The 60,948-nt window shown below is 39.6% G+C and overlaps 1 protein-coding gene across 2 annotated transcripts; it reads left to right on the top strand.

Annotated features, from left to right (window-relative positions):
- The first annotated feature begins 6,891 nt into the window (after window positions 1-6,891).
- On the top strand, window positions 6,892-24,154 carry DIO2 (iodothyronine deiodinase 2). 2 transcript variants are annotated; one of them, XM_061463729.1, is made up of 2 exons: window positions 6,892-7,606; window positions 18,906-19,545. In XM_061463729.1, the coding sequence occupies exons 1-2, from the start codon at window positions 7,385-7,387 to the stop codon at window positions 19,476-19,478; spliced, it is 795 nt and encodes a 264-aa protein (XP_061319713.1). In that variant the 5' UTR covers window positions 6,892-7,384; the 3' UTR covers window positions 19,479-19,545. The 2 variants fall into 2 exon arrangements, with proteins under 2 accessions (XP_061319713.1, XP_061319712.1); XM_061463728.1 differs by having other exon boundaries at window positions 6,895-7,606; window positions 18,906-24,154.
- The last annotated feature ends 36,794 nt before the right edge of the window (window positions 24,155-60,948 follow it).

Here is a 60,948-nt window from a genome sequence, read left to right as displayed (position 1 = left end):
TGGGGTGGTCATTCCACCACATTCTTGCCTGGAAAGATGGAGAAAGGTTGAACTGAACAGCGAAGTGAGTAAGGGGCACTAGGACGTCAGTTTGTAAGATATTAGATGTATAACAGGATTAAAGAATCTGATTCAAAGATAGAGAAACCTAGGAGATGGGTTGTTGATATTGACTTTAGATTGGCAATGGTATTAAGGAGTATATGAAAATTTATTGCTTACACTTATAGTTTAGACCAGGTCAATCTGAGAATAAGATAGCTTGTTCATATGCTTTTAAAATACCATTTTTTGTTAACTGTTACATTACACTGAATATAAAAGAGGAGGAGTGCAATACCTCTTTAGTATCAAATGTGAGCAGGATAATGATAAAATAATAGATTTCTAATGACTTTCACAACCACTACTTCCTAGACTTTCATTAATACTTAGAGCATACAGTTTCTAGTCTCATGCATCCAAAAGGCTCCTCTTAAGGAGCACTCCACTCAGAAAGGTAAACTGCTGCATAACTTACTGTCACTGTAAGAGATGCAATTTTTATTTTTTATTTTATTTTATGTTTCAGTGCTTCAGATTGGAAGGGAATTGAATACTTGAGACAAATAACACTAATTTTTATGTTAGACTTTCTATAAGGAAGTATTGTGAGTGCCTTTTTTATCTTCTGATAAAGACCGATAAGCTCAGTACTCAATCCACATAAGATCTGAATTATCTCATTGTCTTAGTTTGGGAAGAAAAGGTCAGATAATAGGATTCAAGTTGAAAGAAACAGGTTTCTTGGCAACTTCTGTTTCTGATTTAACTGGAAATATAATGATATAAACCTTTTTTATGGTATTTCAGCATTTCTGCCTCCACTCTTTCACAGAAAATTATACACAGAAGGTAGAACTTTAAAATGTGTCAGGATGTGAAGAAGGGAGATTGAAAGCTTGGGTTGTGTATAGCTAGCTATCCTCAGAAACTGAAATTCATGTACAAACGTGTGACAAGAATGACAAGGACACAAACCTCACTTAATTACATTGAAGCATGCAGGATTAGGAGCTGTAGGAGCTCTAGAGATGGATACAATGAAGAAAAAGGTTAGTGTTTTGCCAGGAAAAAAAGAAGTGGCCACTTTTCAGCTGGGAAAGTTGGGCCTGGAAGGCTTTTCCAGAACTTTGAGCCAACTTACTTAGGAACCCCTACAGAGATTTTACTAAAATTTTACACACACACATCTCTGGTGTTTTACATGGGTAGGGATGTATTAACATCATAATTTACTGATGTCTATATAAGAAAGACTCCCTTCACCTGGATAGTCATATGAGTGGAAGACTTTTAAGTTCTAGTCCCAGGTTCTGTTAGTATTTTGGGGGGTAATTTACAGAATTTACAAGCAGATGAAGTTGTTCTTATGTTCAATACGTTTAAATCCTTTTTCTTGTTCTAGTACAATATTCAGACTATGTGGGCTGACTCATTTTATTTCTTATGAAGTTTTCTGATTGTCCTTATTCATACATCACCTTTCCTGTGTTTCTTAAGAGAAATTGTCTTACCTTTTAGGGTGGACAGGGTGTTTTGTTCCAAAATTAAGTCTGACTCAGACAGGTGTGTTTTAGCATCAGGTTTGTTCACTGTACTTTATTGAAATGAGGAGATAGTTTTTGTTTTGCATAGAAATTTGTGGCTCATTAGCCAAGGGATGTGGGGAATTTTTCTAGACTCAAATTTGTCACCATTACACACCCACGCCCATGAGTCAATTATTTCATTTTGCTGTCATACAATGAATGCAGACTTTTGGAAGGTGCCAGACTGTCAGCTTTGAAGTCTACAGAACGGGTTTTGCAGAGACATCAGCAGTACCAGTTCTCCTTGTGCACTTCGATCTTTCTGAATCACTGTGTCTTGACTATAAAACAGCCTCCATTATATCCAGAATCAAGGTATAACTTGCCATCTGTTAGGATATTCTGCTTTTTTCCTATACAAAGTTGTCCCAATTATATGGCTTTTTATTTTCTTAGTTCATTTGGATACACTCTCAGGCATCTACTGGATTGAAAGACCTCTAATTGTAGTGCTGTCTTGTGGACTGAGTGAGCAGTAAGTCTGGCTTCCTTTTCTTGCTCCAGGGACTCCCCTCAAAATTTCCATGGAGAGCTGTTTCTGCGGGCAGTTTGCATTCTCACTTATCTTACCTTATCACTGCAGATAAACTTGGAGGATCAGGTCTTCCAGGCTATTAAATCAACATCTCTCTAAGCTGCTAGTTTCACAGAATAACCAACTCTCGATTATGCAGCATAATGGCAGTAGTAGAATAACACAGATAAAACAAAACCAAGGTTGATACAAAAGGCACATAAATTAGACAGTAAGGATACACTTAGTGTGCTCATCTTTAAAAGGCTAGCAAGTGGATTCCTGTTGAGAACAGGCTGCTTTAAGCATGCAGGATGTGTCTGGGTGTCTGCAGGATGAATGTTGCTCCGTTCAGACCTAGTGCCGTGGCCAGGAATGACGGAGAAGGGCAGGGCCTGGTGAATCCACACTGTGGGTTCCATTCAGGAATCACCAAAGAATCCATCCAGGTATCATCAAAACTTGCCTGAAAAATTTAAGTTTCATTGAAGATATTATTTCTTCAAGCAAACGTGTTGCTGATCCTAATCAAAATAGGGAGATAGTCAGTCAATGCTCTGTGGTATTTTAAGTGAGGGGACTGTTGCTGAGAGAAGGGGTGATTTTTCTCTTTTGGCAAATAGAAAAAAGTGCTGGTTTATGAGAGGTACAAATTCTTTGGCTGCAATAAACAAATCTTGCCCAGGGCCAGGGAGGCAAAGCTAAGCTAAACTTTCTCCTCCTGATCTCTAGCCATATCGTTCTGCAGCTGTGCAATTCTCCAGGGATTAGCTTGTGGACACACTAGCTAGCTCTCAAACAAAAAGCTTCAGTCTTTGTTTTTGGCAGTGAAAGCAGTGAGAAGCAGCAAGGCAGACACATAGGTTGTGCTGAATCTTTTGGGATGATCTCTCCCATGAACCTCCTGGGGGTAGGACCAGAGCAGCAGCATTGCTTGCCTGTCACTGTGAGGTACCCCTTCCCAGCAGTGTTGAAAAGAGTAACTGCATTTAAAATGGTCTTGCTTAGTCTGAGAAAATTAGGCTGGGTAACCTAAATATTAAGCAGTCTGCTTGTTTTGGGCTCCAGGGTCTTGCATTTAGGTACCTACACACAGTGTGATTGAGTGCCATGGCAGTTCACACAGGTAGTTCAGCCACAAACAAGTAAAGACTTGCACAACCAAGTGAAGGCTGTAAAATGCACTGTCGGACTTGCAGAGAGCTAGTATGGATCTACTATATAATAAGATCAGAGAAAGCGGCCTGAGTAGTAGTAAGTCACCTCGAATTTCCTGTGTCTAAGCACAGTTATCAAGAAAGTTGCAGTAAACAAACTTACTAGCTGCCCCTGTCCTAATCTTCATGATACTGTGGTTGAAACTGAGAAGAAACATGAAGCTATGCATGGATACAGTTTTGATGGCACTGATTTCTATAAACATTATAGAATATGAACATCTATACTGATACTGTTGACTTTAGCCACATACAAGTTCCAGTAACAGTGAATGCTTTAATATTGTTGGCTTTGCTCGTTCCACCTTGACAAATTATGGATGATATGTTTAATTTCCCATTACTGAACCTGACTGCTCCTTAGAATATGGGAGGACTTTTATTTTCTTTTGCTGATGGAGAACTGAGGTACATTGTAGGGCTGTGCCCAAATTACATAGGAAGGTATGGCAGAGCAGGTAACTGAATGTGCTTTAGCTGAACCCTATCTCAGTTCTTTCACGCATATCTTCAACCCTGCATAATTTTTCCTCACATATCAAATTCATCCAGTTTTCCTTCACGAGAGTAAAGACTCTCTTAATGCCTCAAGGTCTGAAAGATCTCTTCTTTATTCCTTGCTTCATGAAGGTTTGCAGGGAAATAGCATGAGACTGTTGGCTTCAATACTGAGATTATGCTGTTGATATATTTCACAAAAGATGCAAATAGTTGTTTCCCTTGTATTTCTGATATCTGAGAGAAATAAACACAGGGATGAATTGTTTCAATGAAGAAGGAGAGAGGTAGTGTCAACAAAAAGAAGCAGGGATTACGCTTTCTTTCTGTTTGAGGGCTGCTGTACTCTCAAGTGTCAAGGTGAGAAGCAGTGCTCATGTCCTGCAGGGACAGACTGCTTCTGAAGACAGCAATGGCAAAACTTTTTCTATTTAGTCAAAAAGATATTTGTCTTTATGGTTGTATTAGATAGTTATCAGCATCTCTTGACTGAAGCTCTCAAACACATAGTCTGAGGTAGTTGTTTAACTCGATGCACACAGTCTGCCTTATAAGGCAAGGAAGATGACATAGTGAATATGAAATACCATCTCATACTAGTGTTCCATGGACTTCCTGTTCAGCTTCCAACATACTTCAAAGCTTTGTAGCTGTCTGGTCTCCAGCTGTCCTACAAACAACCTCTTCACCCATGAAGCATGCTGTGGGTAGGGGCAGTTGTTTCACAGGAACCCAGAATACATTGTGTTCCCAGTGTAGGTTCTTGCCTGACTTTACCTCCGGTGGAACAGGAAGAGCTTGAGCTGGACTGTCCTCAGAGCTGTTTGCAAACTATTCTCAGAAACAATGGCTGATGATTCATCTGGCATCGTCATCAACAATCTCCAGGCCTGCCTTTTAACAAACCTTCCCATAGTAAAGAAAGGGGACCTTCCTAGACAGGACCATGTATGTTTCAGTCGTGGATCTACAGAAGAGTAATCTAGTTTTAAGACCTCTTGTAATCAAGTGATTACATATGCTTGCCTGAGATCAGACAGTAAGCTAATTTAGCAGCTCTGGGGACCCTTGTTCCAGTATTGTGCTCACATGAAGTGGGCATGCTGACTCATCCATGTGTGGGAATATATAAAAGCCTGCTTATAGCATGTTTTTACGAGTTTTAGTAATAAAGTAAAATCTGTGAGGTTGCAATACTTTCTATGACAAGAAAACACTTTTGACACCAATATTTTAACTTAAAAATTGTTATAGTTTGAGAATGAAACTGAGTACCTTTTTTCATTCATCCTAGTGACACAGAAGGTCACTGATTTAATGTTCATAAACCTTGAAAGTTATTTCTTTGAGTAAACATTTGCTGGAAGGTAGCCTGTCAGGGTGATATCTCTTGCAAATGCCTGATTTAATGCTACCACAAGAAACTTTTTTTTGGTGAGCCCAAGACAAGACATGGGGTGGCCTACCTAGAGGTATGCATGATAGTATAATGACAGCCTAAGTGATATTACAATATATGAAAATGAAAGGCCCCAGAGTAGGGAAAATTGATGGTGTTTACCTTCTGCAGTTGCTAGCAGTGAAAGGATAGCGATGACTGATGAAGACTAAGATACATTAATGAAGGATGTTTGTACTACTCATCAAGAACGTGAGAGGTTAGATATCATGCTGGCATCTCTGGGAATGAAACATATCTGGTGAGGAAAGCCTACGTAAGCACATATGGAAGACATCCACTCAAAAACAAAATTATGGATGTCTGCAACATGAAATACATGAAATATTTATCTAAGGAAGTTAGAACCATGCTAAAAAAATTGTCTACTGAACTAAAAAAAAATGGGGAAAGAGTAAGTATTGGTCTAGAAGGGTGAAACAAAGGGAAGTACAAATGAACAAAGCAAATCTTCAGCATGGGGCTGCAGGGAATTCTTGTGGTTGTTAAAGCAGACATGGCTCTGCCAGAAATAAAAACTTCTTTCAGTTTTTTTTTTCTTTTGGGGTTTGGTTGTTTGGTTGTTTTGGGGGGTTTGTTTGTTTGTTTGTTTGGGGTTTTGGGTTTTATTTTTTTGTGTTTTTTTTTTTTGTGTGTGTGGTTCCCCCCCCCCCCCCCAATAAGCTTTTAACCGAACTTTAGTTAACCCTATTAGACTGGTGGATATAAATAGTTATCATAGGAGAATATTAAAGTCCTTCAAGCTCAGTTGATTAACAGCATTTAAGGCTGTAGCATTATTCTAAAGCAGGGAACTTTAGCTTAAAACCCCTAAATCCTTCAAGTCCTTTTTTTTTTTCCTCTCTTTTTTATCTTCTTCTCTTACACATCAGTAGATGAAGTCAGTTCTGAGCATTTAATTATGTTTCCTTAAATATCAAGAACACGACAAAAGGTATTTAAACACTATACATGTTATACTTCACAGAGCACAACACAGAGATGGCAGAAAAATGTACAGAAAAGTGCCCTTTCTTGGGATGCATCAGCTCACACACCTTCCTGGAAAAGACAAAATGGCAAAGATAAAAAACCAGCCATGAGAAAAAAAAACATCAACAGCAGAAACCTGCATTGCTGTATTACCTCCCATGTAATCTGAAAATACTTTTTCCAAAATTTGAAAGCATTTCGTAAGAGCAGTCAGAAACATATTGGTTTTTTTCTTTTTCCTTTTCAAAGCAAAGCAAAGTTCCACCCTTGCTGTCTGTCTCTCTTTTTTTCTTCTCTCTTAAGAAAAAAAAAAAAAAAGTTTTGAGAATTTCATTTTTCTATTCACTGCAGTCCTGGCCAAAGTAAAGCCCTCTTTTACATTGACGTCAAGATCTTTACTGAGATTAGGGTTTCATTTCTCTATTGCAGCAATTAGCTAGGGAATGTATAAAAGGCTTCAGGGAAGCAAGTTAGGACTCCAGAGGGGAAAGCACTTTACACCATAGGCAGATAGCAAGAGAGAGGAGGACGAGAGGAGGAAGGCAGGAATACAGAGAGGCGGGGGGGGGGGGGGGGGAGGGAGAGAGAGAAGGAGGGAGGAAGGGAGGGAGGAACAGAAAGTTTATGTACATAAACCTTTTCTTTTTTTTTTTTTTTAATGTATTGTTGCACCTGGTAGCTAGCTTTACTGACACAGAATTGAGAGCTCTGTTCGGTGCTTAAATAGCTGAGAAACAATGGGATAGTGCAGGGAAGTTAACAATTAACAGTCTCAGCTTAAATTTTGTGACTGCAGGGAACTGGAAACACAGCTGCCTCTCTTTTCAACAAAATCAGGTCTCCTGGTTAAGGGAAGAATTTTTATTAACATCTTAGTTTCTGAAAAATAAGCAGCTCCGAGTTGAATGACTATCGTGCAGTTATGGTTTTAACCAGCCTGCTCATATTTAACTATCTCTGTTCATTTTAAAGAGGGAAGCTGAGAGAGGGGTAATAAGGCTTTAGAAATGTTTTTTACTTTACTTTTTTAAATGAGAGTACAGAGCAAAAAAGGGAGCTGAAGCTATCCAGCTGAAAAGAAGCAGCAAGGAAGATGGGTCTGCTAAGTGTGGATTTGTTGATCACGCTTCAGATCTTGCCTGTCTTTTTCTCCAATTGCCTCTTCCTTGCTCTCTATGACTCTGTGATTCTCCTGAAGCACATGGTGCTATTTCTGAGCCGGTCCAAATCTGGGCGCGGTGAGTGGCGGAGGATGCTGACCTCGGAGGGGCTGCGCTGCGTCTGGAACAGTTTCCTCCTGGATGCCTACAAGCAGGTGAGTACATGGCGATGGGGACTGGCAGGCTGGGGTGGGTGAGCTGCCATAAACATCCCCATTGTCAACAGAGGAGGGAAGGAATGTCTCTGTGCATTGAAGGCTACCTCCTATTTGATGTGAGACACACAAGCTGAAAGGAGCAGTACTTTTAAGTCAGGGACTAAGGGTTCACCAGATCCAGGAGCTGCTGCCTCTCTGTTCTGCCACTAACTCTCTGTGCAGCCATAGCCATCCCGCTTATTTTAGCCATGACTCAGTTTCCCCACCAGTAAGAATAATGATTTTCATGTCTATAAAGTACTTCAGGATCTTCATATAAGAACAACTGTAAAGTAGATGTTTTCACAGTTATTTTGTTGTTTAGAATTGTTTGCCATGTGATATCCTCAGAGATTATAGAAAGACTGTATCTTCAGTTAGAGCTCTATATAGGTGGATGTCATCTATGTAACAGACAGAATTGTTTCAATTAGAGTAAAAGACAGAAATGAACCTTTGTCATTACACTGGCATTTACTGTTGCTCATATGTTAATTTTTACATTGGAGGAAGCATCCAAGTAATAGTAAAATTGGGCATGAACTGAAACAGCCCTTTTTTCTTCATGAATCAGTGACAGAGGGGCATGTCAGGGATTAAAAATGAGCTTCACTAGCCGAGAGACAGCTACCTGGTGATTTAAGCTAATAAAGCCAATAGCAGTTATACAACTGGTACTTTTTTTTTTTCCTTTTTCCTTTTAAGTTTTGTACAGACATTACCCCATGGTACTGCCCAGGTCTCATAAGGTAGGTATAGTTCCCATTTATAGATTGAGAAGGTGGACCCTAAAAGATGAAATTTCTTGCACAGCCTACTCAGTTAGTAAGTAGAAGTACTAATTTCAGAGCTTTGCAGCTTCCAAAACAGTGTTTAGTCTGTTAATGTGTTGTCTTATTTAGACTATCTAATTTAACATGCCCTATGATGTATGAGGTCACAGAGGATCTATCCAGATGATAGCTCTGTGTCTTGAAATATTTCATTTTATATTACCTTCCCCCAGTCCCCTTTCACTCCCCTTCAATGGCTTTTGTATTTGCTCTTTACCTAGAGATGTTAAGAGCTGGTGGTGTTGGTGATAGCTGGCTTTGTGATAGGTAATACAAGCTGCTTAGCCTGAAATCCAGCCCATGGGGACATTAATTTTCTGTGTAAGTAACATACTTTTGCCAAATGGGTCAACCTCTTACTGCCACCCTAGGAATCAGCCAGCTGGCTACTCAAGTAAAGTAATGCTGAATGAAGCTTACTATTCTCCTGGCCCTCCCAGTTTCTTTTTTTAGTCTCTTCACAGACATTAAGTAAGTAAATTTTACAGTGGCCTTGTTAAATGGCATGGTGAAAACACTTGTTCCCCTTTCACAGATGAGGCATGGTAGGATAGTTGACACATGACTTTGTCAAAGCTCCAGTGGAAGTTGGTAGTATGGCTCTGAAACAGCCAAGCTTCCAGTTTCCACATTTGCAACCTGTATATGGGTCAGGTTCTGGAGAAGGTGTGGAGCTGTAAGGAACCTTTTATCTGTGAGATATTTTCAATCTCATTTTGCTTGAATAACACAAAATGATTTAAAATAAAGCTGCCACATGCCTTTCTACACTGTCCAAAGTCATACTTTGCCTTTTCCTCATTACTCTTGATTTCAGCCATGGAAGCTATAGGAGGGTGGCTCTATGCTATTTTTGGTTTTGGCATTGAAACTCATACCTTGAACTTTGGTAGTTAAAAGCTCTGCCTTATCACCATTAAATAACCTAGGTTGTTTAGGGCAATCAGGGTTTAAGGTCTCTAGAATGAGTTCTGGGTCTCAATGAACTCAGAAGAAAAATGCATATAAACATAAACAATATAACCACATCACCTTTTTCCAAAAAGGGAAAAAATTCCATTCATTCTTAAGATGAAACTTATTGACCAACACTTCATTCTTAATAGAATAGAATTTCTTAATAGAATTATGGGCTGTAGAGACAGTATCATTGGAAAACTTTGATTGTCACAGACAAGTGGATAAATGCAAAAATCAAATTGTAAAGGAGACACAATAAATTGAGGAGCAATATTAGGAGAAGAAAAGTCATCACCTCCACAACAGAAAAAATTTTTCTGCTGCTTCTGTAAGGAAGAGAAAAGAAGAAAAGTTTTACCTGCAAAGCTATACTGGTAGAGTTGAAAAAAATTGAAATATACCTTGTTTTGGCATGTTTAAAAGGCATGAGAAATAGTGCAATATGTTAAAGACTGTCCCACAAAGCATCTTTTCCCTAAAATCATCTTTTTCTAAATCCTGAGTAGGACGCCTGATTGTGGTATCTTAATCTTAGGCAACTAATGAGGGTAGGAAATGAAAATATTAGGAAATCAGGGTGCTAATGTGCATGGCAAAATGCAGTCTGTGATGGTTTCTTGCTTCAATTTGCTAGGTGAAGCCAGGTATTAGCAAAGTACTTAAGCAGGTGCTTAAGCTCATTCCGTTGAAAAGTATTTGTAAGATAATCATCATTTTTCAGCTAGAACAGCAGAATTGCAGATGTCTGAGATAAACCAAAGCTAGACTGCCAGTTAATAGAAGACTGGATTAAAGCGTTAATTATGCTTGCTTCTACCATGTTTTGTGTTGCTTACACAGAACTCTTTCCCAGTACATTCCAGAACATCTTTCACAAAAGTACTTGATGTAAAATTTTCATTCACATTAAAAATTACTGGAAGCCATTCCAGAAAAACCCAGTGGTTAGATACTAGATTATGGAATAAAGTAAATTTATTACAAGAAAGGAGTTCTGCCTGGAAAGCACATAGCCTGTCTTAGAATTTATTTTGTTTCAAGACTAGTGTGTAAAAGAGATGATCTTGGAATAGAGTGTATTTGAAAATAGCTATTCTGATGCATTTTCTCTCCTAGAAAACCTTTTGAATATCTTACCCAAATTTCAACTTGCTTTTGTTCTTCATGTTTTTGTTATCTTAATAACAACCAAATTACTTCACATGACTTTTTGACTTTTTTTTTTTTTTAATTGTATTATTGCAGATGACTTTTTTTGCAGATTTTTAATAGGCAAGATTACCTAGCAACAACAGAAGATTTAAAAAACCTCAGTGGGGAAGCAATGCAGAGTTTGCTGTACTGTATATATCCAGTATTCTTTTTTATTGGAACATTCTATATGATTTATTTTCTCCACATTTTACAGTCCCAATAGAGTCAACATGATTTATCTTTTGTTTATTTTTTATTTTCTTATGTAAATTTTATCAAAGATTAATATATATCTTTTTACTTCCTTAGCTCTTAGTTCAGTATCTGTCACACTCAGTGTTGACATTGTCTGCACTGTACCAGATTTCTGATTAATAGAACATCCTCCTCCTAATCTTTTCCAAGAGGCAAGTGTGTCTTACATTACAATGAAGGAGTCTTTAAGACCAGATTAATTGTCTTAATAGTGATAATTAGAGCTAGTAGCCAATTTTCTTTAACTTCACATAATTGAGAGAGTGCAACTGTTATATTTTAAATTTTCTAATTTATGTTTGTGTTCTGTTTATCTACAGAAGTGAGTGGATTGCTTCCTGAAGAGCAAGTCATGTATGTATGTGTGTGTAGGTATTTACACGTTCATATGTGTTTGTATGTATACAGATATATATGTGTGTGTATCTGTCTCTCTCTATATGTACATACATATATGCATATGTGTATAAATGCAAAAATACACACATACAAGCATACATAATCTGCTTTTTCAGGAGTCAGTCTTCTCTTTTTTCTGTATATGTATACACATATATATATGTATACAAATAGATAGATATGACTTTAACCACACCTATTGATAACAGAAAAAAAAACCCAGAGATTTTTGGGAGGGTGTTAGTGTGTCTTCTGCATGATTTATATAGGTCATCTGTACAAATGCCAGTGAAGTGTTTGTTTCAGCCCACAGCATGTGTACTCAATGTTTAATATTGCTTACAGAAATACAGAGGAAAAGCTAGAGAAGTCTTTAAAAATCCACTGTATTTACTTTAAAATTATTTTTTTTTTTTTACCTGCTAAGTTCCATGCTCTATTTAGTACTGGAATTAACCTGCTAAGATTCCAAAGGTGAGAAATTGTCATCTTAAAATGCTTTTTAAACAGGTACAAAAAAGGTTGCATCCTTTAGCAGTGCCCAGTGGTGAGGCTTCATGCTCAGAGCTTTACCGCAGCCAGATAAGAGCTGTGTTTCAGTAATGTGGAGCTACTGTTCCTGGCCTCCACTGGAGACCTGTAAGGTTATTCTTGAGCAAAACTTCCATCTTCTCCACTTCAGTGTAAGGTCCTTAGGAGGAAGACCTTAATGGCATCTCCTTGGAGCAACCAAGTGCTGAGGAATGTTGTGGTGCAGCTATGGGGGTAACAAGCATGTATACACGTATACACACGTGTGTAAACGTATGTTACAGCCCTCAGAAGGATGCCAGTATCTCAAGTGATGGATGGTGATGGATGTGTGTATGTACTTGGAAAGCATTTTACTGTCTTTAGAACAGGCCAGCAGCAAGTTCTTGCATGACAGACCCAACATAGAGAGAATGGTTGTCCCAGGATCCCAACTTCTCTGCTTAGGTCCAACTCTGGATGTAACAGCAAGTAAACTGATTCAGTAAACACCCAGTGGGATTTTCCTCAGATTTCAGGGAGTCACAATTAACTTACCTCTGGTTACTTATGCCTGCCTGATAGGGACATAATTTATTCATAAAATAAATCAGTATGTGAAGTAGGACAGTCCAAAAACTGTCATGGTAAGAGCATGCTACACAGCACTATCGCAAAGCTAGACATGCAAGTAATATAATGGCATGATTCTTACCCCCTGTTTGGCTGTCTTTTTGCTTTTTGTGAAAATCCTTTAAGGGTTGAAACAAAGACATAACCTCTATAATTATTTGTATTGAATTTGTCTGTTGAGGTAAGGAAGTGTCTCTCTGCATCTGACAGTGATAAAGAGAATTTATGAAAGAGCATGTGGTATCGTTTCAGGGTTTAGAACTAGATATTGTGTGTTATTAAAAATCTTTTATCGGTTTTAAAAAGTTGAGCTTTAGCAGAATTGTTTTCATTGACATTTGCAAATGAAAACAATCTTGAAAGAAGTGAGAAAAACAAAACAAAACCATAATTAAAACGTTTCCTGCTGTGTTTGGAACATAAATTCAACAGGATTTGAGCTTGTCATTGTCATTATTTTAAAATATTGTCATTATTATTAATATATAATCATGTTTGTTATAGTAGTGTCTAAGGAACAACCTAGAGCAGGGACCCATTGTACTAGGCAGTATTGTAAACAAGGAGCAGACAGTTAGTTCCATGGAGTTTACAGTTGAAAGACTCAAGACAGACAAAGGGCTGGAAAAGGAACGTTATGACTCCTATCCCCAATAGGGTCTCATTCTACTGGCTTCATTTTGTGGATCTAACTCCACTTCGACACTGACTCTTTGCAGTCTTCCAGTTTCACCCCTATATGTGAAAAACTGACTGAAAGGACTTTCCTTTTCGTTAAACCCTTGTGAAAGCCCTATTCAGCTGTGGTAAACACAGAAAATTCTCTAACAGGTACCACCCATGAAAAGGATTGTACCTGATCCTTGTGCTCAGCTAGATCTGTCTCTGCAACAAAATGCCCACTGTGCATTCATACAGTGCTAAAGCTGAGTTAAAAAAAAAAAAAATAAAAAATTCAAATTAACTTCAAATGTCCACCAGGTGCTGATTAACAGAGACTGGTGAAAACCTCTGTCACCTGTAGGTAGAGTCCACAGGGGCGCCCAGTGGCCACAATGTTGTAGGCTATGCTCCCATCCTCAGGGAAACATAAGCCCTTAAGTAGCTTGCTGTGTGCTTCCTGATCAGAGGAACTAAAATTATCCATTTTCTTTTAACAGAGTGCAAAGCAAAAGGCTCTTTTACATTTTCGCTCTGCCATGCATGCTTATTTTGGGACTGGCAGTTTTTAAGTAAAGACAGTAGCATTTGACTAGTTATTTTCATGTGGACTGTGCCCTTTTATTTTGTATCCCACTTCCTTCCTTCAGCTTCACACACCTGATCCTGAATAAAAGACTGGGAGAACTCCAGTCAATTCCAGTATCTGCTCTCCAATTCAAGTAATCAAGTCTCTTAAAGCAAGTTGCCACCTCCCCATGAAGAGCTCCCTCTCCCATATGCTACTCCAGACAAGGGCTTCTTGTCATTTTCATCCACTACAAATCTCTGTCATGTAAATAAAGAAAACAAAAACAATAATTTGTATCATTCTCCAGCCAGAGTCTGATTATGATTTGGATGAAACACTGAGAAATATCAGGCTCAGAGGCTATATTTATCTGGATGGGATCAAATCATATCAAAAGCAGATAATCTGAAAAGGAGCAAAAAGCTCCAGGAATTCAGTTTATTACAAATCTCTGGACTCCAGTCCCAAGCACAGCATGTCCATATTTAAATGGCTAATATCACAGACTGCTAATTGTCTGGCAACACGTATTTTCTTTAGGGATTTGACACAGCCTAGTGAATCTGCCAAACTCTTTGAAAGTCCCTCATTCAGGGAATGAAAGCCGTATTTCTGTGCACAGGATCAATGAAGGATTATGCTAAAGCTAATAAAAGCAAAATGAGAAAAAAGAAAAGGTGAATGATAAAGTGATGTTGTGTCCATGGGACTTTTCCAGTCCTCATGGAGAATGTACAGCAAAGTTAGCAGTATGTGTTGTTTCTAGCCTATAGTTTATAAATAGGGCCTTCTTTCCTGCTCCTAAGTCTCCTTCATTTTGCAGTCTTTGTGCTAAAGCTCAGCAACCTTATTCCCTGTTTACTCTGTGTGTAGGCTTGGAGAAGGAAATGCAGTACCAAGGCTGTTGAGCAAACACTAAATTCACACAAATGATGCAAATCACTACTTTAGTGGCAGGCTGGTTCTTGCTTTTGTCAATGGCCAGGCTGGCTGTCAGAGTTGGTTGGCCTACCTTATGTGTTCCATGCAGGGTGCCTGGGAGTGGGTGCCTTCTTCCTGCCTGGTTTCCACTTCTTCCAGAAATCTGGCACTGAATGCCCAAATATTCAAGCACATAAGTATGTGATCATAGAAATGCTGGTTCGCAAGTGAGGGAAATTCTGCTTGTTTGTTTCTCAGAATTTTTATATTTTGCCTGCCTTTGTGTAAGATTTCAAAAGCGGTTTGGCTGAATACATAGAGGTTTTTGTTTGTTTTCTCATTGCATTGATTTTCTTTTCCAAGAGCTATTTTTCTTTCAATAAATGACAACGAAGAAGAGAGCCAAGGCCTAGAATGTAGATGATCAGCAAGGATGATACTGTCATCCTGTGTCAATCAGGTTCTGAGCCTGGTGAAATAAAGAGTCCCATTGGGAACGTCAGTGTTTCATCAAGACCAATTAGTGGAGATGCTTCTGCTTATGTCTAAGCATTAATGACTGGGCAGGACTGCTTTTTGGAGTGCCTGACAATGGCATGGAACAAGGCACCGACCTAATTACTCCTCTACAAGAGCAGAAAATGCCTTGTGAATGCCTGCTTGGCAAGGAAGTCTCATTAAGGCAAAAAAATCCAACATGAGCATTCCTAGGCACAAAAATTAAATTGATAGGTAACCTGCGGCCATGAGACTTGCTCCACGGCTCTGGGAAATGAAGAGACCTGCTATAGGGTGACATGGGGTATATCTGCACTTTATTTCCTAAATCCGTATTTTTAGTCAGCAAGAAGAGAAAGAATGCATGTATTGTTGGAGAACAGTGAAATTTGTTGCCATCCTTGATTTCATTGTTGAATAGTGCTTGACAGGCTTTCCCATGCTGGCATTGGATAGTTTTGCTAATCTGTTTCTTCAGGGTTTGCAAACTCACCTAAGAATGAAAAGTTTGGTAGACCTAAGTGAAGAGCTGATAATGAGGATCTTACAGTCTGTAGCCTCTCTCTCTGCTTAATATGATCAAGAAGCAGACTGTGTTTTTTCAGTTCAAGAGTGTTAGTGTATTTTCAGTCATAACAGTTTTGTTAAAAGAAAACCAGAAGAGTAAGGGAAAACAGCTGCTCAGATATTTCTTGTTCCCTGAGCAGCTCTGTTCACTGCTCAGTTTTAGTCGCTCCTATCCTTTCTACCTTTATATATCTTCTGCTCTGAAGAGTGCCAGAAAATATTAGAAATACAAAGTATGTTGCTTAATTGTGATTTATGAGATAAATGACATGTTGTTACTTCTTTTCTTTGACTGGATGAGTGCACACTTCTAAATACTGAGGTTCATTATTCATCCAGGTGAGGGATGGGGTGGTGTGGGTTGTGCAGTATAGATATTTACATGTCAGGCTTTCACAAAAGGCACATTTTGGGCAAGCTAGCTCTGAAAAAACACTTGCTTGGTACTGCAAGAACAGGTAGGTACTCTCTAGTTATAGAAGTGTCTGGTACTTTTGCAGATGTGAAGATGTGTTTCTTGAGATGTGCCTTTTTTGGTGGTTACCAACTTATCACAAAATGCTGAGTTGTGTAGCTGTCTTATGAATTGAGTGCATCCTTCAGGATGATTATGTGGCTGAGACATGATCTTGACCTGTGTTATTTCTTTGCTCAAGTCTGCCCCTTTACCTTACTCTTGCCTTGCCTATCTTATTGCATAGAATGGCAGAGAGAAATGAGGTTTTCAACAGCTGCACAGAAGAGTACCTAATACATGCTAAGGTGTAGGTGGCCTGTAGCAGCACTTAAATGCTGCAAGATGCATAATGCCACTTCTTAAATGCTACAGCTTGAGTCTCTGAGCTTGCCTCTCTCCACATAGGTCCTTTCTTCTCAAAAAATTGGGATACAACTTTTTTCCTTCCTTGAGTTCAACGGACAACACGCTCACACAGCAGGTCCTAAACTCAGCTATTTCAAACCTCACTTGCTTTCAAAAGCGAATGAGCTTAAGGGGGTTTTTAACTGTTACTTGGGCTCTAGCAGATTTTACAGAGAGGGATACCACAAGCAGATGTGGTTTCTTGGAACATCACTTAATTCTCTTGCCTGCGATGCATCCACAGCTGCACTTGCCCTGCATGATTGCCATGTGCTTGGCCTAGAGAGGTTTGCAGGTCTTGAACAGTGTTTTTTTCTGTTGCTCTCTTCCTTTCTGATCTCTGAGTGAGAATGGAGGCACAGTTGTGTCCCAATTTACCCCACAGAAAAGAGTCAAAATGAAGTTTATATCGTGCGCTAGCATGCTGTGAGGCCATCTCATGTAGCTGTGAAATCTAGCAGCTTTAACAGCAGTGTCTTACAAACTTTGCTTTGGTAAGACTCTTGCTTTTGTCTCTGTTTTGGTGAAATAATGCTGAGTAATAGTGCATGAATAACTGTAGATTTGTTCAGGTAGTCAGGTTTCTTAGGGAGGATATCCAGGATCCAGCATCTACAACATATTTGCCTCTGGATCTATGCACAGCAGCAATCACATCATTAAAGCATTCAGACTTTAACTCAGCTTTTTACTGTATCTGACTCACCAGGATACGCTATAATGTAATGTAGAATAGAAGTACACAAAAAATCAGTTGTTTATTCAGTTTTCACACAGTTCTTATTCAATGTTGAATTCTATTGACTTCAATTGGAGTGTAGCTTCAGAAATAAATAAATAAAATATGAAAGATTTCAAAATTTGGCCTTAATATGTTTCCTTCAAAACAACACTTCTAAGCATAATAAAATACAGGAGACAGAGACAGAAAGAAGAGGGAAATGCAAAAGGATAATTGCATCACTGTACTAGAGCATGATGATAAAGACAGATATGTAGGAATTGCTGTAGCAGAGCTTATTAAAAACTATTTGTCTTACAGTATTTTGTGGTTCTATAGCAGTTATCAGCTAAAGATCTTGGAGCCCTCTGCAGGCTCCACCTCATTCTGGCAGTGTCTTCTGTGAGGTGCTTATTATATTGTCTTTTTTCTATAGGCAGGGAAATAGGTCAGGCAAAATGACTTTTCTGCAATTGCCTGTTTGGCCTGAGTTACATATGGGGCTAGAACTGGGAACAGTTAATTTTCACTTCATCTTACTTCAACCAGCATATAAATTTTCCCCTTTTTCTGCTGCTCTCCCTCCAGTCATCTTGTAGAGAAATATTTCAGTAGAAGGAAACATGTCATTCAACTCCTGATGAGATTACTGCAAAATGGTTAGAAAACCCTTTGGAGATCACAGTCGTGGATAGTCCACTGTCGAAACAGAATAATATACTGAGTGGGCATTTGCAGAGATCTCTTATATTTGGTACTCTTGATTATTTTTATTCTTTGACTGCAGGATGGAAGAGAATATATATGTGAAATCTGTAAACCTCTCAAAATTGGGAGGCACTGCACGTGTTGTGAAGATCAGGAATACAATGCAGACTGATTTTTAATGAATCAGAAGAATAGCTTGAAAGGTAGAATGCAGTTCAACAGAGCCATGTGCAAACCACCAAATTCAGCCTGGACAGATAAGGTACCCAAATCCATGCTGGGGAGCAAACAGAAAGGCAGAAAAGGGGCCTAGAAAAAGGGACCTAGGCACCATAAACAGTTCTCACTATCAAGCTCCTAATCATCAGTCTACAGTTTTTCCAAAAGAGTAATGATATTTTGTAAAAAGCAAACATCTGAGATGTATAAAACGTGTAGCCTGTGAGAAACATGAAGTAATTGTTTGATTATTCTGAGAATTACTAAAAACTCTTTTGAAGTTTTGAACACTGTTCTTCAAGGAAGACATGAACCAAGTGAAGAGAATTCAGAGGACAGCAGTGAAAAAAAGTCATGTCTAGACAATTTGTCCCACAGAGAAAAGTTAGAATAAATTGGAGGTAGTCTATCTGAAAGCAAACAAGAATCTACAAATGCATAAAGGTGGACAGTACTATGTGTGTAGTGAACAGGAAAGACAGATTCAGATCAAATTTTTTAACAATAAAGAAGTAGTATACCTGTCAGGAATGCCACATTTCCCTGTACTGTGAGTGGAGATGGAGTAAATGAGCTTTTTGTAGCTTCTGCTTTTGCTGATTTGAAATATCTCAGTGCTAGTGTCCATGCTTGAAGTTAGGTGTACTCTTTGAGCAGGTGACTATTTATTTAAAGAAAGTGGTCATAAGGATACTGGACAAGCAAGTTATACTAATTTGCTATGTTTTAATTTGTTTTGCCATCAGGTGAAGTTGGGAGGAGAAGCCCCAAACTCCAGTGTAATCCACATAGCCAAGGACAGTGATGGCAGCAGTAGCAGCTGGAAGAGTGTTGGTAGCAAGTGTGGAGCCAAATGCCACCTTCTGGATTTTGCCAACTCTGAGAGGCCACTTGTGGTCAACTTTGGTTCAGCTACCTGACCACCATTCACAAGCCAGCTGTCAGCCTTCAGCAAGCTGGTGGAGGAGTTCTCTGGTGTGGCTGACTTTCTGTTGGTCTACATCGATGAGGCTCATCCATCAGATGGCTGGGCTGCCCCTGGCATCTCTTCCTCTTCATTTGAAGTTAAGAAGCACAGGAACCAGGAAGACCGATGTGCAGCTGCTCATCAGCTCCTAGAGCACTTTTCCTTGCCGCCGCAGTGCCAAGTGGTGGCTGACTGCATGGACAATAATGCCAATGTGGCCTATGGGGTTTCATTCGAGAGAGTATGCATTGTGCAGAGACAAAAAATTGCCTACCTGGGAGGCAAAGGCCCCTTTTTCTACAATCTGCAGGAGGTTCGGCTTTGGCTGGAACAAAACTTCAGCAAAAGATGAAATCCACTCTCTGCAGAAGTTGTGTCAACAGATGTGTCCCTTTAAGATGATGTAAAAGGGAAGAAAACATATGCTGGTTTGAATAAGGCCTTTCAGAAGATTGCAGGAGAACACATTTGATAACAAGGTCAAATGCATGTTAACTAGCAAAATAAAATAAAACGATAACCTAACTACACAGAAACATTATTGTATGGAAAAAAAAAATCCCACTCCTGCGCCCGCTACAGGACAGAAGAGTTAAAGAGGCGTCTGCAAAAAGGTGCTGCTTGTGAGTGGAGATAAAAGACCTGTCTTGCAGTAACCTGTCTTACGAAGCATCGGCTCTAGGGTGAGCCAGAGGTGTTGCTGCTGGGAAGGCAATCCATTGAAAGGCAATGCTGTGCATTTCACCGGAAACTTTTCTTTACCCTCCTGCAAGTGACCTGGGAAGAGCCAGGGGGCTTGAAATTACTTTGCATAGAAATGCAGCGGAGTGTGTCTCTCTCGGTAGAGATTTTATTGTTCAGAGGCTACAAGAACCACCATACAGTGCATCCTGCAGGCAGATTGTCTGCTGAGATCAAGATGAAACATTGTATGCTGATATTTGTACTCTCTATGGACACATCTGCATATCATATTAATTATGTCATTCTATCTATGTGTTTGTACTCAGTATACAAGCCTGTGCCTGTTGAGAAAGATGTTAAAATCTACGGAGTTGGACCAAAAAGACAAAGGTCATCAAACAAGCCCATTACAATTTGAAAACTAAAAGCGCTGGACTATTTGTTACAGAACTGTGAGAACCACCTAAATCATGCATCACAAGACAAAGCTCAGCTAATGCCAACCAACCCTCAGTTCTCAGAGCTGACAACACACATTTATTAATATTCTCTGGTTCTCTTTGTTTCTTTACTCACCTCGACCTCCTGTCTACCAATAGGCTTAAATGTAATTTCATTTTTATCTTAAAAAAAAAATAACTTATTTCTCTCTTTTATTTTTATTTGAGGTAATGACTTTACAGATGTATTTTAGGGAAGGGGGAACTTATGCACAACTTTACCTCATTGAAATGGAAACCTATACTCTCTTTTATCCTGTTAATTGTAGTCACACTGATTTTTGCTATCTTAGTTACCTACAACTAGTTTATAGCTAAATTAGATTGTTTGGAAGTTCAGTTGTTTGCAGCTTTAGAATTGATTAGCTGCAGTTCTGCTATTAGATGGGTTTGTTTCACTCATGCTCTCAAAAGCCTTCCCAGAGATACAGGGAGGACAAATAGTGTGAATTCATGTGAATAAGTGTAAAAGATGGCAGAATTTTGTACAAATGGCTCTGAGGAATTATTAATTATGTTTAAAGAGATACTGTCAACTGAAAGTATGCATTAAGTTTAGGTATTTCTAAAAGTAAAATGATTTACTCAATCCTGGTGAAAAGGCAAGTTTGCAATGTGCTAACCCATTAGAGCTGATAAATGAAAACCTATAAGGAGATGGACTATCCAATTTTTCTCTCAATTTGGGTGGAAACATGAAACAGATAAACAGGATTAAGTAGCAAAAATCAAATTAGTTCTTCTAATTTCTTATCCTGCCAGTTGTCAGGAATGTGATATATTAATACTAGCATAGGGAAGAACAGAAAATACATACATAAATATTTTCATTCTCACAGTTTCCTTTTAATATTGTGTATTTCTTCTTTTTTGGCTGTTGGTCAACTCAGCCAATGTACATTCGGAAATGTGTTTTCAAGTGCAGAACTCAAATGACAGTGATTTCTCCCATATTCACATTCATGCTTCCCTTCCTGTTCATGTTTTCCTCAACACACAGTTAAACATACACACATACTTCCACAGTTGGTAATGTGTATCAGAGAAAGGTGTAAAGAACAGTCTTCAGACCTTCTGGTGAGCCCCACTTCCCAGAAGGCACGTGTCTGTATGCATGGGTATATGGATGTATGCATTTATGTATGCATAAATATATCTCATAAATTTTTATGTATGTGTATACATACGCATGCACCACAGTGGTGTCCAAGACCAATAATAACAATTATTCTGTCCTCCCATTCATTAATGTTGCTGTAACGTGTTCAATATGGAAGATTATTGTACAGCTGCATGAGTAACTGGACTGTACAGCTGAAATTTTTAAACCTAATATCAGAGAAACAGTAACATAGTTAAACACATGCTTTATTTAATCCAGTGTCCTACCTCTGACTGTATCAGATGCTTCAGAGGAAGGTGCAGTAATTCCTTCTGGATTTTTCGTTAGCTTCATCCCCTTTTCTTTTGTCCTGTCTAATGTCATTGTTGGTGTCTCACCATCCCTATGAGAGACTGATCCTAAGTTTTGAGATCTAAATTGAGGTGGAGAATGCCAAAATAAAAACCCACTATATTTAAGAACAAAGAAAACCAAATAAAACCAGATTTTTTTTCAGATTTAAATTGACTGCTCTCCAATGTCACTCTCAGCTCTTGCTCTTATATGCTAAACCAGTATAAATAGGAGTGATCTCAATTTTTCTCCTGTAGGCCAGCGATTATATGTTCAATATGGACAACTACATATTTTTTTTTGCTTCTTAAGCCAAACAATAATTCACATCCTTATGCAGGTCTGTATTCTTTGCCTGTCTCTGAATCCCTTCTGGTTTTACTACACTGTCTTTTTACTCAGGTGAGTAAAGATCTAGATGCTACTCCAGGTGAAAATATGCTTTCATACACCCAGCACAATATATTTTTCTTATTATATCCTATTCACCTCAAACCTTACTAATCTGTAGCAATCCATAGCAACTCCATAGTTTTTGTAAAACTTAAACTAGTAAGTCTTTTTCATCCTTTTTTTTCCCCATCACACAGTTGAAGTTTGAACTGTTTGTCTGGAAAATGCTAGCCAAATGTTTAGCACAGCTGTTGAAACATACCGTTAGCTCAGAGGAGTGAGCCGAGTTAGTAATTCAGTTAGCTAATATCCCTTTGCATATCTAAAGTATTTTTAAAGTCCATTTTCTCTTTTTTGAATTTCCATTTTTTTTGTGTTATTCATAGTTGTCTGTTCATCACATAGGATAAAGGAATTATAAAATTTGCTTCTGCAAATGGGAAGTCCACAGTGATTTTCCACAAGAAAAAATACACAAGAACTTCATTTCTTTCTTGGCAAAATGAATGCCTTATCCTGCCCAAAACGTAAAGATAATTCATTCCAACTGATTATCAAGCAGAAATATATTCTGCAAATCCTTAAATTTCTCCAGAAAATTTATGGTCAAAAGCAGGAAAAGTATTTCAAAGAGAAATGGGTTTTTATAAAATATCTTTAGTAAGTGGCTAATAGAAATAAAAGCCCTTCATTTTTGTTTTTTTTTGGTTGACAAATCAGAATATTTTATAGAAAAGGTTTTAAATTAAACTTCATGCACCGTCCTCAGTTAATGATAGAAATAGCCATATGTCACATACCCCAAGTAACAGTGGGTTGGTTTGAGTTCAGGCAGAAATTTTGCTATCTTGCTAGCATTGTACTTAACTCTTGTCCTAGTCTGTTGTGAGGCTGGATTTGCTTTTGTCTGTTATTCTCACTTTTCAGGGCACTAAAATCATATTACTCGAGGTGCTTCAGTATGACATGCATATTGAGCAATAGCTCACAAAATAGCTGCCTGAAAGCATTCTGGAAGGCCACTGTAATAGAAACTCCAATACTGTGTCTCAGCATTAGTATGGGAAACTTCCAGTACTTTTGCATTTTGAGCAAGGTAAAAAGCTATTGTGTGCTATTATCCTACACTGTTCCATGCTTAGCATCATTATTTAACACTGTATAAAATGAATGTAAAACATTTTGTACAGATGAAAATGATAACATTTTGCTCTTGCTTGTGTAGACAATGACATAAATTTAAGCCAGCAGGAAAACATGCGCTATTAAAAAGAAAGAAATATGTTATAAAATATATTGTTGAACAACTGTCTGAACACTTTGAAAAGAAAAAAAAAATAGCAATCATTTTTATGAAGGTGATCTTGGTGGGGAAGCCCATAAAGCTTCTCAAAAAGCTATCAGTGCTATGTGTTCAGGTGTGTGTGGGGAAAGTGGCTTTTCTGTGATGTGGAGTGTAGGTTTCTGTATGTGTGAAAGTGGCTTTTTTTGTGGTATGGAGTGTAGGTTTAAGAGTTTTAAAGACTTTCATTCAGTGCTATAACCAAAGCAATAAGTGGTATTGGGTAGGGAATATTGGCCAGTTTTGTTCAACTCTACACCAGTCTATGCTGGATCCATATTCAGTGACCTTTGTGCCCAGTTTGGAGGCTTTAGAGAAGAGAGACTGGGGTGAGACAATGAATGCTTGTGTGCTTATGAAGATCACTAACAAAAGAGTAATTAACTCAGTTGGTGTTCAGATGCCCTCACATTGGCATTCTTCTGTGCACCTTAGTGTTTCTGTATTTGAAAGAGGAGTCTCTTTGGGGCTGCTAGTAAGATCACTGGGATGTAGGTGCCTGTGTGTACTGACTATGTGTGTGTCGTTGTTTAAATGTCAAAAATACACTTTGCAGGAGAGCCAGCAAAACTTTGTTACAATATGGTGCTCCATAAAATGTGCTTTCTAGATTTGTTTTTATTGTATTACAATAAATTGTAAAGGAAAATATACCTCTTCTGTGTCTTCTTATTCTAATATTGATTATTAATATGCACTGGAATCTTGACATTAGATCAAGGAAACTTAGAGCTGTATTTAATACAATAGTCTATGCCACCCTGAGTAGATCTTAAACAATATGAGCAAATCCCATTATAAATGGTGGGACTGAAGAGTTAAAGAGTTTGATCACAGACAAATCAACTTCAGCTAATCTGAATATTATTTCCATGATTTGATAAATTACTTGACTCACTGTATATGCCTGTGTACTTCTAATGTTCATGTTAGTGAATCCACTGGCTTAAATGTATCTTACAGAGGTAATGTGAAGTGGAAACGCATTGAGTGAACATCCAGTTCAAATCCATCTTATTCTGCATGGCTGCCTCACAGGTAGTCTGTTTAATGTGAAAGTCTGTGCATGTGTTTCTAGGGACATGCCAACACGCACAGTGCATACAGGGTCTGCATCCTCTAAATAGCATGTTCTGGCTGTACCTGCAATTGTGCTTGTTGGAGCACATACATAAAACAGACACATGTGGGCTGCAGTATGGATATTGTATTTTCTGTCCAGAATGCCACATGTAAATATTTCTTGCAGAAATATGTGAATAACTTGCTTCACTTTCTTCTTCTAGAGCAGTGTCAAGATGCCATGTCCTAGCTGTTCCTCTGCTTCCCTTGGCCACACCAAACTAAGTATTAATAAGATATTCTAATCAAGGATCCAAAGACATCAGATTTCCTAGTCCACATAAAACATTGTTCCTTATTCAGTGGGTTGGATGGGAAGGAAGACGGGTCTCAAACACCGGGAGTTTCCAGGGCTGTTGAACAAAGGGACAGATGAGCTCCCAGGACCACCACACCCCCATTCCTGCACGCATACGTGACCTGAAAGTTAAAATGGTTAAACTGTAAAAGATAATTTTTCAGAAGAAACTCATCTGACATTCCCCTCTCATAATGATAAAGGTATATCCAAAGAAAGTCTTAAGTTTAAGCAATAAGACTTAAGCAACAATATTTTAATGATTAACCAATAGCACTCACAAGTCTGGTTAGTAAGCTGGCTTTAAACAGTTGAATTTCAGTGTGATGCAAACAACTGAATTATTTTTATTGTTAAGGTTTGCTGCAAAAAAGTTTGGCTGAACCTCTAAACAACTTTTATATTTAATTTAAGGGCTTCAATTCACCATGTGAAGACGCCTGGAACTTAGGCACTTGGTGAATCAGATTTAAGCTAAGCATCTGGCACCAGTTTGACTCTGGAGCTAGTGCTCTTACCTGTAAGACCAAGCCCTGTCTGTGTAGTTTTCAACCATGAGGAACCCCAGATTAAAGGCTGTCTGGCAGATGGTTTTCTCAGTGCTATAATACTAGAATAGTTTCTGCATATGTTAGGTAGACCAAATAATATTTTCCATATAGTGAAGCTGTGTGATTGACCTTTGTATTTCTCAAGTAAAAAGGGCTTGCCATGGTATAACATTATGATTATTGACTAAACTCAAAATTTTCTCAAGCAAGGAGCATTAACTTCTTGATGTCCTTATTCCTAAGGTTGTAAATAAAGCCAGGTAAGTGTCTGATAATCCAAACTCAAGGAAAATAAGAAGTATAACTGAAGACTGGTTCACTATTACATGCTTAACATAATCATGCAAACTGGTACACTTTCAGTTGGCTTTCCTTTCTCTGTTTATTTGGCGAGGGAGAGTGTTTTTGGATTTTTTTTTTTACCTGGGAAGATATTACAAAACTGTAAGCACAGGACTAATATTTAGAAAAAAGGTAACTAAAAATCAGAAAACAGATGTGCTCTACCTGCAGCACTTGTCAGAACTTCTCTTGCTTTGTTCTTGACTACAGACCCTTGGAACTTGTGTTGTTCTGCAGTATAAGAAAGGGGTGTGTGTCAGAGAAGATCAAAGAAGAGAGCTAGCCTTGGAATCAGAAGTGGAAGAGTAGAATATATACCAAATTAGCCCTTTCTTCAGCTCAAGTTGTTGGATGTCTTATTCCTGCAGACTTATTAATAAGTCCTTGGAGTGAATCCTTAAAAAGCAAAATGTAATTGCCTTCAAATTGACTTCTTGGGCAGCTCTTCAAGTTTTCTTCAAAAGATCAGACCTTTGACCATACAGACACACATGAAACAACAGCTGAACTTGCCCTAGGTAGGATAATAATTACAAGACATATTAGATCTCATATGTCTTTAGGTCCTATCTCACGTGGAAGAGCAGGTTTGGGAAAACAGCTAAAGAATGGTTTTGACTGTTTCTGCAATACATTAAAAGTATTTTGTTCATTTTTTTCTGATTCATTGGTTGGTATCAGTGAGAGGATAAGAACACTCAGCTGACCACTGGTTGGTTCTTCTTCATGTTGTCCTAACACTTCTGCAGTTACAGGTCCAACCCCTCTAGATGTCCTGTTGCAAACTGACACCGGATTGTCCCTCACAGTACATTTTCTAGGGCTTTCTCCATTCCCATTTTAAGTGGTAACACTTGACTGCTTTAAAATACTGTTTACAAGTTCTGTTACCTTCATATGAAAGTTTCTGGTTTTTTTTTTCTAACTGACAGGATAAAGCTTTATTTCCCTTTTCTGAATTTTCTGAGACACCCAATCTCCCTTGTTACTAACTGAAAATCATGCAAACAAACCACATACATTTATCCAGGCTGTCATCCAGCCCAATTCTCCTAAGTTTTCTGTTTCTCAGCCCTTTGCTTTAAACCTTAGACCACACTGCCTAGTCCAAAATCTATTTAAAATATCACTTATGTATAAATAAGGTTTAGAGCAGTCGTAGGACTTTTAAAATCTCAGGTATGAAAATCAATAGTCAATATTCTGTCTTTGTGTTTTGCAAATCCAGGAGCCATTTGCAAATATCATCCAGGTTTTGCTCATCCAAATTTTGTTTGGGATACAAACAAGCAGGCACTTTGTGCTAGCCTATCCTCTGTTTAAAGTAAGAAAATCCCAGATGTGTTAAAGTTGCCACTGTAAGTTTTTGGAGGAAAATGGTAATTCAGACAGAATACTGTATAGCAAATACTCACTGAATATCTTATGCTCTGGAAGTTACTTGTAGGGTGTTGGTTGATACTGTTGACATTTACAATAAATATTCAGTTTTTCTGCCTTATTCCCATGAAAGATGAGATTTTTTCCCTTTCACCACTACTTGAATATTACTCAGGGGAGCAAGTGAAGCATGCTCCTTTGGGTGACTTTGTTATTTAATCTGTTTCTTGCAACATTCGATACTTTCTCTTTCAGTACTAATTCTTCCAGGTCTGCCACTATTCCTGGACAATTCATTGTGCATTTATGCCCTTCAGGATCTCTGCCTTTCACGCAACAGGCACATGTCGTCCTTGTTGTTTAAGCAGCGTTCAGATCTGTGGGCATTTTTCTGGGACTTTGGTTTTTCTTTCCAACAAAACTGGGCAGCTGCAGGAAGTCATATGATCAATGGCCCAAAAGTTAGAGCAGTGCTCTTTGAATTGGTATTTCACTAGAGATCCTCTAACACAAGCCTGGAAGCAGCTGCTGCCTGGCAGGCCTCGATGACCCTGGGCACTGCTGAATTTCTGTTAAGCTTGCACAAGAGTAGTGGTATTTCCCCACTCTCTTTCAAAATATTAGTTTGCACAAGTCCCTTGCATTTGACCATCTCTTGCCAGGCTGGGAATTCAGTTCTACTTATTACAAGTTCAGTCCTGACTGGGCTTTCACATGACATTTGGGCACAGGCCAGCTCTCACTGCATTTCTGTAGCAGGTGGCTGGAGGACAACTGCTGCTAAGCTGTTTCTCAGTGTTGTTTTGATAACGCTGTGCTGAGTGCTGCCTGGGTGTCACGCTCACTGCTGAGCTGTACGTGGAGGAAGGGTCAGAGAAAGTGGAATTGGCATAATCCTGACCCAAACCTGGGTAAATAGTGCATCAGAAAGCATTGCCAACCTAGAGAAGACCTAGTGAGTATGTAGTCCATGGCATAAAACCAATCAGTACTATCAGGACCTGCGGTCACGTACAGTGACCGAAGTACTGCTGTTTGCCTTGTGGGTCCTCTATTTGTAAGGACTACATATTTTGTTATTTTTATCTGACTCCTGTGAAACTGCCTGACAATGCTTCTTTTTTCTTTAATTTTCTTTTTTTTTTTTTATTTTTATTTTTTTTTAATTCTGGGCATAACATTTTCAAATGTTACCTTCCCTTACTCCTCACCGTCACACATGCAACCCCATACATCAAAAGACATCTCATATGTTGAAGGGCTGATTTTCTCAAGAGTTCTGCTCCCATACAGGTAAATTCAAAAATGATCAGATTCCCAGAGCAGCCTGCCTCACCAGTTTTATTAACAGGAAGTAAATGGGAGTGAGATTCTGCCATTGGAGTTTTGGGGGGTTTCTGAGTATGCAAAATTTGAGAGCTTTGCTTATTGCTCCATCAAACAGACTCTAAGCCACAATCAAAAATATTGGTAAATCATATAGGAAGAACCTGGACTTCAGGTGACAGGCATTAAAGAAAATTCAGCATGCTTGTCTTTGAATGGCAACAGGCTCTGTGTCCCTTTCCTGGATTATGTACTGCCAGAGCTATCTTGAGTTTCTCCTAATCTGCAGCCCAGAAAATGTGGAAATCTCATCAGACATGTTAAATCCATCCTTTCCTGTGTGGTTGTCTTTCAGTGAATGCCCCGTGTGTTTGAACTGTCTCCATGGCAACTGAATGCCTTGTTCAGGGTAGAAAAGTGTTGTTGGTTTGTTTTTTGGTTTTTGCTTTATTTTTTTACTGAAGAGATAAGGTGAAGCTTACACCTAGCCAATAAAAAGTACTTGTCTGTAGTAACCAGGACCTGATCTGACCGTCTTCAGCTGGTTTTGGTGAGTAGAAAGACATGTGCATGAATTACTTTGAACAAATGAGACATCCTCAGGTGCTAGTGCTATAGGATTATTTTTGTTAGACTGGACAAAGCTGTGCAGTTCCTTGAGGAGGCACACACACTTCTTGTTGCTAGTCAACTGTGTATTTAAGCAGGAAAAAGACCTGATCATTGAATATTGCTGGTGGCTGGGCCAATTATGATTTTTCAGGAGAGAAGAAAAATTTTGAAATAATGTGGGTTCGCAGAGCAAAACATCAACATCATTAGCAAAGTTGAAAATGGAAGACGCTAACAAATCTTTGTAAATCAAAACCCTAAAACTCTATAAACCTAACCTAGTCTGTTTGGCACATTGTGAGCATGGAAATAACATGCTCAGTTCACTCAGTGCTCATTTTTTCTCTTGTTTAATAATAGCCTTATTTGAGAGAAAACTCTCCTGCCTCCCTTAATATACCAAGTAATTACTAATTGCTAAGTTAAAGCTGAAGCAGGTGCAAATTTCCACTGCCCCTGACACAGCAGGCATAAAAGGACTCTGATTCATGTGGTAGTGTTTCCATTATGGTTTAGTTGAGGTTTTGGCTGTGGAGCTGCCTCTGTGGAGGCATATAGAAGAGTTGTTTGGGATTTTTGTTTTATATATATCTTCTTATGTAAAGGTTCTGGACACAGTGTGAGGTATGTGCTCTTAGGAAAGGTTTGGCCTATCATTTAGGGGGAAGGGGCAGTAGTAAATATCTTTTAGGCTTATGGTTTCTTTCAAAATCAGAAAAAGCATATTGCTTATACCAGATCATTTCCAGAAAAGTCACACACTGCCTGAGACCAAGAAATTTAAAGAGGGTAGGAACTTTTACCTTTCTTTATATGTATGCCCCTTAGCATATTTCTATTGCAATCTGTACTAGGAGATTTTTTTTCTAGCCTCTGGCTCTAGTATTTTGCTACTTTCAGTGTTGATGATCCCTTCTGTACTGTACAGGGAGCTAAAATAACAGTCTTAGAACATTTGGCATTCAAGCATAAAGAGCCTCAAATATCCCACAACAAAGATGACAGTCACTTATCATTCCTACTTTTCAGATTGCCCTCAGAATTCTGCTTAAAGCTGTGATGGTCAGAGCCTGGGGTATCACAGACTTGTTGGCTTTGCCCTCAGGGTTATTGCAAGAGTTGTAATGTGCTGTGCAGGGAAAATGGGATAGTGGGAAAGGGCTCTCAGGTTTGGGGTATGACTTCTTTGCAGCTGGTACTTAAGTTTGGAAACAGTATCACATGAGGAGACTCAGTAATGTGGCTACAGTTAAATGACTGCTTTACTTCTCACATAATAATTTGTAAGTGGGGTACTCGGAGACATAGTCTGGTTCTTGGGTTTAGAATGCTCCTGAAAGGCCTTCAAAAATCTGGGTGACTCTTGCTTTGCATTAGCTAATGTTTCACAGGAAAAACTTTGCACAGAATCACTCACCAGGGCCTTTTCAAGGTTAAACAGCAAGTTATTTGTAGCAATTAAATTACATCTCATCTCTTAATTCCTGAGTAATTAGAGAATTGTACTGCTTTGCAAAATAATTTCCATGCCTTCCCTTTATTCCTCCACACTATTTTCCCACAGACCACCTTGAAAACTCAAGGGTGGAGACATGCTGTTTTCCAGCCCGGAGTCAAGACCTGCAAAGAGACAGCTGTGTATTTGATTTCTGTAGGTGCTTTTAGGTGGTTGTTTAGCCTGAGGAGTCAAATAGCTCTGGGCCAAAGCAATTGGTCTCTGTGCATAGTTTGTAACTAATTGTAGTACAGAAGCCTGGAGCACTGGATACCTCTTTCCACTACTGTGATACTCAGACAACTAGGATACGTTTGAGATATGCCAGCTTCTTAACCCCAAGAGTCTATGTGATAAATATGCTATAGCAGGCTAGAACGTGCAAAGACACTCCCGCCTTCCCCTTATAGGAAGAGCTGCAGATTTGCAGAGCAGCAAATTTTTATTGTACTACACATCTCTAACAGAGAAGTGTTTTTCTGTAATAGAAAAGTATTTCTCTATTGCCCAAGAGGAGTAAAAGAAATCAGAGGGTAAAAATGTGTTCAGATTTGTGTGTTCAAATTGAGGCTTCTGCCTTTAACTGGCCAAACTCTGATCTGCCATTTGTAGAGTCTCAGCATCAGTTTATTAATGTATATTTTCATGAGAGAAACAAAGTAGGAAATGCACAGCTGAGAATTCATCACAGTTATTCCACCTGATTTGGGAAGTCCTAGGCTGTGGGTTTTACAACTCAAGTACAGCTGTGAGAAAAGACCCACCTTTAAGAGGTGTATTTGTCTTGTTGTGTTTGGTTTCATTTATGAAAGAAGATTCTAAATCTGGTTTAGTTTAGGAATGCTGATGTGGAAAGATATAACAGTCTGAAAAACTGTGTGATATAAATACCAAGGAGAGAGGGAAAAGGGGAAAGGAAATATTTAAGATGGTAGGCAGGATAAATATAAGCAAAGGAAAACTGAAAAGGGACATTATATGAAAAATTCTGCAATTAAAATGTGTTCAGATGAGTTGCAATATAGTTGTATAATCTTAGCTCTTTAAGACACTCAACATTAGATTAGAAATACACCAGATAAGTAACTATGTATCTGTAGGTTCCATCAGTAAAATCTATTTAAAGAATCTGCCTACACCCTTGGTGTTTTTTCCCCTCTTTTCTATTGCCTTTTAAAGTTTTTCTCACTGCAGTAGCAGAAAGGGGGCTGGGGAGAAAACCAGCTGAGGCAGGGATGTGGTCTGCAGGGCCTATGTACCTGCTCTGAATGCAAACTCAGGAGACCAGTCCTCTTTCTTTAGCATATCACTGTGAGTACATTCTCATGTAAATAGGTAGGATTTCCTGAAAACAAATTCTTACAAAACCATTCTATCACCCCCTCTGTTAAAACAATATTTCAGCATATCCTTATAGCTGTCTGAACCTAAACTAGTTTTTCAGATCCCTGAACCTACCTGACCCTGAATGAAGGTGGCATCACTTCTCCCTCTGTCATGTAGGAAGCAGTCATACATCATTATATTTCAAAGCTAAAAATCTCACGTGGTTTTCCTGTGTGTCTACTAAATCATTTGCATCTTTTATAGTGGCAGTCATTGGACTTTCCTGCACTGTATCTAGTGGGGGCAATAGAACTAAAGTTCGTCAAATACCAGTGTGCTATTTAATAGTATTATTTCACTTGTCCTCAAATACTGGCTTTAAACACAGGGCAGAAGGTAAATTTGGGTCCTTTCCAGCTTTGGATTGCCAGCAGGTTTGCTAGACTTGAGTAATTCATTTTTTATATTTTATTTTTAAATTTAAATTACTAAAGCTGGCAGGCAGGTTTTGGGCATTACTGGGATTTTGTATAATACTTCTATTCCCTTACACACTGCCAGTTACTAACAGAGCTTGTAGAAAATCCTATGTGGCCTAGTTTCTGGAAGCTGCAGGCTGAATTAGTTTAAAAGGACTTGAGACACACTGCCCAAATGTGAGGCTTTTTTTAGATGCTAAGTCATCCAGCAGTTTAAAACTAGAAATGGGTCCGGAAGAACATCCCTGAACTTGACAAGAAATATGGATACAACTTTGAAACTAATATTTTTCTCTACTGGAAAAGAACCCCCTAATTTTCTATCTACCCCATTCCTCTTTCCCTAACAAAGCAGTATTTTTCTGATCATGTGAACTTTATTTACTGACTACCAAGTAATTACATGGTGAGTAATTGGATGGCTTTGCAGGACTGGAAATGTAATACTTACTTCTTAACCTGTAGGTGAGTATTTCAGCTCTGTGCTACCCCAGCAGTGAGCACAGATTGGTTTTAAGTGTCTGCTGCATGCCACGGGGTGGGATTCAGCTCAGTGGAGTCAAGTGTGTGCATTGCATGTAACCACTAGCTCTATTGGCAGCCTTGGGAAAAGAGCAAGGACAAAATGGATCTCAGGGGGAATGTTCCTCTAGCTTTTACATTACAGTATGGACTGTACCTATGGCTATCTGGAGAACATACAAGTGTTTGTAATCCAAATCTCAATTTGTTCATGTGGAGTACCTGCTGAGCTCTGCTATCTTTCACTGACACTAGATGAAAATTAAATATTTGAATTAGCTTCAGGATTTTAAGTAATTGTTTAAATCACTGCTTGAAAAGGAAATATGATCTTAAAAGAAACCTTTGTAATACAGAAACTGCCAGAAGGAATTAGTACATGGCACTGCTTTAGTTGAAGGAGGGGAAACAATTCATGCCATTTCATGACAGTAGATCTTTTCTTTCTGACCCAGCAGCAGTTGATTAGTTACCCTGAGCTGTTGTGATCTGCACCAGGTACCACTAATATCCCTGTTTTTTTGCTTAAGAAGGAATGGTGAAAATATGCATCCCAGCTGTTACAATATAAAAACTTACAACATGAGCAAAGCTTGTGAAAAGAAATCCAGCACAGAGTCAGGTTTTATTCACATGGATAAGGGTTTTTTTTTTTTGGCTTTTTTTTTTTTTAATGCCATGGAACGTTTTCGTCCTATAGCTTTTGTAAATCTTCTTCCCCTTGTTGCTTGGAGATTTAAAACAAATAGCTAAACAACCAAGAGTATTTAATGAACTCTGTATTGCCTCACTACTAACTGAGAAAATTTCTAGGTTTCCCACTTCCCCAACTGTCCTAAAATAACAAAAATAACCTAATCTTTTTATAATCCTATTTCACAACTCATTTTTCACTGCTTCATTCCACCCTAGACTGGATTTTCTTTCTTCTTAGTTCTCATTTTTCCCCTACCACACATGTATCCACTATTCCTCTCTCACAAACAAGCTTGCTCACACACCCCCACACATCCACTCTCACATGCATCAGGAGTGGTTTACAGCTCAATTTGAAAGATGTTTCTTAATAGAATAAAAAAAAGTTCTCATTGTTTCTGATGTGGAGCACAAGTAACAAAACAATGGAAGCCAGAGTGGGCAGTAAAACCCTTGTGGTCTGCAAGCTCAGTTGTGGGAAATGTGGTGTTAATTTTTCTTATTTTAAAATCTTCTAATGCCTCTCACAGAACTTGAAAGAACATTTTGTTTACTAAAAAAAAATAATAATCTGATGACTTTGTTATATGGGATTTATTTGGGTTCTTTCTGTTTCATAACTACGAAAGCTTGTAGGAAAACAGGATATTTGTCTCTGAAGAGGTTGTCTGCTACTTATTTCCCACATAAACTTCCTGCTGCTGCTTCTTCAGAAACTATCTAATCCACTGGCATCCCAGGCCTTTAACTATTCATTGTGCACCTGGTCTCCAAAACATGGGCTTTCTAAATGAGTTTGCCCTCGCCATATCACTCCTGCCTCTAATTTCTTTAACATCCACTGATGAGGGCACCTCTCAAGTTTGCCCTCGCTCATCTTTCTTTTAGAACTGTTTTGTTCACCTCTGTCCTGCAAATTTCCCTGTTTCCTCTTATGCCATTCTTCTCAGTACCTTAACTTGAACTATAACCATTTTCTGTTGCAGCTTATGGGAAACAGCTCCTATCTTTTGTGGATGCTTCAGCATTGTCTCACTGCACACAGAAAACACTCGCAGGATTGCTAGTCTCCCTGGAAATTTGATTTCCAGATTTTCTTCAACCCCATATTCACTCCTTTCACCCTTATATTAACGCACTTGTTCTGACCTTCCTTTCTTTAGTTTAACTGTTCTCTATGGAATGTGGTAATGCCATGACAAAACTGTTTTTTTTAATGTGATAAAATGCCATTTTCTTCCATTAGGGCAGATCACACAGCTGCGTGTTAAAAGGTCAATGTACAAAAGCCTTATAAAAGTATTGATCAGCCTGGAAGCAGGTGATATTTTTGTAATGCCCTGGTGTCACCATGACTAAACTGATTAAGGTACAAATGATGAGGACATTCAATTTAGTCAGTTCAGCTCCTGGAATAGTCTTCCAGCCCCCAGTCTCCCAGTGTTCTGGATAAATGTGCTTGGAGTTCGTTGTAAAATTCCAGGTCAATGTACGTCCGAGTACTCAAACAAAGCAAACTGTTCTGACCATGTGCAAAGCCAGCCCTCCTGCCTGTGAGGCCACAGGTGAGCTTGTGATAGAGAAATGTGAGCAGCTGGCAGGCCTACAGTAGGTGCCATCCAAATTGGTCTTGATGAAGGTGAGCTGTTCCTTCTCACCGGTGACGCTCTTTCCTCTACTGCCTTGTAACTTGACTGGTTGCTTTACAATACTTGAATTGTCCATATAGTCTTACATCTGATATAATTTGATTTGGGAAATAGTTTCCAGCTAATTCTTGCTAGAAAATAATAACAGCACAACAGCTTGAATGTGTCCAGCACTAACTACTGGGGCTAGGCTAATAGGTCTAACAAATGAAGCTAAGCCTTGAGACTGGAGAGTGGAACAAGTGGCTTGCTTGTTAAGCATGTCACACCAGGAGCACTGTACAATGGCTTTCTGTGATCTGAGTGGTGTGCCAGGACTCGGGGCCAAAACTTGGTCCTAGCTGTTTAAGGCCCTGATTACCTGGGAGATGCTCCTTGTTTGCAGTGTCACATACCCAGAGCTGGTGACGAGGGAGCTAGAGTGGGAATGCGTCAGGACGACGTTTGTGGCAGCACACTCTGTATCGCAGCCTGGGTTGGCTAACTTGCTAGGCAGCTTCTGAATGCAAGGTTTCTCAAGTGCTTAGGAGGAGGTGAGCTGATCTCCTTTTGAGAAGGGCTAGAACAGACCAGCTCTGATTTTGAATCATTATTCTGCACTGATTAATTAACAATGGGAGCAGTTTTTTCATTATCTGAACTTGCCTCTCTTCTCTGCTTTAATTTGTGAAAAGCAATTAAATACTAAGGTTGATGAACCAGAGTGTAAATACACAAACATCTAGTCCCAGAGCCCTGTGGCCCTCTTTGTAAATTTCTTGCAACTCTCCTGCCAGAGCTTGTAGGGGTGAGGCTATGGAGAGTGAGAATTGTGGGTGCAGTGTTGGCACCCACATGCTACGGAAGCTGGGCACTGGGCCAAGATCAGTATGCAGATACAGCTGATGCATCAGGCCCTGTGCAGATTTAGCAGTTGCTATGCATCTTTGCAGCTAGCAGTGGTCCATAGCAATCTTGAATAGACGGGATTTCCTTCTCATCTTTGACCTTTATAAAAGCCTTTTTTGAAGTGCAGCTACTCATACCTGCAGCAGTAGCAGAGAGGATTTTTTTGCTGTGTATGTAAGGATTGCTAGATCCATCACTGATGTATGTGTGCCTCTGGATAGAAGGCAGCAGCCTTTATTACTGTTTCCTATGCACTTTATAGCGTTGTGGTACCTTGCACCTCTGCAATTCCTGGCACTCAGTATGGATGAGAGAAACACTGCTAGGTAAACAAGCAACTGGTGTTATCCTGCCCAAGCCGTTTAAAGTTGCATGTGATTGAAATCTGTAATGATTTCCACCCTTCTGGGCATCAATTGGACAGCTATAGACAAAAAATGATTCTAGGTTTAAAAGGCCTTAGGAGATCGAGGGATAAGCTGCTCAATGGTCATTAACTGATACAGGCAGACAGTTGACTCCTACAACCTCTAAAGCAAAAGGCAAAGCAACTCAGAGGGGAGAAAGATGTGTGTTTTTCTTTGAATTTAATCTTTAGCTGTTGTATTTTATCATGGCCCAATGATTCTGTAGTCAACTTGAAAACTTAGGTCTCATTTTTCCAGGAATGAGTTCAATCACTTAGATTTCTTCTGATTCTCATGTGACAGATTAGGCACCTACATTGTAATTATGACCAGACATTTTTTTCTCCCCCCCCCAAGGACTTTTCTTGACTCTTTCTTACTGCTGCCAGGAAGAGTTTAGTAACAGCCAAGGGGAGTTAATGTCTTAGTTACCAACTTAATTTCTTTACCGTTGGTGAGATGAACTTACAAAACTGGAGACTTGTTTCACTTACATATTAATAGCAGAGTGTGGTAGCACCTAGAAGAAAAGAATAGAATACAAGCTAGGCCTCCATCTGTCAAATGCTCTCCTTTCCTGCTGGGCAAGTTAAGTGTGACAAAAGGAAAGAAGGCAGAAAGACATGGAGGGAAAGAAGGAGATGGCAACAAAGACGGGGCAGAAACTGAATAACCAGGTCTTCCAGTCTCATTCATGAGCCTGCTTTTTTATTTCAGCCCTTTTAAAGAGGATCTTTCTGGCAATCAAATTAGAAATGGAGGCCAAAGCCTGAGCACGCAGTGGGACAAAATGGCAACTTGATACCTCAAGATGCTCTCCCTTCTTCTGTGAACAGGAACTGTCATGGGATTCTTGACATGAGAGTGGATATAGTTTAGCCTCAGAGAGCCTGTGAAGAAGGTAGCATGAAATGAAGGATCTGAATCTCAGGGGCACTTCTGTCACTGACAAAGCTCAGAGAAAGCCAGAGCATTTAATTACAAAGGGTTTCAATTACATGAGTTGCTGGTGCAATGTGTAGTCAAAAACCTATATGGAATAGGTCCTCCAGGTGGTTGAGCACACTTTCAAGATGAGATATTTAGGATGGATGAGACAGGAATCTAAAAAGTGTTTGATGAAGATGTACTGCAGGGCATCTTGCTAAGAGGCAGCTGAAGTTTGTAAATAGGCAAGGGCATATTGACTGCTTTCTCTGAGACCCCCACCACAAATTAGTTTGACTTGTGACAGCCACAAGCTGAAATAAAATAAACCTAGCCCTGCATACAGCCTGTGGATGCCTCTCTTGTGCCAGAAAAAAAAGCTTTCAAGTGTCTCTGCTGATGCAGTTTGACATTGAAAGACCTTTTTTTTTTTAAAAAAAAAAAAAAAGCTGATGACATACGACTCACATAGATGAATAACGTGCTCCCCTTCACTTGGGTTTTATGACTTCTCTTCCTGTCGTCTTTGGTGTTTGTGCAACAGACAGAAGAAAAGCTGCCTGCTCACTCTTACCCTGGAAACCCAACATGTGGAATAAGCAGAGGGAATGAGCAAAGGGAAACTTGAGGTGTAACTGGGCACTTGGACTTGAGGAAAATAAAGAACAAATGTTTGTCGTAGAGCTTGCATGTCAATGTCCAGCCAGAGTACAGAAAATGTCAAGCTTAACAGCCTGATCAAGTGTGACAAAGTCCTCTTTGAGAAGGGAATCTGAAGCCCTACTTTCTCAGGACCAATCCAGAAAAGGATTTAGGTATCATGATATTCAGCACAGCAATTTCCACCCCCACCCCCTCAGAATTCAGGAGCTTGGTTACAGCACAGGAATGCACAGGGCTGACTTCTGATTATTACGTAATGAATTTAGCTAAGAATAGCAGTCACACCAAATGGATGGGATGCGAGAAAGGCTAATCTAGCCAGCTGGCAATGCTGGTGAGACCTGGGAATCTTACATTCTCTATACTGCCTAGATTTAGACAGTGATCTCAGAGGTGACATTCTGAAATAGGATTAGGATTCTGAAACTGCTTCTGGCACATAAATGCCTGGTCTGTATTTTTTTGTGTAAATGCTATTTTCTCATAACACATCTTTGAAGGAGGAGCAACCACCTTTGTTTCATGGCTAGATTACTCATTCAGGAAGTGTTAAAGATGAGTATAGACCTTCTGCCTGCAGTAACACAATAAATAACTCTCATATGGGAAAACTTTCAGCATTTCTTGAGAGTGGGTCAGTGTGCACAGATTCACTGGAAAGCAAGCAGGAATACCGTATAATTGAATAGCACAGTGATTGCACCTTGAAACACCAGATTGTTCACAGTTTTCAGTGATTTGCTTGTTCTGTTCATTTTGAAGGCAGGAGCTATGCATTCATACAACTTCGTGCAAAAATATGGATGGGAAGCTATCAAGTGTTGGCATACCAATTGCTAACAAGTTCAAGATTACTTTCTCAGTGACAGATTCCCACTTTGAGTGCTGGAGTGAGGGGTAAGAATGCTGGTTTGTCAGCATATATAGCATCAATAGGACGCCACTGATGGTTCCAGTGGCCTTAAATAAGACAGATTAAGGAACAGATAACATAAAATATAAAAATGGCATAGTTATGTCTGTCCTTCCAATCGGGCAATGTGACAAAGGAGAATTCAACAGCAGAGCAGTAGACTGGCATACATCTGGGTTGCAACAGCCAAATAGACTGAAAACCACTCTCAAGAGGTGTCATTTTGTTCTAAGTGTGTTGCAGGCCTTTTTCTGTGCTCAAAAGTGGGGACTGCAAAGGCATATTAGATTTCTCTTCCATGCCCTCCCCTCTTCTCATTTTCACCTGAGAGGTGATACAGATCGTTGTGACTTCCACTGGCTCATGCTCAGCAACACAAAGCTAAATTGATTACCAAACCATCCTCCAGGAAATACTGGTGGGTATCCTCAGGAATTTAGGTTAGGTTCAGGTAAACATCTCTCACACTGGTTCTTCTGATGACTGAAGAAATTTTGTCCTTCCTGCTTTCTGTTTCTAACAACAAAGGTCCTCTTTTCAGTTAAATGGAAAAAAAAAAAAAGTATGTACTTGGTAATTAAAAAAAAAACCCAAACCCAACAAAACACCCCAACAAACTTCTCCATCAGAAAATATAATGGTATACCAGAAGAACCATTTATGCATTAAAAGCTCTTCTCAATTTTCCAGAAGGCATCCGAAGCTCATTAAAAGAGGCTTTATTTTAGTGTGGTTGTGGTTTTCATTTTCTCTCTTCTTAAAACAGCTTCTGTCACAGACAAATCACTTTCTCTGGCATTTTCTAGCACATATTTCCTACGAGTCATGTTAATACCATCATAGGAGGAAAGCATTTAACTATTGCTGTTTCACCTCTGCCTAAGCAGTGAGCAATTCTGGCTTGCAATTTCCATCGATTACAATTACAATTACAATTTCTGCTGTAGGGAAATATAGCCAAAATACACACCTTTACTTAAATAATAGAACAAATGAACTCACCCAATGGCTAATTTCTGCACTATGCATGATTAAATTGTTGGAATATGAAGAGATCTCCAAGTCAAGTACCTAATGATGTACCCAAGATGCAGCACACAAACTTGAGACTTTCTTTCAGGCTATGTTAAGGATTGGATAGGAATGAGGGGTAGAACTATTTCTCATTGATGGTGTGCTTGGGCCAAGTTGGTTTATCTGCAATCTGCCTCCAGTGTCTGGGTGCCAGTCTGTGGTGGCCTTATCCACAATGTTTGCTATGTAACAGTCTTACCCAAAATGTTTTCAAGTCAATGCAGAACTTCTCATTGCTTTTAACAGGTTTTGCGTAAGGCGCTGATTTGAGCACTCATAGGAAACCTCAATTATAGCCTTCATCTGCCCACTTTGAAAACATGGTTGTGGCCACCCAGCATGAAGAAGACTTTCTCGGTGCCAGCAGCTGGATTTTTTTATTGTTACATCCCTTACAGGCAATGTCACTGAGTGAAGTCTGATTGACTTCAAACACATTCTTAATCTTAAGGCAGCATCTGGGGCTGTGTAAATCAGGGGAAGTGCTTGGGTACTTAAAATGAGGCAGGTTCTCACTGGAGTCCTAAAAAGTGCACGAGGTCAGAATAGTCATCCCTACATCAAACAGTCCTCCTTGTTACTACCACTACTAGCCAATACTGTGTTATTGGGGAATGAAGACAGGATACTTTCCTCTCTGAAACATTCTGTCGAAGTAACTGAAACAAAGTATGTATTCACTTGGCAGAGGACTGGAAGAAAGAGGCGGCTTTGAAGTACAGTGTAAGTAAGCCCATCGATGGGGAAGAAGAAGCTAAAGAGGAGTATCAGTTCCAGAACTAAATACTAGAAGACAAATCTGTGCCTGAGTTATTGCTATGGATGCAGAAAGTTAATAGGAAAATGGAGCTGAATTCCCTACTGCTGCTATAGTGTGTCTGACCTGTTGTCTACGGTGGCATTACCTTTAGTGCTTTCTTAGTGGGTCTCCAGAACTGAGTAGGTAGCAGTATTGCCAATAGAGTCTACTGGTTTCCATGAATTTGGTGTGCTTTCTAGGCACACCAGGGAGAGGTTTTGTAGGACACTGAAGCTGGCCTGCTATTTCATTGCTTTTTAAAAGGGGTGAGTTTGGTATTTTGTTGGCTTTATTATTAGCTGGGCAAGTTGATCCAGCTCCCAAGTTAGACAGGTGTCTGGATGGGTGCAAAGAAAAGGGCAGCAGCTGTCTACAACTGTGGTAGAGGGAGGGATTCTGCATCAGTGATTAAAGTATAGCCACTTCTTGCAAGGTCACCATTTTTCATACCTCTTGCCCCCAGTATTACCGCCTCTATTTTCAGAGCTTCATCCCTCCCTATGTAGGGTTATGCAGCAGAAGGACTGTGACACTGAGGATCAGTGTGCGGATGAAGGAAGGTGGTTAGTGCAACACTGGTGATGGATCCTGATTATATGCTGAGAAACAAGGAACTTTCATCTACTGTCTTTGTATAGAGCCTATGTCAAGTCACTGACTTTGTGACACCCTGTTTTCCTCTCTTTACAGGAAAACAATAGCTTTCAGCCTTCTAGAAGATTTGCAAGGTTAAATGATTTCTTTTCCAGAAATTTAGTCGGTTTCAGCCTCAGAATTATCATTCTCATGGTTGCTGTGCATACACTTATTTAAAAAAAAACAACATATGGGAGATGAGAAGGCTAAGGGTAGTGCTCCAAAACAAATTTTAGTGGTTATTACTGTAGCGAATAGCTGGGTTTGGTAAACATCTGAACAAGACTTTTTTCTTCTCAGCATTTTTTTTTTCCCCACAGAAGAATGTGAGCCTCTCTTTATTAGGTGTAAATTGTGTATTGCTGCATCAAGAGAATGATGTTGATTTACATGGGATCATGGCTTGGCTTATTCAAGCTCTGCTCCACTTTGCTGGACTACTTTGCAGCTGAAAGCAGCATCCTATTGATTTCTTCTGCAACCCTATTGCTCATATCTTCCAGGCCATGGTGTTTGTGTTTCCTGATTTTAAAGCACAATGTCTTAATTATGGTCAGAAAAAAAAAAAAAAAAGACAAAAGGAAATGGAATGTCCTGATTTGTCTTTTAACTGGAGTTCTTACTGATGTTTATTTCAAAGTGTAATTACAAGGACGGAAATGACTATGCAAAAATGGCCTTTTCCTACTAACAGTCTCTGTTGCTTGTGTGTATTTGGATGAAATCTGCAGACCTTTGTTGACACAAGTTTTATTGCAAGTTATATTTATTTTCCAGTCTCTATTACAAAATAGCTTTGCCCCAAGGGCTGTTTCCAGGGAGAAGGATAAAGAAAGAACCAGAGGGACCAGCAGTGAAAATCTCCGTTGTCTGTTGCTTCTCTTGTCACAGGCAGCTTTTGCTGCCGAAACGGTTAGCTTCTCCTGCCCCCTCGTGCAGGCGGGTGAGCACTGCCAGCAATTTTCTTGCAAAAAATCTGCCCAGAGAAAAGGCAAAATAGAATAGACAAGTGAAAGAGCCTTGAGATATAGCAGTTACATTGAACAGTGTTTTGTAACGGATTTTCTTTGATAGCCATGGGAAGATAGCTATCTAGTCCTGCACTGAAGAATCTCCTAAGCCATTAGAAAAGAGAAGTTATTTCTCAAAAACTTTGTTCTCCAGGCTGTAGAACACAGAAGCATCTGAGGATGGTAGATCTGGTGAAAATCTCAGTTTATGTGTCACGTTTGGCTTTGAAGATAAAATATTTAATCTGAAGAATGGTATTTCCAAGAATTAAGTGTGGAAAGATCAGCTGGGCCTGTCTGTTTTACTACTTCCCTCTGCAGGACAGCTTTTGCTGCCATGTCGCTGGGTCCTTCTGTCAGCTGGTGCTCCTTATCCCATCATCTTGAATTCAGATGTCTCATGCTAGACATCTATTCTCCTGGACTATGTCTCTCACTACACTGAGATTTTAAATATTTTTTGAGTGCCCTTAATTGAGAAAAATATCAGGAAATTTATCAAACAGTTCCTCAGAAAAAGCATGGTAGTCAGAGGGTGACAGACCCTGAAATATCCCAATACTGGGCCATGTTTAGAAGACTTTTTGGTTTGTTTTTCTCAGTGTTAACTTAGGCAAAATTTCCCTGAGGTTAATGGGAGTTTAGCTGGCCAGAGAATGAATAAAAATTGAATCAGGACTGTGATAGTTGGTCCTTGGTTTTGTTTGTTTTTTTTTTTAGCACAGATTGATCTGTATTCCAAAACCTGCACAGCAGAAGGTATTGAATAACAGCAACAGCTTCCTCACCTTATTTTTGAGGACCAAACAGTTCTAGGATGCAGACCAGGTTAGATAACTAGTGCTATTGAGCAAACACATCAACATAGGCTTATATTTTGGATGCAGCTGAACTGCCTTAGGAAAAAGAGGAAGCAGTAATACAGGACTGATCAAGAGCAGAGAGAGAGGATAAAAGGAATGGTCAGGAATACAAATTCTATAGTTCTTTTTGTAGGGGTCTTGCTTGTAGTGCTTGGGCCTTTTTTGTCATCTTTCTTTGCATAAAAGAAGTTCTATGAAGCTCCTGTCTCAATTCACAAAAATATGGAGGAAATTATTTCTGTGATTACTGTGAATGAACCCTTAAGGGCAGACTTGTAGGGTCTCCTATTCTCAAACCTGGCTTTGCTTACTGGAAAATCTTCCTGTAAGCAGCAGGCTACCATCATGTTGTACAGTTGCAGGAGAGTGTGGGAGTGGGAAGGTGGGGTGAGCACTCAAATAAACAAAGTCACAGAAGAAAAATCTGCTAACAGTTGTTAAATACAAGGATATAACCTCTGTGTCAAGAAGTCCCTAAGCTATGGATTGATAAAGCCCATATAGCTTTCCCAGGGGAAGTTTAACAGTAAGCTTGCTATGCTGCTCTACCTAACTACTTATAGCCATTGTCAGAAAAAATAATCAGCTAGATGGACCTTCAGTCTGATCCTGTGGCATTATTCTTATGGGGTCTCTTAATCTGAAACCCAATGAGAACAAATATGTTGTGAACTACAGGGAAAGAAATTAGAAAGCAATTTAGACACTCTTTCCAACACCAGGCAGACCTGGCTGCACACGTACAAGTAGCTATGAAAGCAGATGGATGCAACAAATGGATTCATCAGATCCAAATTTTAAATAATTCAACCTAGAACGAGTGTTCTTGTTATTGAAATATTTTTTTAAGGCCTCAATTAAGCCTTGAGAAAGGGAGCCAATGCACCTTTAAAACTTTCTGCTTAATCAACTATAGCAAATGCTCATTTAATGATTGTCTTTCTGTACCAACAAGAAGTAACAACGCTTTTAGCAAAAGAAATGGAATGAGAGAGAAATTGCCTAATCAGCCCTACTCATGCAGTGCTTTGTGAGAGAGATTATTGAATTTTCAGTCTCTACAGAATTTTAATGAAGCTCCATCTTGCTGGAAAATACAGCCCTTTGTCAATAAAGTTCAATAACTCGACCACCCATGTAATAAGATGTACTGCCTGAAATCTTTCACTTGCCAGTTCCCTGCTGGAATCTCCCTGAAAGTTAGAAGTACTCATTTGTGTTCTGTATTTTCCTACAGTCTGCATGCAGTGGAATTCGTATTTACTGTAGTGAAAGTCTGTTTACAGTGAGGTAGAGAAAAAATTCGCATTTGTCTCAGTGTGCGGTTGCCATTCTGATCAGAATGTTGCCCCCCTGAAAGGGAATACAATCTGTGTTTAGGACTGCATCTGTCACACAAAGAGAACAACAAAACTTTTCACTGAGTTAAGAAATAAGAAACAAGGCACTGAGAAAGACAGAACTATAAGCAAGGGAAGTAAAAAAATGTTTCAATGAGATCTGAGCACATACGATTTAAAAAAATCAGAAAGTGCAGGGGTTTAAACAGTTTTTTTTGATTGAATGACAGGCCACACTGATGTCCTCTGTGCAGCTAGTTTTAAACAGAAATTCCATTCTGGATCTGCAAGACCTATTTCTTTGTGGAAGTTTCATTGTGGCACTAATTGATAGCCGTGAGAAGTTGCTTTTTATTAATTGTCTTTTTTTTTTTTCAGTGGAAAAAACTTTTGCTGAAACAATTTCTATGTTGATTCCATTCTGACTCTGGACTGGACTCCAAGATGAGCAAGAAAGGAATTAAAACTTCTGAAGATGAATTTGTATAAAGGAAAATCCTCACACAGCAGTGAGGAGCTGGTATTTGATGAAGCCAAAAGAGGACTCAGTGGTTCAGATGAGGGGACACAAAGTTAATAAAGAGAATGTTATCAGAAACCAATGGGATGATATTCAAAGAATATCACAGTGACAGATTTGCAACAGCAGCATAAAATTTCAGAATCAACCCTTACATCAATCATGTGATGGAAGTGAAGAAACCTGTAGAATATATGTCATGGAGAGCAGCAGGAAATGTGAAGATCTTGTCCAAGTGCCCATAAGTGCCTTCCAACTGCTATTTAAATGCAACAAAGCTAATACCGCAAAGTTAGTTGGACAGAATAAACAGGGAAGTAATTAGAGATACCCAGAGTCTGGAGAACAGGCAGTCAAAGACTAATAATGCAATGGATAATGTCCGCTTTATGCAGACAGTAGAAGACCAGAAAAGCTTAATGAAGGTCCTTATAAACTATGGAAATCTGTCAACTAAAATAGTGTGACTAGCTGGAAATATTGCAGGCTGCTTTGGAGAAGAATATTTGTCTACAGCTTAATGCAAAACTTTGCAGAGGGATGCCAAAATTACATTAAAAGTTTCACAGCAATTGCCCTGATGGAAAAACAAGTAAAGACTGGTGAACCCTAGTTTTGGCTATCAGACAATGCTTTTAAATTGGGTATGTGTTCAAAATTCTTACTATCCTGACCAATATGACTAACCAAGTCATCCAGACAAAAGGAGATGTGGGTAACAAAGGACTCCTGTTTCAAACTGGTCACAGGTTAGCATTACAATACTCTGGGATTTTTATGACATTCAATAGTAAAAAAGGGAAGAAATGAGAAAGGGTGAATGGGTTGCCCAAGGAAGTTGTGAATGCTCCATCCCTGGCAGTGTTCAAGGCCAGGTTGGACAGAGCCTTGGGTGACATGGTTTAGTGTGAGGTGTCCCTGCCCATGGCAGGGGGCTTGGAACTAGACAATCTTAAGGTCCTTTCCAATCCTAACTATTCTACGATTCTATGATAATAAGTATTAAGGAACAGTGCTAAAGCTGTAGGAACTTGAACCAATGAAAGAATTAACGTGCAGATGGAGGAAAGCAGAGGGAGAGAGAGATACTGGCTAAGAATAAGGGAAAGAGAATTACTCTGGAATGAAGTGGAGATGATGGCACTGCTGAAGAGAGATTTAACAGAATAGAGCTGTCCATTATGTTGAAAGCTAATCTAAGTAGAAAGACAGATTATTAAATAGTTGAAGAAGAATTATTTTCATGTTCAGCCAGAATGAAACCCAGAGAGACATAAAAAGAACTTGATCTGAATTTTTAAAAGTGGGGAGACTTCTTTCTTGAGGATTTGTTGGGAAAGAGGTTGGAGTTAGAGTAGCAGATACTGTACTGGAGAAGCAAAATTTATAAATAAGGTGGTAAAGAGTAGACTTGTGAGGCCTCATCAATAGGCTGGTAAAGCAGTGTGGAGGAAGCACAATTTTATTGGATGTGTGTACCAGGAAAGATCTAAGTGAACAAAGCCTAGAAAGGAAAAAAGGGAGAAAAGAGGAAGACATACATGAAAGTTAATGTTTGAGGCATAGTAAGACATGTTCTAATAACAATAAAGAAGAAAAAATTGCCAGCAGAACAAGGAATTGGAGAGGGTGTGGAGAACAACAGATTTGCATGTACCAGTGTTTGCTGGAGTCAGATGATTGCCAGAGCATTTGTGGTTTATGTTTTAGAACAAATGTCTGGGAAGTGTCCAGGCTTAGTCTTACTGAATGTACAAACCAACTGAGATTAGCTGGTTATTAATGAATACAAGGTAATAAACTCTTTCTCTGTACTTGACAAATGAGACTCTCCCATAGGTGGGTGTAGGTTAGCCAAACCTTTTAAAAGTCATTTATTTTCTGTATCTTAAAGTTGTTCAGATGATAAAAAGTGTTGTTGAATGATATATCCTAGGTCAATCGCAAGACATGTTGCTCCATGTTGGGGTTAATGGGTGAGATTTTGTCCTTTTTTTGTGGAAGGGAGTCTGAAAAGTCTATCTTAATGGTCCCTTTTAGTTTTACACTATATTGACACAAAATATTACATCTCATCCTCTTCAGATAGAGACATCATTCTTTATAAAATGGTGTATCCAGAGTACATAGTATTTTCTTATTATTTCTTACTGCATGCCTTTCTATTAGTGTGAAACCTTAATGAAATGACATCACATTAAGCAGGTACATGATTAATTTCCAGGTGCTACAAAGTGATAGCACCTGAGCAAAATGTTTTATGGGAACTGACTACCAAACTGAGAGGATACCCAGAGGTGCCCAGACCTATCTTATTCATTTCTTTAATGCACAGCAGTTCCATACCATAAGAAGTAGAAATCAAAGGACAGCTAAGTACAAGTAAAGCCAGTTACATGTGGAATGCATGGGTTTCTATGAAGCAGCAATCCCTACTATGGGATGCTAACACTTCCAAGACGGATTCAGTCACAGCTTTGCAGGGGACATCTGTGTAGGGCATCATGGCTAATTATATATCTGAGATGTTATTTTCTTTCCTGAAAAGGTACAAATAAGCTGTGAATAGCTGGATACCTTGAAATTGCAGGAGATAACAAGATTTAATTATACTAAATGTAAGTTATTGCAACCTCGTTAACAGCCTACATGAAAGGTAAGAAATGTAAGTTTTATTCCTAGCTTTGCTTCAGCATTCCCTTCATTAAGAACAGTTGTTGAATTTAGTCTCGCTAACTAATATGCACTCAAGTTATTTTGCACAAACTAAGACACTACTGTATGGGTTAAAGGCTTATTCTTTCTTTTCCTGTAGGCATCATCTGATATCTGAAAAATGTGATTTATGTGCCTAATGTAAGATACTAAAAAAGCATAAAGGTTAGTGACACAATAAAAAATTATGTGAGTATACAAAAGTCAGTCCTGCTATGAAAATAAGCATATTTGATAATCCATGCTAACTGCAGTTGTAAAAATATATCTTCAGTATCAAACTAGGCAAAGCAGCATCCATGTCAAATATAATATACACCAGGCCAATACAGGAAGATAAGATTTGCACAAGTATAATTTTATCAAAGAAGCAGCACTACTGGAAATATAACATTGCAGATATGAGCCTGGGAATATAGTTGAATTTTATGAACTGGTAATTTTTTGTTCTGGGTTAATTTTGTTTCAGCTCTAAAATAAAACTCTTTTAATTTAATGCAGCTTAAGTTTTACAATTAGAAAATGCTGATAATTGTGTTACTCTTCTTAGTTGTTGTAATTTTAGTTTTCATTATCTACCATGAAAGGCTATTTTGGGGTTTTATGGAAAAAATACTGAGAGGTACCTCTCTCATGACATCTTCATGCACTCCATACAAGCAGACATTTCAGCATGCTAGCTAGCTCACTTTCTGTGTGCAGAACAAGAGTCAAATGAGTGAGGGAGGCTGAAATAAAACTTGGTTTTGAAGGTGGTAGGAGTGGTTTCCAACACCAGCTAAGGACTTGGATTATGTAAGAGCTGCTGGCAAACGTCATCACTGATATTTCACATTTTTCAGTAATGTGAGCATCAAAGATTTCAGAGTATACAAAGTGATGTGAGCTCTGTTATGCTGACAGAAGTCCAGACTGCAAACCTGGTTTTCTCTCTGAATGCCCATCCCCATCTTCAGTACATTATGTGAAAATCTTTGTCTTCAAGACACAATATAAAAGAGTGCTTAAAAAGTTAGAGGCTATAACAATGACAAAAATCCTACTTGTGAATCTACTCCTTTAAAGTTTGCTCTTTTCTCCTTTATATTTAGCATATAGGTATTTCCAATGTTGTTTAATGTCTGCCTTTGTGATTACCCTTCTCAAAGAAAGTGTGGGAGTGTTAGTTGCCTGGTGAAAGCAGAGGCAAGGGAACTCAGGGTAGAATCCTGTTATCTTTTTTTCGTATTATATCCTAACTTTTCTTGGTTAATCCTGTGCTAAAACTAGAGGAGGGTCTTTTATTTGCTTGGACTGACTTACTCATCCTAAAAGGCACTTTGATTTGCATGGAAGGAATTGCATTGGGAAGATTACACAGAAAGGGGCTTATATGAGGAAAGCTGATCAAGAAGGCTTCTTTTAAAAAGTCTGGCCCTTTTAGTTTTGTATTATACATTAAATTAGTTTCTTGCCCTTTTCTGTTATATTTCTGTGGTTTTGGTATGGGAAAAAAAAAAAAAAAGAGATAGCATTTTAATATACCATAAAATCTCAAACACATCTCCTCCAAGAATCTGCAGCTTTAAAGCTGAGGATAGATCCAAGGAGGAGTTAGATGTCTCTGGCACTGTTGGGAGGTGGGAAAAGGTTAGCAAACCTGACCTTATTCCTGTTTCTTTCCTGGGTGTTAGCAAAGGACAGAAGGGGTGGAGGGCACAGAGAAGTCTGCTCTCAGCTGGATTGTTCTTGCTTTAGAAGGGAGGTCTTGCTGGGGTTCTGAGCCATCCCGATCCCCAGGGGAACAACATGGATTAGTAGAAGTAGATTGACCCAATTTTTATAAAAATTAATCATAGACACTAATAGTGAAATGAGATAAATCATCTTCAGATGGAAGCATTAAAGGTCATTTGTGATTTAGTACTCCGAGAAGCTTTGGGAAGACAATCCTAACCTCTTCATTAATCATTGAAAATCCTGTTAGATTATTTCTTTGTCTGAAAAAATTGGAAGATGTAGAAATTTTTCTGTTTTCCCTCGATGTTTTTAATGTAGTTTTTACGTGTAACACTTAAAGGCATAGCTTGTCCTACTACTAATTCTTTCTCCAAAGTCTGTTATTTCTGATGCTGTTATAGAATGATACTCTTCTCTCCTTCAACCTCTCATTGTAGAAATGGCAGAGAAAAGGATCGGGAAGATGAGAAAAGGAGAAGGAAACAGTTTGTACCATAGTTTCGCAGAGCACTGAATCTGGCTTCAGTCTAGCAGCAAGTCTTGTCTTGCTGCTAATGAAAAACCACTTGCCACAGAAGACATTTTTGCTGCTTCCGTGGGCCAGTGGCTCACCTCCAAATCCAGACACTTGGTGCAGGACCCTTTTCCAGTCTGTCCCTACCTGAGTAAAGTATATTTTACTCCAAGAGTATGTAACCTATATATTTACACATTGATATGCTTTCTGCCCCTGTGGGCAAATGAGATACTCATATCTGTCCCACTGAATTTCTACTTAATACTGGATATAATTGAGTGGCACAGTAAAAAAAAACAAACAACAAAACCACACTAAAAAACCCATAGAATCATAGAATAATTAGGGTTAGAAAGGACCTTAAGATCATCTAGTTCCAACCCCCCTTCCAAGGGCAGGGACACCTTACGCTAAATCATATCACCCAAGGCCTCATCCAACCTGGTCTTGAACACTGCCACGGATGGAGCATTCACAACCTCCCTGGGCAACCCATTCCAGTGCCTCACCACCCTAACAGGAAAGAATTTCCTCCTTATATCCAACCTAAACTTCCCCTGTTTAAGTTTTAACCCGTTACCCCTTGTCTTGTCACTGCAGTCTCTAATGAAGAGTCCCTCCCCAGCATCCCTATAGGCCCCCTTCAGATACTGGAAGGCTGCTATGAGGTCTCCACGCAGCCTTCTCTTCTGCAGGCTGAACAGCCCCAACTTCCTCACCTTGTCTTCATAGGGGAGGTGCTCCAGTCCCCTGATCATCCTCGTGGCCCTTCTCTGCACTTGTTCCAACAGTTCCATGTCCTTTTTATGTTGAGGACACCAGAACTGCACACAATACTCCAGGTGAGGTCTCACAAGAGCAGAGTAGAGGGGCAGAATCACCTCCTTCAACCTGCTGGTCACGCTCCTTTTGATGCAGCCCAGGATACGGTTGGCTTTCTGAGCTGCAAGTGCACACTGCTGGCTCCTGTTCATTTTCTCATCAACCAGCACCCCCAAGTCCTTCTCTGCAGGACTGCTCTGAATCTCTTCTCTGCCCAACCTGTAGCTGTGCCTGGGATTGCTCCGACCCAGGTGTAGGACCTTGCACTTGGCATGGTTAAACTTCATGAGGCTGGCATCAGCCCACCTCACAAGTGTGTCAAGGTCCCTCTGGATGGCATTCCTTCCCTGCAGCGTATCAATCGAACCACACAGCTTGGTGTCATCGGCAAACTTGCTATGAAAACTTTGCCGTGAAAAACCTGCAAACCAAAAAACAAAACCATCAACAAATCCCCTCCCCCAGCCACCCTACCCCCCAAAAAACAAACCAAAGCAAAAGTTGAGTGAAATGTAAGGAAAAAAAATAAGCTACTGGATGAAAAAAAAAAACTACAAGAATGCATAAATTTCATAATTATCTGAGACTTAAGATGAGCTTTAGGTTTTCTCTATGAAGTTCATTTGGCAGAGAGCAAAACCTAATTTTTACAACTTGTGAGAAGAGTGGCCAGTTTCTTTCCAAAACTGAACCTGTGTCTAGAGCTTTGGGTAACCCTTTTTTCACTAGTGGTAAATATGCTCCCAAAGATTTCCTAAAATTCACCTAACTTTGATGAGCATTTCAGTGAAGATACGTAGTTATAACATGACTTTAAATGAATTAGAGCATTTTTTTTTCTTGGGAGGTGTCTTTTCCTTTAAAGTGGTTAGAGAGAATAAGCATTTCTAAATTGTCACAACAATTTCATCTCAGCCTGTAAGCTGTTATAGCATACAATCTGAGAACAGCTTAATTATGTGAACATTGCAATGGTAACAAGGAAGACTGCTTATTGCTAGCTCACAGCAGAGATTATACATGATAGGTAATGAGACAAAGCTGGCAGACAGTAGGAAGCTTGGTCTTAGCAGTTCCTCAGTCAGAAACTACTGGATTTGGAACACTGTGGACATGTAATGTTTTCATGGCCCTGTGGGTGCTTATAGATGGAAGCCATTCTGGGAAGTGCCAGCCTGTGCAGTGAAGTCAGTGGATATACAGTATGCTTTGTGTCTCTCTGGGGTAAGATCCCAAGGACATAACACCTTAAACGAGTATTTTCATAGAGGGATGTTTTACTTAGTCACTAAATCTGTACATACAGTCTCAAAGTGATACAGGGTTAAACAATGAATCAGCAGTAGTACCCACACAGGGTAATGGAATTATACAGGCTTCCTGTCAGAGAGAAACGCATTTGTGTTACTTTGTGTTTTTCTGGATTATTTCTCTTGTTATGCAGGGCCTTCTACTACCTTGAGAAGTAAAAGACTCAACTTTCTTACTTTCTTCCAAGTGGGCAGGATTAGTGTTTAACACTCACCACCTGTTGTGGTTTAAACCCAGCCAGCAACTCCTCACCCTGCCACTTCCTCTGGGGTGGGATGGGGAGAAGAATTGAAAGAACGTAAATCCTGTGAGCTGAGATAAGAACAGTTGAATAACTAAAGTACAATATACTACTAGTGTTACTAGTAATAAGGGAAATAACAAGGAGACAGTTATACAGCTAAAATGAGAAAAGGAATAAATCTTCAATAAGCAGCAGTGGTGTACAACACAGTTGCTCCCCACCCAGTGACTGATATCCAGTCTGTCCCTGAGCAGCAGTCACTTCCGGGTAAATTCCCCAGTTGAGTCCCCATTCACTGAGAATGATGTGCTGTGGTATGGAATACCACTTTGGCTAGTTCAGGTCAGGTGTCCTGTCTTTGCTCCCTCCTGGCTTTTTGTGCCCCTGTTCGCTGGCAGAGCACGAGAGACTAAAAAGTCCTTGATCGGGGTAAGCACTACTGAGCAACAACTAAAACATGGGTGTGTTATCAGCATTGTTCTCAGACTAAAGCCAAAACACAGCACTGTACCAGCTACTAGGAAGAAAATTAACTCTATCCCAGCTGAATCCAGGATACCACCCCAACAACAGGTGAGCAAGGGAAGCTGGAAGGGTGCTGATTCCAGTCTACATTGCCCTCTGATCTGATCCATTATTCACATTTACGCCATTCAGGATCATGAAGAACCTAGTTTTATCTTGTGGAAAAAGTGATTGGTGTGCATGTGTTGTAAGGCTCAGTAGTGATAATTTTATTTGCATTTCTCTGCCCAGCTGCTGGTTCTGTTCTCCAGGGTGGATTGCCAGTACACAGGCATTTGAATACATATTTCAGTGTTTGTGTCTCAAAGTGGCCCTTTCTGACTGTATTGTCATCAAATACCCCTTGAGCTTTGTGCTCCTGGAGCGTGACATTGCCAGCCCCTTCATAAGGTAACAGCTGTGCTTCAGTGCCTGCTGGCTTCATGGGCAATTTCTGTACCAATAGGTGGCTCTGCTTCAGTAGTGTGTTTGAGAATTGGGTCTGACTGCCCTTATTTCATTCTGTCATTGCCTATTGAACTTTGGAAGGTATACAGGGCATACAGAGACTACGTGTCTAGCATGGCACTGTGCCTCAGTTTCCATTTTTGTACTGTCTGATGTCAACTTTTCATCAGTTGTTTTGGAGAAAAGTATGCGCAGTGAAAGAAGGTTTTCTGTTTGCGGTGTGATATTCTTGTTCAGAATCCAAATGAGAGCTTTGCCTGTTACACTGGCTTACATGTTAACTGGAAGAGAATACGCTTTTTCACATCTTCCACATCTTCAGTCTCTTTCCATTTTCTTATTTTTTTTATTCCCCCCCCCCCCCCGATGTTTTGACGATTTGCAGATTAGGTTGTAAGTCAGCAGAGAACTCCACTATGCCATAAAGACCATCATTCAAGAAGGGTAATTTTACGCCTCAGCACTCTGACTTATCATGCAAATGCCTGGACTTGTTTCATGGTTTAAGCAAAGATGGTAACTCAGAACCATGAAGTTGCTCTCTCACTCACCCCAGCACTCTTCTTCCTCTCCCCTGCTCCTGTAGGGATGGGGAGGAAAATGAAAAGAATGTAAGCCCCATGGGTTGAGATAAGAACAGTCCAGTAACTAAGGTATAACACAAACCACTACTGCTGCCACCAATAATAATAATGATAAGAGAAATAGCAAGGGGAGAGAATACAACCGCTCACCACCTGCCAACCAATACCCAGCCCGACTGAGCAGTGATCTAGCCATTCCAGGTAACTGCCCCCAGTTTCTATAGTGGGCATGACGTGCTGTGGTATGGAATACCCCTTTGGTTAGTTTGGGTCAGGTATCCTGTCTCTGCTTCTTCCTGGCTTCCCCTTCTCCCTGGCAAAGCATGAGGCTCAGAAAGTCCTTGGTCAGAGTAAACTTTACTGAGCAACAACTAAGAACATCGGTGTTATCAGTGCTGTTCCCAGGCTGAAAGTCAAACCCACAGCACTGCCCCAGCTACTAAGAAGGAAAAAATGACTGCTACTGCTGAACCCAGGACAACTTGACAGAACAGTGATTGTGAAAGTATGCAGTGTGCTGATTGAACCTGCCTGAACGTGTGCAATATCACCCATTGCTCATTCAGCCATAATGATGAAAATGGGTCCAACTTTTTTCCTCCCTCCTTTTCTTTCCCTTTGCAGTGTGACTTTCTGTACCTTCCTTTGTGCAACCCCTTTGCCATTGGTCTTTGCCAAATGAAAATGCCACCTATGATGGTTACACTCAGAAATAAGGTTGTATGCTATAAAAGCTTTCTATGCAGAAGTAAGCTGTTATTTTTGAAAATGTGTATTCTGTGCAAGATTAGGTAATATGTCAAAGCCTTTTGCTTTGTTGAATGTGGAACTCTGCTTCTATGTTATCTCCACGATGAAAAAGCAACGTGTTGCCGCTGTCTATCAAATTCCCTATATTTCTTTCATAGTGATCTTCTGATTTTTTTTTTTTTGTGAAAATGGTGCTTCTTCCTGTTTATGTCAAACAGATTGTCCAGAGCTGTAAAATGACTGTACATGTGTTGCTGTTGTTGGGGAGGAGTTTGGTTTCACCTTCCACTCTGCTTCTAATTTTTAAGCTCCTTTCAGTGCTTCCTTACAGAGTTGCATTATCTCTGAATTTTATAGATGTATCATTAAGACTTACTTATTTAGATGGCTTTCTGATCAGACAGAGCCTCAAACAGAAACCATCAGCTATATTGTTCAAATCTTTGCTCAGAAAGCTCCTCATAACTAACTGTATCAAAGGATTAATTAGCCTGAACTGGGTCACATTTTGCAAAATATGCGAAACAGTGGGCATCCAAATTGAGCTTCTGTAAGTAGTTTATATGAACTGTGTCTCTGGGATCCTTTCCCCACCAAGTCACTGAGTTACTCAGCCATTCTTCCTAAATTTTATGCTGTTCATAGTGTTATTTGCTTTGGTGGGAATTTCAACCACTTCCCAAAATTCCAGATGGGATCATGGTACCTCTGTTCTTTGTCTGATGCTTATCAGATCTAGCTCAAGACCCAAGTGAAGCAGGTTATTGGGTTAGGGAACCAGCACAGACCCATTGCCTCCTTTTCCCATTCAGAGCCCTGTAAAGTCAGATTTCTTGCTGCTGATGCTATTGGGGAATGGCTGTAATCTGTGGCATAGCAGGAGGAATGCAGTCTCCCTAGGGAACCAAAATTACCCTTCCTGATTATCTCACTACTTAGCAGGAGGAGAAAGTGTGCTCCTTTGACAGTGCTCAGCCTTAGTACTCTGTCCTTAAAACCCTGTTTCTGTTATCTCTCTTGCCTGCCAAGCAGTGACTGCCCAGCCCTACCCCTTCACCTTGTGATTGCAGAGCTCAGTGTCAGTTGTGCTGCCGGACACCAGGAAATTATCCCTGTGATAGTCTGCAATTCTGTAAATTACTTGCTTTTTGACTGAAGGCAAGTTACATCCATTGTCTGTGCCTCAGTCTCCCACACATAAAACTTGAAACACAGACCTTGCCTTTTTGAAGTGGTAGTGAAGGTTGGTTAATATTTAATTAATGCTTTCAGAAACAGTGCTAATTATAACCTTTGTTCACCCCTTCCCTATTGTGACAGCACCATGGAGTGTAATCAGTAATAATCAATCATCTAGAACTAAATAAACAAGCCTTAAAAGATAAAATGTAACTACTGTGGATGCTAAACGCTAAAAACCTTAAGAAGGGGTGGAAGTAACCTGGTTTTGGTGTTTTTTTTTTGGTAATGTTAGTAGAAAAATCATGTACTACATGAATGTAAATGGTGAATATAGCCCTGGAAAAAATAATTCAGGAAAAAAGTTCACAAATGTCTATCTCCAGTAGTCCTAAGAAGACAACAGTATGAGACCAATGATGTAGGAAGGAGCTGAAAGGGAGACTCTTACTCCTGGAATCAGGGCTGTTTCTGGAGATGCAAACAGCATGCTGTTAGCTGAGATTTGATGTCATATTTTATCTTCAAGATAAATCTTGACTCTGAATGGTGACTTATTTTCCACTTTGGTAAAAATCACATAAACTCATGCGAATAAGTCTTAATTTAAGGTCTCACAAAAGGAATTACTTCTTTATGATCTCTCTTTTTTAGTTCTTTATTATCTTTCTTAGTTCTCTCTTATTTAGTTCTTTACAATATCTCACTGTGTATGCACATGTGCGTGTGTGAATGTAAACACTTTGTCCCTGAAATTAATTTGGTGTAAATAGCATGCTTATGGGAAGTCAGAAGACATTTGCTTATACAGTGAGATAGGTGACAAGAAAATACTTCTGATTTGATCGAAAGAATGTGAAAACCATTTGTCAACTACTCAGTAAGGTGAGAGCTGGAGATACTTAATTTGCTTTGATGGTGATGTGCATTTTCTAATTATGGGATGCTTGCTTCTTTCATAAAGTAAATTATGTATCATTAATCTTCCGTTGAGGCTGGTGTGTTCACATTAATTTAGTGATTATTTTATTAGATAATCTACCTGCTAGGAAAGTATGATGTGATCAATATAGGAAAGTAATCTGGCTACTAATGATTTATCTATGTACATGCACCATATACACCCCACTATACTTGACCTCTCCTCTCAAAGGCATTCACATTTGGTTTTGGGGGTGAAATATTTTATTTCACATCTTTCGGCACTCCATGTTGATAGCATGCGAGATTTACAACGGCAAATGAAGTACACTGATTAATTCCCACACTCATTTACCTAAACATTTCTAAAAAGTGGGAAATTAGCACCTGTTCTTTAATAAATTTTATGAAGCCAAAGTCATGAATCAGTGTGTGCTACAAGACCATGGCTGTAACCAGTGCTGGGATAGTGGTTTACCCAGCCAGTTAACTCAGAGCCATGCATCCACTTGCTCACTTCCCCTCTTCTTCCTCCCCCCCCCCCCCCCCCGGCTCCTGTAGGGATGGGGAGGAAAATGAAAAGAATGTAAGCCCCATGGGTTGAGATAAGAACAGTCCAGTAACTAAGGTATAACACAAACCACTACTGCTACCACCAACAATAATAATGATAAGGGAAATAACAAGGGAAGAGAATACAGCCACTCACCACCCACTGACTGATACCCAGCCTGACCCGAGCAGTGATCTAGCCCTTCTGGTTAACTCCCCCCCAGTTTACATACTGGACATGACGTGCTGTGGTATGGAATACCTCTTTGGCTAGTTTGGATCAGGTATCCTGTCTCTGCTTCTTCCTGGCTTCCCCTTCTCCCCGGCAAAGCATGAGACTGAGAAAGTCCTTGGTCAGAGTAAACATTACAGAGCAACAGCTAAAAACATCGGTGTTATCAGTGCTGTTCCCAGGCTGAAAGTCAAACCCACAGCACTGCCCCAGGTACTAAGAAGGAGAAAATGACTGCTACTGCTGAACCCAGGACAGTTGGAAGGACCAATTGATTCTTGATTCAAGAAAGTGATTAAGCATATGCTTAACTTTGAGCACATTTTATGCCTATGCTAATCAGCTGCCACAAAACTCATGTGCCCATGTGCCTGTATAGCAGAACACTGAAGCCCTGAGAGGACAGTCCAGACCTGTCTACTCACCTGTAAATCACATGAGGTTGCTACAAGGAAGGCTGAAATAGGTGGAAGGTAGTGGGTTGAGCAGAGAGAGCTGGTACTCGTTTACCTGCTAAATAACTTGTCCGCATGTGCTCTTGGAGTGCACAGAAGACTGACCTGGAGCTTTGCTGGAGACTGCTAAGTAGGATGCTCCACTCTGTTGAGCCAGTGAACTTGTTCTCAGCCACAGCCTTGATGCCACTCCCGCAAACACTACAGGGCCAGATATTATGGTCTAATATCTAATATGGCAAAGATGAGATTCGGTGCTTTCCTGAAGGTAAAAACTATTGAATCAGACTCTGTTCAGCTGACCCTCAGTCAGCTTCAGGCATTAGTAATAGAGTAGTAATGTTATAGTAATAAAAAAGAGAGTCAGGATCTATATGAGTTTGGTGGAAACTGTAGCTTAGTATGGTTCTGCCTGCATCATCTCCCCAGCTGTGAGGTTTTAAAAAATGCTGGATAAATAAATGGGCCTCTGATAAAGTCCATTTTCACTGCCTGTTGTGAATTGGCTGGTAACAACTGGAGCTGGAAAAAAAAATCAGTAATACTTTCCAGTGACAGATATTTCTATCATGTTTTTAAACCAAAGGGATATTTTGATTGAAAGTCTATTTAGAGGAGATATGCTTCTTGATGAGATAGATAAAATCAACTGTGTAATGCTACTGGAATTAAAAGACCAATACCCTCCAGCAGGTCACAGGAGTTGATCCTGCCCCTCTACTCTGCTCTTGTGAGACCTCACCTGGAGTATTGTGTGCAGTTCTGGTGTCCTCAACATAAAAAGGACATGGAACTGTTGGAACAAGTGCAGAGAAGGGCCACGAGGATGATCAGGGGACTGGAGCACCTCCCGTATGAAGACAAGGTGAGAAAGTTGGGGCTGTTCAGCCTGCAGAAGAGAAGGCTGCGTGGAGACCTGTCCTGGGTTCAGCAGTAGCAGTCATTTTTCTCCTTGGTAGCTGGTGCAGTGCAGTGTTTTGACTTTCGGCCTGGGAACAGAGCTGATAGCGATGTTTTGGTTTGGCCAAGGACTTTGTGAGCCTCATGCTCTGCCAGGGAGGAGGGGAAGCCGGGAGGAAGCAGAGACAGGACACCTGACCCAAACTGACCAAAGAGGTACTCCATACCACAGCACGTCATGCCCAGGATGTAACGGGGAGTTAGCCGGAAGGGCTGGTAGATGACAGGGTTGGAGGAGGTATCGGACAGAGCTTGGTCGGGCTGAGGGGGGGTGAGTTATCGGTTGGCTGGTGGTGAGATGTCGTATTCTCTTCCCTTGTTATTTCCTTTATCACTGTTATTACTGGTAGTAGCAGTAGTGATCTGTGCTATACCTTAGTTACTAAACTGTTCTTATCTCAACCCGTGGGAGTTGCATTCTTTTCGATTCTCCTCTCCGTCCCTCCGGGAGCAGGGGGAGGGAAAGAAAGGGGGGGGGAGTGAGCGAACGAATTACCTGTCTGGGTTTAAACCACGACAAGACCTCATAGCAGCCTTCCAGTATCTGAAGGGGGCCTATAGGGATGCTGGAGAGGGACTCTTCATTAGAGACTGTAGTGACAGGACAAGGGGTAACGGGTTAAAACTTAAACAGGGGAAGTTTAGGTTGGATATAAGAAGGAAATTCTTTCCTGTTAGGGTGATGAGGCACTGGAATAGGTTGCCCAGGGAGGTTGTGAATGCTCCATCCGTGGCAGTGTTCAAGGACAGGTTGGAGGAGGCCTTGGGTGATATGATTTAGCATAAGGTATCCCTGCCCACGGCAGGGGGGTTGGAACTTGATGATCTTAAGGTCCTTTCCAACCCTAACAATTCTATGATTCTATGATTCTCTGTATTACCCTAATTTATACCATGTAAAATGGCAGCGAAGCATGCTTTGTTTTTGTATTCCATGGAAAAATATAGTCCAAAAGTTTAGAGAAATAACTGAACTTGGAATTGTCCATTTGCAGTTGAGTTTTGTAATTCTGTGCTTTACTTATCACTGAAGATAATGTGTTCCAGAAAAAGCTGCTTCCATTTGTGACCTTCTAATGCCTAACTATTCTGCTCTATTCTATTTTTTATTTCACACCTCTCACCTCTGTATTGGGTGCCATTGAGATGAGCACCTTGAAAAGTGATTGAACTCAAAAGACCCCAACTTTCTCCCTAACTTTAGATTTATCGAAACCTATTTTTTTGCTCCAGCTAGCTGGCCTCTTGGAGATTTCTTTCTGACAGTAACTTGGGAACACTGGAACCTATTATCCTACAGGACCAGAGAACATAATTTTGTTCTTTTTTGCAGCAGGGTCTTTTCTAATCTCATAGCAACCATAGTGGCAGAGAATCTGCACACACAGAGATGAACTCATTGGGGCATTATGTTGTAAAGGTTTATTTATTTCATTATTTTTTCACCTCAGGATGTGTATCTTGAAAGATGGCTTGGGTAATTTCACAAGACATAACTGGGGATAAAAATGTGTACATCACTTTGAGATACGTAGACAACATACAATTATAGAATCACTTAGGTTGGAAAAGACTTTTAAAATCATTGAGTTCAACCATTAACCTAACACCACTAAGTCCACCACTAAACCATGCCTCTAAGCACCACATCTACATGTTTTTTAAATACCTTCAGG

The sequence above is a fragment of the Pezoporus flaviventris genome, unplaced genomic scaffold, assembly GCF_033815535.1.
Source record: "Pezoporus flaviventris isolate CSIRO_AGI_PZ_B2104156 unplaced genomic scaffold, CSIRO_AGI_Pfla_v1 ptg000036l, whole genome shotgun sequence".
NCBI classification, from domain to species: Eukaryota; Metazoa; Chordata; class Aves; order Psittaciformes; family Psittacidae; genus Pezoporus; species Pezoporus flaviventris.
This window is presented reverse-complemented; position numbering and strand designations above follow the sequence as displayed.